This window comes from Loxodonta africana, chromosome 19, assembly GCF_030014295.1.
Source record: "Loxodonta africana isolate mLoxAfr1 chromosome 19, mLoxAfr1.hap2, whole genome shotgun sequence".
Classification (NCBI taxonomy): Eukaryota; Metazoa; Chordata; class Mammalia; order Proboscidea; family Elephantidae; genus Loxodonta; species Loxodonta africana.
In genome coordinates this window covers 28,777,549-28,848,830 of record NC_087360.1, presented here as the reverse complement: position 1 = coordinate 28,848,830, position 71,282 = coordinate 28,777,549, and the positions used below count along the sequence as shown (strand labels likewise).

The 71,282-nt window shown below is 51.0% G+C and overlaps 1 protein-coding gene across 1 annotated transcript; it reads right to left on the bottom strand.

Moving 5' to 3' along the window:
* Positions 1-21,053: 21,053 nt before the first annotated feature.
* Positions 21,054-70,324, bottom strand: MN1 (MN1 proto-oncogene, transcriptional regulator). The gene is made up of 2 exons (XM_003419091.4): positions 66,601-70,324; positions 21,054-21,358 (listed from the first exon to the last, which is right to left on the bottom strand). Exons 1-2 carry the CDS (start codon positions 70,322-70,324, stop codon positions 21,177-21,179), a joined length of 3,906 nt encoding a protein of 1,301 aa, XP_003419139.2. The 3' UTR covers positions 21,054-21,176.
* Between the last annotated feature and the right edge of the window lie 958 nt (positions 70,325-71,282).

The window sequence follows — 71,282 nt, the reverse complement described above, 5'->3', positions numbered from 1 at the left end:
AAAAGCCCACGTTTTTCATCAAGCTTGAAAAGCAAAACCAAGAAAAACTATGAATGCTCACTTTGCTTTTACTCAACCAACACTGAGAGTTCAGTCACAGAATCTCTGGTAGTCTAAAACAAATGGCCCATTAAGAGTCATTATCGGAGACTCCCTCATAGAATGAGGATCTCGTGGAGGACGCTGCTCTGGGCCCATCCAGGGAGGAATCCGTGCTTTTGCAGAAACCTTAGTCATCCTCCACTTATGCTTCTGGAAGCTGGCATGGGTGACCCCCATCCTGGTGAGTTAATCTCAAGATCCCTGGACCTGGAGCTAGAGCTACAACTCCTATCCATAGCAAGAGCCAACACTAACGAAGAAAATCTTCTTGAGTTCTCCCTGGGAAGTAAGTACTGTTTTTGTTCCCACTTTCTTGATGATGAAACCGAAGCTGAGAAAGGAAAAGTGGCAGCTAGCAATGAAGTGGGAGCCAGGTTGCAAGCCCAGGAAGTCCAATGCCAAAGCTTTTGCTGCTGTGCCCCAATGTCTTGAGAAGTCAAGCCCAAGCTGGCCGTTTTAGGCATCCAGCCCAGTCCACCAGAGCCCCTGAACCTATAGAGAAGCCCACTTGCAAGGGCCCTGTATCCACAGACTAAGCCCAACAGGTCTGCTTCACTGTTCAATGTTCACCTTGCAAAGTTGCACATCACCAGAGCAGACTCACACCGTCTCTATATCTGCCTTTTCCTAGAGCTTATGGCTGAATACACAGATATGTATTATTCAGCTTTTCAACTCAAGCCCCTGCCCTTTCTATCTCCCCCTTGGTTGAACTCACTTTCTAAAATCTTTTGAAGACAACCCCAATTTGACCCATCCCCAAGAACTCTCTGTATGTAGTAGATGTTGCTGTGTAACAAACTACCCTAAACTTTCTGGCTTTAAACAAAAATGTATTTACCTCACAATTCTGTTGATCTGCATTTTGGGGCTGGGCTCAGCAGGGCAGTTCCTCTGGCAAGGGCTGGGCTCACTCATATCTGCGGTCAGCTGCCAAGTTGGTTGAGACTGGCCTCAACTAGGACAGCTTTTATCTCATCCTCCAGAAGACTAGCCCAGGCTTGTTCTCGTGGCAGGTGGACAAGGCTCCAAGAGAGAGTGGAAACTATAAAGCCCATTAAAGTCCATCTTGGAGCCACCGCACTATCACTTCTGCCACATTCTACTGGCGAATACAAGTCACGTGGCCAAGCCCAGATTCAAGGGATGGAAAATAGGCACCACTTCTCTGTGGGAGAAGCTGCAAAGCCACATTTTGGCATGGATAGGAGAAGGGGAGGGGGGAGCAACTGGAACTCTTTTCAATTAATCTACCACCTCCAGCCCCACAGTATAGACTTTATGTGCGCCAGCTTTGGAATAACACAGACATTGTGTCTCTGCCAATCTCTAGCCACGTGGCATTTAAGGTTGTCCAACCTCTCTGATCCTATATTTTCTCATCGGAAAATGGGGATAAAAATGGGACCTACCTTATGGGGCCATCATGACCACCAAAAAAGACAATGTATTTTAAGTCATTGCCACATAGTAGGCGCTCAATAAATTCTTGCTGACTCTGAAAATCCAACACCACTCTCATAGGGCAGTACGTGGGGTTAAAAACTTGACCTGAGCTTGAAAATCTGGCTCTTCCATTTACCAGTTTTGTGGCCTGGAGTGAGTTCCTTGACCCCTCTGCAATAATTCCTACAAAATGTTTAGCTTAGTGGCTGACACAGCATGAGTTCTCAGGAAATGGGGGTGATTATGATTATTAATATCTGTAAATAGGAGTATTAATACCCATCTTAGAGAGCAGCTCTGAGGAACAATGAGGATAATGAACCATGGAGGTTCCTTGGAAGCCAAGAAGGGCTTGCATTTATCAGCATGGTTTCAGTCACATGAGACAGAAACACAAGTCCAATTAGCTTAAGCAAAACAAGGAGATATTCTTGGCTCTTGTCACCAAAAATTATGTGAAGAGGACAGGAACGAAGTCGTCCTCGAGAATGCCAACCTCATCCAGATATTCCCTCTGTCTCCATCTGCTTCTCTCCTTACTGGTCACCTTTCTCTCAGACCAGACTCCCCACAGAGCAGGAGACACTGTTGTAGACAGCTCAGAGCTCACCTCCATGAAGGAAAAGGGGCTGCCTTCACCCAGCCTGTGATGGTTAAGGTTATGTGTCAACTTGGCTGAGGCATGATTCTCTGTAGTTTAGCAGTTAGGTAATGATGTAGTTTGGCAGTTACATGAGGATGTAATTTGGCATTATGTAATGATATAGTCATCCTCCATGATGTGATTTGATGTGATCAGCCAGTGACCTGGTGGCAGGTTGATTATATTGGACCACTTCCATCATGGAAAGGGCAATGTTTCATTCTTACTGGAATAGATACTTACTCTGAATATGGATTTGTCTTCCCTGCATGCAATGCTTCTGCCAATACTACTATCCATGGACTCACAGAATGCCTTATCCACCATTATGGTATCCCACACAGCATTGTTTCTGATCAAGGGACTCACTTCACAGCAAATGAAGTGTGGCAATGGGCCCATGCTCATGGAATTCACTGATCTTACTATGTTCCCCATCGTTCTGAAGCAGCTGGCTTGATAGAATAATGGAATGACCTCCTAAAGACACAATCACAGAGCCAGCTAGGTGGCAAACTTTGCAGGGTTGGGGCAATGTTCTCCAGAAGGCTGTATATGCTCTAAACAAGCATTCAATATATGGTGCTGTTTCTCCCATACCAGGATCCACAGTTCCAGGAATCAAGGGGTGAAAATGAGAGTAGCACCACTCATTATTACCCCTAGTGACCCACTCACAAGATTTTTGCTTCCTGTCCCTGTGACCCTATGCTGTCAGGTCTGTAAGTCTTAGTTCCAAAGGAAGGAATGCTCCCAACTGGAGATACAACACAGATTCCATTGAAATGGAAGTTAATAATGCCACCCAGACACTTTAAGGTCTTCATGCCTCTGGATCAACAGACAAAGAAGGGAGTCACCATATTGGCCAGTGTTACTGATCCTGACTACCAAGGGGCATCGAATTAATGTTGCGTAATAGAGGTAAAGAAGAGTATGTCTGAAATACAGGAGATTCCTTAGGGCGTCTGTTAGTGCTACCATGCCTTATGATTAAAGTCAATGGAAAACTACAACAACCCAATTCTGATTTGACTACTAATGGCCCAGACCCTTCAGGAATGAAGGTTTAGGTCACCCCACCAGGCAAAGAACCACAATCAGCTGTGGTACTTGCTGAGAGTAAAGGGAATATGAAATGGGTGATGGAAGAAGATATTTCTAAATACCAGTTACGACCATGTGACCAGTTGCAGAAACAAGGACCGTAATTGTTATGAATATGTCTTCCTTCTACGTGTGCATCAAATGGTTTTGTTTTCTTAACTTATAAAACATAAGATGTGAACAGGGCTGGTGTGTTTCCCGTTGTACACATGTTAGTTGTATATGTTAGGCACAAGTATGACTTTGTAATTGTCTTTATTTTGAGAATGTGTATGGTTTAAGAAGATGTGTACAGGCGCCAATCTGACAAGGGGTGGATTGTGATGGTGAAGGTTGTGTGTCAACTTGTTGTGTGTCAATATATATATGTAGACATCCTGGTAAAGCTGGCTTGTTTGCTCTGGATCCTGCATCTGGCTTATCATCATCTGACATCCACTTCTTGGGACTTGAGCCAGTGGCCTGCCGTATTGCCTGCCAACCTTGGGATTCCTCAGTCCCTGCAGCCTGTGAGACAGCAGCCTACAGCCTTACCTGCTGGACTTGGATTCATCAGCCTCCACAGCCTGTGAACCAGCAGCCTGCCATCTGACCAGCCAATCTTGGGTTCATCAGCCCCTGCAGCTACGTGAGTCAGGAGAAGCTTCCAGCCTGATGCCTGACCTATGGACTTGGGACTTACCAGCCTCTACAACCGTGTAAGCCATTTCCTTGAGATAAATAAATAAATAAATATACATACATATATATATATTTGTGTGTGTGTGTGTGTAGACACACATCACTGGTTTTGCTCCTCCAAAGAACCCAGCCTAAAACACAGTCCAAGATCAAAATTCACAAGGAAGGGCTCTGATTGGCCAAGCACGGGTCACGTGCCCATATTTAGACCAGTCACTGAAGCCAGGGCATGGGATATTATGATTGGCAGCCCTCATCAGAAACACATGTTGAGAAGAGAAGGAACAGACACCCGGAAACAAAGAGAATTTGAGGGATACATACTAGGCAGATAGAAACCAAAAGTCCTACACTACCTCTGCTCGATATGCTCCAGTTCTGCTTGTCCCATTTGACGGATGTTGACTCTTGAGGCTCAGTAAGATCAAGAGACTTGCTCAGGTCACACAACAGGAAAATAATAAACCAGACTTTTAAGTCCCATCCCAGACACTACGTGATGTCTCTCGTGTCAGGCAGCTGTGCTCAGCACCTCACCCAGCCTGGCCCAATTCCCCTGCAGCTTGGTCCCTGTCCATGTGTCCCTGGCATGCTCATGAGATGAGCTGTGGCATTTAGTTGCTCATTCCTGGACCTGTTGCCACAGCTCAGAGCTGCTGGCCTATTCAGCTGAGTCTTGGAGTCGTCAAATGTCTCGGAAGCAGTCGCCCACATATTTTAAATTCAGCCAAGGCAGCCTGCCTGTGTCCAGCACTGTTTTCTGTATATTCCAAGAGAAATTGGATCCATATGAACCAAATTCCTCCACACTCATCTCACCCTGGCCAGGGTTTGGCACAAAGGGGATGAGGGCTTCGAAAGTCTTCCCTCTTTCCTCTTGGGACCCGAGCACAGCTGCCAAAGCCTTTGGGATGACAAGCCCCAGCCAAAAGTATGACCAGTGTCTTCAAAGGCTATACCCAAAGGGTCAGAGCAGGACGAAAGCCGAAAAAGAAAGAAACCTGCCGTCTCAGTGCCCTGCACACTGGGGAAGGCTCAGGCATAGCCTCTCCAGCTGCTGCCGGAAGTGGGAGAGCACTGGGTCCAGAGCTCAGTGGTCAGGAGTCAAGCAAGCCTCGAGCCCCATCTCTCTCTGCCATTGGCTAGACGGGTACCCATGGGTAAGCTATTTAGCTTCTCTAGGCCTCAGTTTCCTCATCTGATAAATGGGGATAAAAAGGGGCTAAATAATAATAATGAGATGCGGAATATAAAAGTGTATGTTAGTTGATACTATTATTTATGCTGTTACCGCTGCCATCACCATCATTGCCATCATCATCATCATTGCCATCATCATCATCATTGCCATCATCACCACTGTCATCAGCATTACCTTCACCATCATCACCACCATCACCTTCAACATCACTATCACCAGTAGGCAAAGCCTGGTTATTAGGCCAGCATGGATAGCTTCATCCCAAAGCCACCATCCTCCTCCAGGCCAACATCCTCATCTTTAGCCCAGAGCACTGGAAGAATCTTAACTTCCTCCCTGCCTTTTGCCTCACTCCCTTCAACACCTCTGCTCCTGCTCTAAGCCCTTTGGTGAGGCTCCCATCACTCACAGACTACATCACAAACCCTTTCATGTGGCACTGGTATCCTTCCCCCTCGGGCCCCTCCGTTCCCACTTTATCCCCCACACCCCACAGTACCAGTCATACCAAATGGTTCCCCCTTCTCCCAAATATATCATACTTTTCGGACTTTGCACCAGCTACTCCCTCTTTTTTTTTACTCCCTCCACTCAGAATGCCCTTCCTCGTTGCCTGTTAGGCTCTCACTGACCCTTCTGGGCTTGGATCAAATGGCTCCTTCCTGGAAAAACCACGACTAAATCCTAGCTGGACACCATTGCCTGCAGAAGGCTTCAGAGCCCCTTGGTTGTAAAGAAGGGTTAGCAAGAGCTGGAGGGAGGTGTTAAAGACACATTAGCACTAACAGGAGTCTTTCCTGGTTGCAGTAGAAGAATTAGAAGGAAAAACCTGTCCCACTGGTTTATTCAAAATCATTCCTCTCCCACCCCACTGACAGGAACGGCACTCCACCCTCAGAACATGCTGGCAACTATAATTACCAGACAAGGTGCTTCCCCACCATCCTCTCCAAGCAAAATCAGCCCCTCACTTTGAGGGGGCTTGCCTTCTTTATGGCTGAAGTTACATCATTTATCCTTCTCTGAAGCAGACATCCTAGTTCAAATCCCAACCCCACCCCCTCCTAGCTGTTTGCAGAACTTAGTTTCCTCAAAAGGAGCTCTGGTGACACAATGGTTAAGCGCTCAGCTGCTAACTTAAAGGTCAGCCGTTTAAACCCACCTGGTGGCTCCACAGGAGAAAGACCTGGCAATCAGCTCCTGAGAAGACTCCAGCCTAGAAAACCGTATGGGGCGGTTCCACTCTGTCACGTGGGGTCGCTGTGAGTCGGAATGGACTGGATGGCACCTAACAACAGTTTCCTTGACTAACACAACAGGTCGGTTGTATTAAAGGGCCTTTTTGAACTTTTCCGGCCCTTAGCAAGGAGACAACAGCTTGTGAATCTGACAATCCTGGTTCAGCCTGAAAGGTGAGGCCTTGGCCATCCTTCCTCCCTCTAAACCCCATAATATGGAAACAGGAGCTACCCTGCAAGTTTACTGGGAGCCCCCAAAGCTCTGCTAGCTGTGAGCATGCTCTGCACCTCAGTATCCCTGGATGGCACAAACAGTTAAGCACTCGACTACTAGCCAAAAGGTTGGCAGTTCAAACTCACCCAGAGGCATTTCAGAAGACAGACCTGGATATCTACTTCCAAAAGGTCACACACAGCCTTGAAAATCCTATGGAGCAGTCCTACCCTGCACTTACGGAGTTGACATGAGCCAGAATTGACTGGACAGCAACTAACAACAACAACATCGCTACTAGGGTGGATAATCCCCTCCCCCTTGCACAGGACTCCTGTGGAGACAGCATGGTGCTTTCTGGACACAGGGTCTGGCACAGGAGGCACTCCACAAACATGAGCTGGGCATGAGTCATGCCTCTTATCCGTTCCCTTCCAGGAACCCAGCCCTGGGTTGTTGTGGGAAGGGACAGGGGGTGGCAAGGGAGCCCAAGAGGCCAGAAGCTTGGAGAGGCTGCACCCAGTGCCCACCCTCTCCTGGGACGCTCCTTTCAAGCTGCAGCCTGCGTGACAGCACATTTGGCTGGAATCTTTAAAAAAATTATTTCACAAAAAATGCAAATGACATGAGAAAACAAGCTGCAGATGGTGCCTGGCTTCCAAAAGAGTGCCGCCTGGCCCCCTCCCGGGTCCTGCCCCAGTGCCCCTCACATCTCCTCCCACCCAGCTGACCCACCTTGCCCCTAGGAAGGATGCCCCAGAGGAGCCACTAAGTGGGGAGGGCCCAGCCTCCTTTCCCAGTAGGAAAAAGGAGGGAGAGCAGAGCTCCCCTGAGCTTCATATGTCCTGGGTTCTGGGCCTGGCCCCAGGGACCATTTGATCTGATCTGTATGCCACAGGAGGAAGGCAGAGACCCAAAAACCCCAGTGGCTTAGGGCAGTCTTTTTTTTATATATATATAATTTTTATTGTGCTTTAAGTGAAAGTTTACACATCAAGCCAGTCTCTCACACAAAAACCCATATACACCTTGCTACACACTCCCAGTTACTCTCCGCCTAATGAGACAGCCCGCTCTCTCCCTCCACTCTCTCTTTTCGTGTCCATTTCACCAGCTTCTAACCTCCTCCACCCTCTCATCTCCCCACCAGGCAGGAGATGGCAACATAGTCTCAAGTGTCCACCTGATCCAAGAAGCTCACTCCTCACCAGCATCCCCCTCCAACCCATTGTCCAGTCCAATCTATGTCTGAAGAGTTGGCTTTGGGAATGGTTCCTGTTCCGGGCCAACAGAAGGTCTGGGGGCCATGGCCACCAGGGTCCTTCTAGTCTCAGTCAGACCATTAAGTCTGGTCTTTTTATGAGATTTTGGGGTCTGCATCCACTGCCCTCCTGCTCCCTCAGGGGTTCTCTGTTGTGTTCCTTGTCAGGGCAGTCATTGGTTGTAGCCGGGCACCATCTAGTTCTTCTGGTCTCAGGATGATGGAGTCGCTGGTTCATGTGGGCCTTTCTGTCTCGGGCTCGTAATCACCTTGTGTCCTTGGTGTTCTTCATTCTCCTTTGATCCAGGTGGGTTGAGACCAATTGATGCATCTTAGATGGCTGCTTGCTAGCATTTAAGACCCCAGAAGCCACTCTTCAAAGTGGGATGCAGAACGTTTTCTTAATAGATTTTATTATGCCAATTAACTTAGATGTCCCCTGAAACCATGGTCCCTATACCCCTGCCCCTGCTACACGGGCCTTCGAAGCATTCAGTTTATTCAGGAAACTTCTTTGCTTTTGGTTTAGTCCAGTTATGCTGATCTCCCATGAATTGTGTGCTGTCTTTCCCTTCACCTAAAGGAGTTCCTATCTGCTATGTAATTAGTGAGTGCCCTTCTCCCACCCTCCCTCCGTCCCCCCTCTCGTAACCACGAAAGAATGTTTTCTTCTCAGTTTAAACTATTTCTCAAGTTCTTATAATAGTGGTCTTATACAATATTTGTCCTTTGCAACTGACTAATTTCACTCAGCATAATGCCTTCCGGGTTTCTCCATGTTATGAAATGTTTCACAGATTTCTCACTGTTCTTTATCGATGCATAGTATTCCATTGTGTGAATATACCATAATTTATTTATCCATTCATCGGTTGATGGGCACCTTGCTTGCTTCCATCTTTTTGCTATTGTAAACAGTGCTGCAGTAAACATGGGTGTGCATATATCTGTTCATGTAAAGGCTCTTATTTCTCTAGGATATATTCCAAGGAGTGGGGTTGCTGGATCGTATGGTAGTTCTATTTCTAGCTTTTTAAGGAAGAGCCAAATCGATTTCCAAAGTGGTTGTACCATTTGACATTCCCACCAGCAGTGTAGAAGTGCTCCAATCTCTCCACAGCCTCTCCAACATTTATTCTTTTGTGTTTTTTGGATTAATGCCAGCCTTACAAAAAAAAAAAAAATTTTTTTTTTTTGTTGGAGTGAGATGAAATCTCATTGTAGTTTTGATCTGCATTTCTCTAATGGCTAATGATTGTGAACATTTCCTTCTATATCTGTTAGCTACCTGAATGTCTTCTTTAGTGAAGTGTCTATTCATATCTTTTGCCCATTTTTCAATTGGGTTATTTGTCTTTTTGCTGTTGATTTTTTGCAGTATCATGTAGATTTTAGAGGTCAGGCACTGAATCGAAATGTCATAGCTAAAAACTTTTTCCCAGTCTGTAGGTAGTCTTTTTACTCTTCTGGTGAAATATTTGGATGAGCATAGGTGCTTGATTTTTAGGAGCTCCCACTTATCTAGTTTTTCTTCTACATTCTTTATAATGTTTTGTATACTGTTTATGTTAGGGCGGTCTTTTGAGGGAGGCTACTCACCTCACCGGCTCATCTCCTACCACCCTTTCTCATTCCCTCTGCTCCAGCCACCCTGGCCTCCTTGCTGTTCTTCACACACATCAAGTGCTCCCAGCCTCAGGGCCTTTGCACTTGCCAGTTCCTCTGCCTGGAAGGTCCTTCCAAATGTCATCTCTTCAAAAGACCTTCTCTGATCACCCAGCACATAGCATCACCCACCCCTTATTCTTTTTTAAAGCACCCAATTCAAGTCTTTCATAAGTGCTTTCACAATTAATAACCATGTATCAGTTTATGTTTACTTGTTCATTGGCAGGACCAAGTTAGTTTATTCATCAGTGTTTCCCTGGGACTGAGCGCCATGCCTGGAACATGGAGGTGCTCAAATATATATTTGTAGAAGGAAGGAATAGAATGGTCCTTGTTTGAGGGCTTAAAGAAGCCCAGACAGGGACATCTCTGGAGGGTTTTGAGGATGAGTAGGAGTTCACCAGGTCCACAGTGGGAAGGGAGGAGGTAATGGAGGCAGGACGAGCAGGGAGATATGAGCATGCAGGCTATGCACTGTGGCCTGATAGTTCAAGGCCTATTTGGTGAGCTTCAAACAACCTGAGCTTAAAGCCAGCTCCTCTGTTCCAAATGACCTTGGGCAGCTTATATCAGCTCTCTAAGCTCTCTGTAAACCAATAGGTTTTAGGTGAGGATTTGGTTAAAGATGCACAGGTTTGGCACAGTGCTGGACACACAGCCAGATGGATAAAGAAAACAGCTGACATTTTCATGCAGGGATTCGGCTAAAGGACTTCCCAGGCTCCAGGTGTCAGGGAGAGAACAACTTTTCTCATTTTCCTCCACCCTCAGAGAAAGAAAGAAAGGAGGGAATAAGAAAGGAGAGATGATGGAGGGAGGAGGGAGAGGGGAGGGAGAGAAAAAAGGAGGGAAGGAAGGAAGAGAGAGAGAGAGAGAAAAAAAGAGAAGAGAGGAAGACTGACATATCTAGGCCATGAGCAGGGCCATCAGGAAGTCTCCAGCTCCTCGCCAAGAGCCAAGTTCTAAGGAGAAATCTTGGCTGGGGTCCTGGCCCAGAAAACTGATGGGGGTAGGGGGTGAGAGTTGGAGTCACAGGACTCCTGAGCATCTCCTTTGTGGGCTCTGGATCAAACCCCCACCTTTGCATTCTCAAGGTTCTAGGCTTTGACAGTGTTTCCCCAAAACCCTTTCTGACTCCTAAGCCTCTGCCCAGGCTGCACCTTTTTCCTGGAATTTCCTTTCTCTAACTGTTGAAACTCAACTAACTCACAGTCCATCTCCAATCACACCTCAGTCTATGCTGTCGTTAATGACCCACCCTCTGGCCACTAAGGCAGGGTCAATCAGAGTCATGGCCTCTGGTCTCAGGCTCTGGAAGTTTCTGGAAAGTGTGTTCAGGCTTGAAATGGAGGGCCCTGCCCACCAGACCAGGAGTCCTTGGGTGGTGCAAATGGTTAGCAGGCTCAGCTGATAACCGAAAGGTTAGAGGTTCAAGTCCACCCAGAGATGCCTTGGAAGAAAGACCTGGTGATCTACTTCCAAAAACTCAGCCATTGAAAACCCTATGGAGCACAGTTCTACTCTGACACATGTGGGGTCACCATGAGATGGAATTGACTCAAAAGTACTTGTTTACTGGCCCACCAGGCTGAATGTTCTTCAAGGACAAGGGCTCGGTCTTGCCCAGTACATAGTAGGTCCTCAACTAGCATTTGTTGAATGAATAAATAAGCAATGTTTGAACAGCAGGAGGCAGGAGAATGATCAGCCTCTGAAAATTCAATTCCACTTCTGTTCCTTCCCAGCATCACATCCCTGGGAGCCAAATCTTATCTTGAATCTAACCATCGGGAAACTGAGGTCCCGGGAGGTCCTGGTTTGGCCATCTGTGACCTTGTCTTAGTGCTGCCTCATTCTGTGACTCAGTTTCCCCATCAATAAGGAAAACAGTGCTCTTCAAACGGTGCTGGCTTCATAAACGTGCCACACATGCCTTCCCCAGGGCCCCAGGCTCACAAGGACCCTGTGGCTGGTTTAATGCTTTGCTGTCAATGTCTTGAAATTCTTAATCATTTGCTTTACTTTTGAAGACACTTTTGTAGGTGAAGTTCAATAGGACAGTGGAGCATGCGCTTAAGCAGAGAAGATACGGGCAATAGGCGTGTCTGCTGCTGGTCCTTGCTATCTCCTTCCCATATAGCTTCCGTGATGCCCTGTAAGCACAGAATCCTGGTGGTCCCAAGCAGGTTACATCTAAGAATAAGTAAGCGGGGGAGGGGGGCATTGAAAGCTCCAAGGGGCTCCACTTTTGGCCAAACTTACTTTTAATGCAGAAAGAAGGAAATGGCATTCTAAGAAACACCAACAACCTATCATGTCCTCTCTTATTCGTGTCTACTTACGCTGAAAACGATGACAGAGAAAGAAAGGGAGAGATAGGGCAGCCCAGGGTTCCTTTTCCTCTCTGTCTTTCCTCACGCATCAGTAAGTGGAAGGTAGAGAGAGCGTTGGTAGACTGTGCCTGCACCAAGAAGTAAAATAAACAACAGTTGAGTTCATACTGAGCAGCGTTTCCACCGCTCCAGTAAAACCGAAATATACATGCATGTGCTAACTACAAATACAGATCCTGTGATTTCAGTGAGCCCCATGTGAGCTCAATGTGCTTACCTTTGCACTTCAAACTGGCAATGCACAATAGAAAGATGAGCAGTAAAATTCGTGTTCATAATGCAAAGTCTTAATTTTTCTTTGTTTAGAACGATGAATTAGCATATGACAAGATAAAGATCATGGAAGAAAGGAAAGGGTTTTCTCTTCTAGTACCTTTTACCCGCTTTTTGAACTAGGGGCCCCACATTTTCGTTTTGCCCTGGGGCACCGTAAATTCTGTGGGCAGCCTGCCCTGGAATGGCAAGAAGCCCTTGGGCCTCCACCACAACCCAAAGGCGGGCTGGCCGCCCATCCTTCTCTCCCACTGCAAAGGGTTGGAAGTCACCAGGACAGGGCAGCTGGTGGTTGGAAGGGCCTCTTGATTCAGATTGCCCCAGAAGTCAGAATTCCAGACCCTACTTCTGGAGGTCAAGTTGTTTTTATTGTTGTAGGCCAGAGAGTCAGTTCCAAGTCATAGCAACACTATAGGACACAGTAGAGCTTCCCCATGGGGTTTCCAAGGTTGTGATCTTTCTGGAAGCAGACTGCCACATCTTTTTCGCTCAGAGTGGCTGGTGAGTTCAAACTGCTGACCTTTCTGTTAGCAGTTGAGTCCTTAACCACTGCTCCACCAGGGCCCAAGGTCTGGAGGTCCCGTCAAGGGTCTGAACTGTAGTCTTTCATCTGCGTCCCTCCCCAAGTAGTACAGCTTCTTGGAAGGAGGAAAAGCCCTGCTCCAAGCCCCAGAAAGAAAAGTCACTGGTTTCGGGGGGTTGGGCAGCTACAGGTGCCATCCATAGCCATCAGTTCAGAGATTTAGTCCTTCCAGAAGCCTCCTGGGGGGCTCATTGAGTGTGTTTACAGTTGAGGAAACTGAGGTCTGAGGGGCAACTTGCCTTGCCTAAAGTCACAGGTTGAGCTGGAGGTTTGGCAGGATTTGAACCCAGGCCTATCAGACACCTCCAATATCCCACACAACACTCCTCCAGCCTCAGGCTCTGGGGACCACAGGAGACCCAGTTCTTGCTTCACCCACCTGCGGGCACCAGTGCTGTCTGCCCATCTGCAAGCCAGCCACAACCGTGGCGTCCAGTCTCAGAGGCTGATCACCCCCACCTTTAACACAATAAACCAGTTGCCGTTGAGTCAACCCCGACCCATGGCAACCCCATGTGTGGGCAGAGTAGAGCTGTGCTCCACAGGGTTTTCAATGGCTGGTTTTTCAGAAGTAGATCACCAAGCCTTTCTTTCGAGGTGCCTCTGGGTAGACGCAAATCTCCAATCTGGAGTGTGTTAAGGAGTATACTAACCGTTCACACTTCCTTAACACAAAAGAGGAGGAGATTCCCAAAAAAGTATGGGCATTAAGGGCAGATTTAAAAAAAAAAAAACTAAAACCATTGTCATTGAGTCATTTTCAACTCATAGCTATCCTATAAGGACAGAGTAGAACTGTCCCATCTTTACGGAAGCAGACTGCCACATCTTCTTCCCACACACGAGCTGGTGGGTTCAAAACGCCCACCTTTCGACTCAAATCCTGGCTGCACCAATCCTTAGCTTCTGACCATGGGCAGACCCTTCCCCTCCAGACGTCCCCTCCTCGTCTGTAAATGAGGTGTGATAACTCCACAAACCCCCAGTACATGTAGATGCGGGTGTAGACGTCACCCCAGTCCCCAGCGTAAGCTCCACTGGCAGGGACTTTGCTCTGCTCCCCACTGAGTCCAGCAGATCTGAAGCCAATTCTGGCATGTAGTGAATGCTCAATAAATATCGGCTGCCTGAATGAATGACTGAAGGAATGATAACAGTAAAGGATCACACTCTCTTATCTGCAATCCTGCAATCCAAAACAGCTCTAAAATCTGGAAAGGTCTTCCCCAACTAATTGGGCAGCAAAGCCTATCTGAAGAGTCTTTCTTTATCCCACCTAATATGAGTATTCCGAGGGTTTCCTGTATTTGACAGTGAAAAAAAAATTTTTTTTTCTCACCCTGGGGAGGGGAGGGGAGGGGTTACCCAGCACATGGTATAGATCCTACCTGGCCCGCCTTTCTATGTTCTCCCAAATTCTGGATTTGGAGACACAGCTGGCCCCAGGGGATTGGGTACAAGATAGTGGCCTCTGTATCTACAGCAACAATATTTAGCCTGGACTTTATAAATATAACAGTTGTGGGTCATAAGCAGCCACCTGGGACTGAGCACTGAGTACCCCCATCTGACAGATGGGTTAATCAAGGCTTCCAGAGACACCAAGGTTGTGCAGAACTTGGGTGGCAGAAGAAGGTTTCAGACCTGGTCCCCAGGGGCTCCAGCCTTGTCAACTCTTCAGTCGCTCTACCCTTCCCCCTCCCCCTACAGCCTAGCTTTGGCGCCTCAATGAGCCCTTTGTCCTCTGAGGGGCTCAGAGTTCCTGAGGGTCCATCCTTGGTTGGCTGGGACAAAGGCACAGAGGGGTAGGGGCTGCTTGGGGTGGCCAGCAGGGGCTCCGGAGGCACTGGCCAGGAAGAATGTGCTTCTGTGGGTGGGATTCCTGCGCAGTCAGGCTCCCCCAGCCCATTGGGAGGGGCCGTAATCGTGGGGACAAAGGTGGTGACCACACCATGGGCTCACGCTGATCCAGGCAGGCCCCAGGATCCAGCCCCCATCCCACCAATCTGACCGTGGGGCACCGAGTTCTTACCTCCCCAGGAGAGGGGAGGCTGCCAGGAGCTCCATTCTGGGCTCAGGCCCTCAGCCCCCTCTCAGGGATGCACACACAGCAGGAGCCTCCTTCTCCCGAGTCTGTCCTCCTTGCCTCCTTAGCTCACAGCAGCCAGAGGACCAGAGAGGAGTTGGCAGTAGCTGGTCCCGGGAGGGGAACTGCGCATTTATCTAGCGCTAGCTGCATGCTAGCACAGACCAGGGCAGGGAGAGCAAAAGTAACCAGATCTCTCAGACCCTGAAAGTCCTAAGATGAGCCATGCTCTGCTACTGGCCTGCTGTGTGGCCTCAGGCAAGCAGCTTCACCTCTCTGAGCCTCATTTGTAACATCCAGTGAGGGCTGGCTGTGATTCAGTTGAACCCTCACAGCCCTGGGAGGGGAAGCTGCCACCAATGCCCCAGTGACCTCTGTCAAGCAGCCTCACCTTTCTGTGCCTCAGCTTCCTCCTCTGTGAAATAGGACTGATGATAAAGTCTGCCTCCTATGACTGTTATGCGACTCATCAGGGTTTGTAAAATGCTTGGATCAGGCCTTGGCACCAACACACAAGTGTTTCTTATTATTATTAATTACTAGAAACTTCGTTTGGCAAAGGGGGAAACTGAGGCACAGCCTCAGAGTCTGAGTCATCAGCTTGTATCCCCAGACTCAAATCCCATGTCTCCACTCACTAACCTCAACAGTGCCCAAAGGTGGGGAGGGTAAAGAGCATTGAGCAAGAAAGGGGGAACGACCAACGGTCCCTCTCATTCAGCCCATGTCTAGTGAGGACCTACTGTGTGCCAGGCCCTCTTCCAGCTGCTAGGGTTACTGACGTGAAAAAAAAAAAAAAAAAGATTTCCACCTGTGTGGAACTACCCTGCTCCCCAGTCACCTTGGAGCTGAATCTGAGACAAGGGACAGTTAGTAGAAGGGAGAGGCAGGGTATTTGACTCTAGCCCCTGCTTTGTTGCTGACCTGCTGTGTGACCTTGAACAAGACACTCGATTCTCTGAGTTTCAGTTTCCTCACATGGAAAGTGGAGAGATTGAGCAGTATTTCTCAGAACTCTAGGGCAGGCTGGCACACAAGTGTACAAATGGGGCCTTAAGCAATTCCCAACCTCCTGGCAATTTAAGCCGCTCCTTTTTCAACTCTTTGCAAGCCTTTCTATTACTACAAGGAGAAAGTCTCAGTTCGGTGGTGCTAGGTCTTTAACACCTCTCTCAAACCTGTGAATCTCATTTTCCAACTGAGAGCAGGCATCAGACTGGGGCAATAATGACATTGACATGTTTTCCAGGTGTTCATTTGAGGATTGTTGTTGCTAATTGCCACCAAATTGGCTCTAACTCATAGCAATCCCATGTATAACAGAAGGAAACATTGCCTGGTCCTGTGCCATCTTCGTGATTGTTGGTATGCTCAAGTCCATTACTATGGCCATTGTGTCAATCCATTTCATTGGTGGTTTCATGTCCTTCTCCAGCAATCGGTCCCTCCAGATGATATGTCCCAAAGTAACCAAGTCAAAGTCTCAGACAATGTTTTGTTGTGATGTATAGGGTTGTCACTGGCTAATTTTTGGAAGGAGGTCATCGGGCCTTTCTTCCTAGTCTGAGTTGGGAAGCCCTGCTGAAACCTGTCCACCATGGGTGACCCTGTTGGTATTTGAAATACCCGTGATATAGTTTCTAGCATCATAGCAACATTCAAGCCACCACAGTATGACAAACAGGCAGACGTGGTAGTGGTTTTTCGGACTGTCTTCAAAATCGAGTATGCATTTCATACTGACATGACATCTAAACTTGGACCAACAATTCAAATGCTCAAGAGCTGCAAGTAGCTAGTGGCGAGCGTATTGGACAGTTCCGGTCTAGATATTTAGTGGGCATTTACTGTATGCCTGCATCACCCCCTCTATATTCTCAGTGTCCAGCACACAGTAGGTGGTCACAGGAATTCGTGATGGCTGCTGTTACAAATGGCAGGTAGTCACTGAGTACCTACTGTGAGTGAGGCATTGTGCAAAACCCTCCACACGGTGACCTCAGTTGAGCCTCACAATATCCCTATGAAGGGGTTGTTACTGTGACCAATCTCCCCACTCAACAGATGAGAAAACTGAGGTGCAAAGAGGTGAGGGAAGCTTCAGGCTCCAGACCCTGTGCTATGGCCCATGCACTACCCATCCACCTCAGGAATCTGAGGCCCACCCTAGCTGGAGCCCACCAAGGGTCCTCGAACACATCCTGGTGATTCTCAACCAGAGTGACCTTAACAAACTTGCATTGAAGGCTCTGCTGGACCCCAAGACGAGAAGCCACCTTTACTTCCCCACCCCCTTGCTTCTCTTTCTCTCCTAAGCAAAGGTTCTGATTCAGTAGTCCAGAGCGAGGCCAGAAATCTACAGTTGACAGGCGCCTTGTAGGCATTTCTGCTGCTGGGGTTCTGTGGAACACACTTTGAGAAACACTGAGAGGTGAAGGGTTAAAGAGAAGGGGCAGGGGAAGGTTCTGCAAAGACCTCGAGCCTCAGGCTGTAGGTGTGTTTACAGGGGCCGAAGAAGGGTAGTGCTCACAGTAGCCCTTCAAGCTAGATGATTTGTTTCATTTTAGAGACAAGAAAATAGAGGCTCTAGGGCTAAACCACTTACCCTAGGCCCACAGCTGTTAGGCAGGGGAGACAGATCCATGCCAGCCAGCCTGACTCCAGAACACTGCCAGCTGCACCACACTCCTATGATGGTGACAATATTAGCAGCTTGCCTATAAGGAGCCCTCCACGTACACTGCCTCCTGTAACAACCCCACGAGGAAGACCCATTTCACAGATGAGGAAAGGGAGGAGCTGAGAAGCTACGTGACTCGCAGGAGGTTACAAAACTCAGTTAGTGGTAAAGCTGGGATCTGAAATTGAATGTTGGTAAGCCAAAAGAATAACCGCCATATGACACGGTCACCTGGCAGCCTTCCCTTACCACCTCCCTCCACTAATCAGATACCAGGGGTTCTCAGAACAGGGTGATCTTGCCCCAGGGGACACTGGGCAATATCTGGAGATTTTTTTTATTATCACGACTAGTGGGGGAGAGGAGGTTCTGCTGGCATCTAGTGGGTAGAGGCAAAGGATGCTGCTAAACATCTTACATGCACAGGACAGCCCCACGACAGAGAATTATCCAGCCCAAGATGTCAATAGTGTCAAAGTTGAGAAACCCAGAGATAACCCCACTTAAAACAACACGGACACATGCATGAGCACACACACACACACACAGAGTATCCAGACCTATACCTTTCTCCCCCATGGGAGCCATGGTGGCACAACGATTAATTGCTCTGCTGCTCACCAAAAAGGTTGGCAGTTCAAACGCACCCAGCTATCTGCTTCTGTAAAGACAACAGCCAAGAAAACCCTATGGGGCAATTTTTCTCTGTCACATGACACTGTGAGTCAGAATCAACTCGATGGCACCCAATGATAACCATGGAAAAGGGAAAAGTGGAGGAAAAAAATAATAAAGCCAGCCCCACCCACAAAAGTACCGCAGTCACCATTAACGTCATATTTATTGTTATTTAGCTGCTCAGGAAAACATATACAGGTATATACAATATGCATGAATACAGAAGACTGCACTTTACATATTTTTTTTTAAAAAAGAAAGAAAAAAAATAACACTCAATTTCATGAGCTATTGTCACAGTCTTCCAACCAAGCATTTCAGAAATGAAATTTTTTTTTTTTGAGTCAAAAAAGGTTACAGGATTGCTTAACACACAGCAGAGTTAAGTTTTCATATTTTACATGTGCAATAAAGGTTTTCTTTTCCTTTCCAGAAGACTTTGCTATGCAGTACCGATTACCAGTGTTTGGATTCTCGTGTGGTGGGTGTGTTTTTAATTTGCTTTGATTCTTTCCATTAAACCAAATTTAATGAAATAACATCCTTTTGCTTAAGGCTATTTTTAAAGCTGTTCCATCCTGGGGTCGTGGGGAGCGAGAACGTTGAAAACATCAGGGGTTTCCGAGGTTGCTAGGACCATGAGCTGATGGCCAAATGGTGATAGGCTCAAACGCTGGGCAAGTCAAAGACAGAAGTCGGGACACTGTGCTCCCCAGCCTTAAGCAGTTAAGGAGAAATCATTCCTGTTTCCAAAATAAAATGGTGAAGCTCTCAAACAGTTGTACATTGGGGAATCAGAAGGGGCGTTAAATTTCGCCTAGAATATGGCCGATTCCCCCATAGTCAATGGCGGGGGATTTTTCTCCTTTATTCTTTCATTAGGTAGCAGAATGCCAGGAACCACATCAGTATACACCTTTGCGCTGAGAAATTCATGCCACCTGCAGGCTGAGGTCTGCCCCTGGTCAGACTGTCCCCGGTAAGGACCACAGGCTGTCCAAACTCAGACCCAAGCCCAAAGGTCCAGCCAACGGAAAGAAGAGGCCGAAGAAGGGGAAAGAGCAAGGTTTCCCTGGAAGCTCCTCTCCCTCAGCTGAAAAGTTCTTTGAAATCAACAAGGGGGCACTGTGGGAGAAGCCCAAAGCCCTCAGGTCACTTGCTAAAAGATCTACGAACTTTGGGGCCTGGACAGAAAGGCGGGCTCGGAATGGACCATTCAGTAAGACATGCTCGTTAACAAAGATCAAAATAAAATCTCAGCGTTGTCGATTTGGTTGAAATGAGATCAGTCACTTCTTGTCTGACCCACCCTGAAACCTTCATGTCCCCCACTGCCCCCATGAGCCATCAAAGCCCTCTGCAGGCATCTAAAGCACCCAAAGGCGCCTGTCCCTGCCACCACTGGGAACAGGCCTTGACTGGGCCGCTGAGCCCCCCCACCGCAGCCCTGCTTGCCCAGCCACCCCCTCATCTCTGCTCCAAGCGGGAAGTTATTCCTTTTGTGAGACGCTGAGACGCGTGGGACGCAGCCTCTGGGTTTGCAAAAGGTGCGATTAAATCAAAGAGAGGTTGGGTAGGGAGGGGGGGAATTCCAGGTTTAAAAAATAAAAGGCCCAGGAAACCAAGTTATCACTTCTATTCCCTTTTTCCTTTCTCTGTCCCTCAGGAGTCTGCAAACCTCTACAAAAGAAACAGACCCAGGTTCCGAGGTAGGGAGCTTTGCAGGCTGAGCCCGGGGAACCCTGCCCCCAGTGAGCCCCTCGAAGAGACGGGTGCCTCTGCAGATTGCCCAGCTTGGGGTGGAATGGGAGGGGTGGAGGAGATACGCCCAGACCCTCCTTCTTCCCCAGCACTGCCTGGCCTGTAACAGCTGTCAGGAGAGGTCAAGGGCCAAGAATTCATCCTCCCCCCAACTTCAGGGCTCGAGATGGGAGCTGGGAGCCCCCAGAGACTCCCCAAGCTGGACAAACACCATGCCCCGTGCAGACCAAGGCTGCTCAGTGTAGCCTGAAAATTCAGAGCCCAGGCCTTTGCAAGGAGGCTCAGAAAAGGGACAAAAACACCACTGTCGAACATTCCGGCTCCTTCCCACAGAGCCAAAGGGCCTTGTCGTCACCTCCACTCCAGAGAGCAGCCGTCTCTAGCAGGAAAAGCGAGAATGGAACCGAAGGCTGTGCGTGTGTTCAGAGGAACGAAAATATATCTATTTTCTTAGGGAACAGACAAAACAAAGTCCCAGGCGGAATACCTAAGGGGGGCATTCATTGTTTGGCTCCTGCCTAACTGATGACAGTTGGGTGTCAATATATAATATTGTGATGACAATTTTACTTTCACCCGGCAATATTCCAGAACTACTATTCTCCAGGATTTCCATTTTAATAAGCAGTGAACAAAGAAAAAAAAAAAAAGCACAGCGGGTAGGGGCTGGGGGTGGGGGGAGAAAAAGCTGAAGAATCAAAGAGAATAAAAAAGGAACGCAAGTCTTGTCTTCTTCTGAAATAACAATACTTGGACATACAGCAGCATGAAAATAAAACAAGAAGAGAGGTCATCTAAAAAAAAAATATATGCCCAGATACAGAAAAATGGGGAATTATCTGGCAGGAAAAAAAGCTTAAGCAAAAGTTTGCTAACTGCAGAAGGGTTAACACTGGTAACATACTGTGGCAGACAAGTTCCTTTTTTAAAAAAATTTTTTGAGGGTTTTTTTTTTTTTCTTTCCCCTTTAAATTAACCCTTTCCGGTCCATATGCCACTAAGCAGGTACCAACCTAGGGAAAAAAAAATCATCCACTCAGCAATAGTGGCCCTTTCAAATGAACGAGGGAGTGGGGGGTCAGGCTGGGATGGGGAGGGGAGGGGAGGGGAGGAGGGGAGAGAAGGGGAGGATTTGGTGGGGGATGGGTATTTCTTGTTGATTCAAGTCAGGGCAGCCACGAATGTCCCGAATCTGTTGGAGATGTCGGAGTGCAGGGACCGCCACGTGGGCACGGAGGTGCGGGCCTTAGCATCGCCTACGTCGTCTGTGCAGTGGACAGACAGACACTGCAAGTGGCTGCCGGGCTGGGTCGCCGAGGCCTTGTTCGCGGGGAGGTCGTGGGCTGCCGAGAGAGAAGGAAGAGAGGGCGTTAGTGGCAGGCTCAGCGCTAAGGGAGGCAACCATGGGGGTGAGAGGGGTGTGGAGTGGCAGAGGCAGGAGGAGAGAGGAAGTGTCCAGGCTTGCTTTTCATGGCTAGGGATGGTCTGAGGGATATAGAGATGCTTGGTTCAAATTCCCCTGCTGTTGCCTCTGACTTGGCTGAGAGGCCTCCACATCCCCCCTGGGTGATACGACAATTGGGCAGGATAAACTCAGGATCTGCCTACCTCTGATGGATCAGGGTTCTGGGAGACATTTCAAGCGCAGAGAGGGAGAGATGAACCAGATCTGAAGTAGGTCAGGGAAGACTTCCTGGAGGAGGGGCATCTAAGGTGGGTGTTGAAGGATGTGTAGGAGTTTGCCAGATGCAGCGAAATGAAAGAGGGCAGGCTTGTTCAGAGTGTTCTCTTTCAACCTCCTGCCAGGCATTTGCTGAGGGCCTGCTATGTGCTGAGAACATGCTCAGAGAGTGCCAAACCGCACACCAAACCCAGGAGGAAGGGATGGTCATCTTGACCTTAAGAAAACCTAGACCAAAGAGGTAAAATGTCTTGTCCCGGGTCACACAGGAAAAAGTTTGCAGTACCCTCCTCAGGGAACAGTGAGGGTGGAGAAGGAGCCTGTGGATACCCAGCTGAGCACAGTTGGAGGGTGGCAGGGGGCCACAGTTCCCCAATCCCTGGCTGAGAGTGCTTTCCCAACACTCCCCTTTTGGCCCCTACCTGGCCCCAATGGTCTCTGCCTCTCCTTGGTGGACAGAGGCTGAGACTCAATCAGGGCAGCTTCGAGGGCAGGGGGAGCAGGAAGGTTGTGTGCCCTGGAGTACCTGCTTCAGTCTTTCACTCCCTCCCACCCTCTGAGCCCGGACTTCTAGTCCTTGATTTTATAGATGAGTAGCCCAAGGCCCAGAGAAGCACTAAAACTTTCCTAGGGTCACACAGCTCCAAACTGAGGGCCAAGAAAATTGAGTTCTAGCCTCACAAAGGGACCCAAAGGTCCACCAGTCCCATAGATTTCCTCATGAGGGTCAGTCAATGAGGCCATTAATGTGTATGAGGGTGTTTGTGTAAACTGTAAAGTGCTGTCCACATGAGGACAAAGGATGAAGTGCTCAGGGCAGAAAACACTAAGAGTCTAGACTCCCCAACCAGACCAATGCCCTTCGTTCACCCCCAGCTGTTGTGTGAAGGGACTTTGGGTGTTGGGTAGGAGGGAGTCAATTTTCTTCTCACTCAGTCACACAGTACCAGGAACACCTCAGGTCACAGTGATGTATGCATTGGACACCCTTGAGGGATGGGACTCTGACAACCATTCACACTTTAGTAAAATTAGACCAGAGGAGTGGCTGGCAAAGGGAAGGACTTCACTCCTCACGTCTGCAGGTAGCCAGAACTGGGAGTTTTGAGACATGGAAGAAATGGAACCATCATTTTGAAGGGCTTCAAATTTACTGCTGCGAAGGATACACTGGTTCCCTTCTCAGACCGACTATGTATTCTCTATTCTCATTATTCCTCTTTGTTGAGGCCAGATTCTCACAGAGAAGAGGTGACCTTCCCAAGGTCACACAGCCAGAAAGGGGTAGAGCAGTGTTTGAAGATGGACTGACAGTGAATTTCTGAATTGAAGGTAGGGGGCCCAGCTCCAGCCGAGGGAGACACCCAGATACTGAACTCCATGACCGGCCCACCCTTCTTAGCATACCTTGTGCAGGCCCAGCCAGGGCCCTGAGCCAGGCAGGAGCCACCCACCCACTCCACCCACTGGGATTAAGTGGGAGGCCTCCCCTGGGGAGCTGAGCCACGGCCTGCAGAGAAAATCCTCCCAAAGGGATGGGCCCAGGCAGCCACTAACTGGGTTTGGGGCTCCCACCCTGGAGCCAGAGACACCCAACTTTGGAACCTGCATGCTAGGAGGAACGAGGCTGAGGAAGAAGTTTGTCTCCTTCACACCTTCTCTCATTCATTCACTTAATAAGCCTTTATTGAGGCCTTACCATGTGCCTGACTACTAGCCGAAAAGTTGGCAGTTCAAACATACCCAGAGGCACCTTGGAAGAGAGGCCTGGCAATCTGCTTCCGAAAGATCACAGCCTTGAAAAACCGATGAAGCAGTTCTGCTCTGCACACATGGGGCCCCATGAGTTGGAATCTACTCAACAGCTACTAAGAACAATAACCATGTGCCGCGCGGCGCTGGCCCTGTGGACTCGGCAGGAAACAAGACAGGTGTGGTTCCGCCCTCTGTGGAGCTGACGGTGAGGGCTGGAGACAGTGTCAGAGCACTGTTCCTTGGGAGTCACACACTGGGGCTTGAATCCCAGCCCCAGCACTGTGTGACCAAGGGTCTACCACTTTCTCTCTCTGAGCCTCAGTTTACTCACTGGTAAAACTGGGATGATGCCATCACCCGTGGGACCTCGTCATGGTCTGGCAAACAGAGGGAGCCCCAGGCAGGGCTTCCGAGACTGTCATTAGTATCTGAGGGCCTGGGGGTAATTAGGAGTAATTGCAGGAGGCCCCCAGGCCATCGTAAAGCAGCCCCCTCCCAGGGACTGATCAGGTGGGCATGCTTCTACCCATGAAATTTGAGACTTTACCCCACTTCATGGAAGGGGAAACTGAGGGTTCAAAGTGGGGTTACAAGTGGTAGAGCTGGGATTCTATACCAAGTCTCTCTAGCAACGCTGCATCCAGGGCTTCCTGGGGTGAAAGTACCCCTAGGAAGCCCAAGTATCAGGTTCAGGGTCCCCAAGCAAACAGCAGGCCTCGGATTCTAGCAAAACTGACCTGTTGTTCTTGAGCCCAAGCTTGCCTCACTCCCAGCGACATCCCATTGCTTAATCTCCCCCAAAGGAATTTTATTCCAAACACTGCAAGATTGGCATGGGAGGGCTTTAGCACTGGCCAGAGAGAGAAATTCGGAAAAGGGGTTTCTTACTTTGTTTTACAAGAATTATCTCAAGGAATGGACACTGCGATACTTGTGCCCATTTTACAGATGAGAAAATGGAGGCTCAGGGGTATGAGATCCCTCGCCAAAGGTCACACAACTAAAGAGACAAGACTCAGACCCAGGAGGGTCTGACCCAAAGCCTGAGCTCCTGACGGCTGGTTCCTTGCACTGTTGCTGCAAACAGCAGGAAGGTGAGTGACATTGCTGGGTCAGGTGTCCCTGGATGGTGCAAATGACTAAACGCGCCGCTGCTAACTGGAAGTTTGGAGGTTCCAGTCCACCCAAAGGTGCCTTGGAAGAAAGGCCTGATGATCTACTGCTGAAAACTCAGCCACTGAAAACCTATGGAGCACAGTTCTACCCTGACACACAGGGTTGCCATAAGTTGAAACTTACTCCATGGCAACTGGAATGCTGGGACAGAGGCTGAGGGGTTTGCCTGGGAGCTGGGTTTGTTATGTGATCGTTACAGACAGGTCCAAGTAGCTAAATTCCCTAAAGATGCTTTTATTCACAAATTACAGACAACTGATAAACTCTTCTTATTTGGGGTGGATTTTATGAAGGCATGCCAGGCACACAGCTGAACGTTTCCATGTATTATCTGATTTCACCACCACCCCCCACAAATCCCAGCATCTGGGTGACCCTCTCTCCACTTTTGAGGGGGAACTGGGGGCTCAGAGAGGGTGAGGGGCTGGCCCCCCATCGCAGACCACAAAGGCAGGGCTCCCCAGCCTCTGCCTCTGACAAGCAGGAGAGCCAGACTGGCTGGTATCCACGGAGATTTTCAGAGAGAATATTATTCTCTGGTTCTTGACAACCCGAGCATGACCAAACTTATCCTCCCGCCGGATTCATTCCAGCTGGGGGGACCCAACACGCCCTGGGACTGTGGTTCCCTCAGGCTGCCGAGTCGCTGCCGATAAATCAGTCCCACGGAAGCTGGCCTCAAGTCAGGGCCTGCCCAGCTCGGGGGAGAGGCCCGCGGTCCCCCACATTAGGACCTAGTGATAAACACCCCCCTCCCCGAGCTCGTGGGGTGAGTGAGGGGGCCCTGGAGTGATTCAGCGCCCGGCACTGGCAGACACCACAGAACCCGGGCAGTGCTGTCTTTTTTTCCGCTTGTGAGGTGTCTGTCTCCCCCATCAGACTGTGGCTGCTGCGTGGGGGCGGGGTGGGTCTGCTCAGTGCTGCCTCTGCACACAGCAGGCACTCAGGCAGGGTGTGGGGCCTGTGCATTGCTGTGAGTGACCCTCATGCCTATTTGACAGACAGGAAAACTGAGGCCCCAAGGAATAGGGAGCTGCCCAGGTCACCGGCTCTGGGCCTATTCCTCTTCTTTCAGCACAGGACTTCAAGCTGGTCAGCTGGAAGTCAGGTCCCAGTTTCCCCATATGGGGGCATCTCACCCATCACAGCCCCCCCACCCTAGTCTACTGGACCTCCATTTCTTCATGGGCAGGTTTCAGCAGAGCTTCCAGACTAAGGCAGACTAGCAAGAAAGGCCTGGTGATCTACTTCGGAAAATTAGCCAAGGAAAATCTTATGGCTCACAATGACATTATGTGACTCACTTGCTTCAGACACATCATCAGGAGGGATCAATCGCTAGAGGAGGACAACACATTTGAAGAAGCAGAGGGCCAATGAGAGCGAGGGAGACCCTTGGTGAGATGGATTGGCACAGGAGCCACAACGATGGTCTTGAACATGCCAGTGATTGTGAGGATGACACAGGACTGGGCGATGTTTTGTTCTATTGTACATAAGGCTGTCATGAGTTGGAGTAAAGTTGACAGCGTCTCTCTCTCTCTCTCATCTATCAGTCTAACCTGGGAGTGGTGATTGCTGGCTGGTGGGCCCAGCTCAGAGCAGCTTGGGGGAGTCCTCAGGAGGGAAAGGGCTGCTGCTGCTGCTGCCATGAATGTGGGGGTCAGTCCCAGAGACTGCCACATCATCATCCCCAAAGGGACCCCGTCCGTGTGTGCCTCGCCCCATTCAGACACAGGAGGGGCCAAGGTGAGGGGTCTGTGGGTCACAGGATGGGATGGGCGTACCTCCTAGCGAGGAAGCACCACACAGCAGCTTTGAAGGACAACCTCTATTGGCCAGGACAGAGCAGCTCACTCCCACTGGGGCCGCCCTGCTGTCCCTTCTCCCAAAGGCCCTTCCCGCTTTTTCTTCTCATGCACAAATCCTCACTGATCCTTCAAGCCCCTTCCCGGTACCCTGCACCACCCCCCTCTTTGAATGAGCACTCTATTCTGTCATCTTTTTGCACCCAACTTAGTATCATGCTACCAAGATACGTGCTTACCCCACTGGGAACATGAGACCCGCAGCAGATTTTGTCTTTGTGCTTCTCAATCCACAACAAGAATGATACATTCCATTTATGGAAGGAGAGAACCACAAGCGGATGCCCAAAAAGCGATGGTGTGAATAACGGATGTCACCTCACTTCTCTTACAGGGTTCAACGTGATTGTTAGAAGCCACTGAGTTGACCCCTGACTCACGGTGACTCCACAAAGCATGGAATGAAACGCTGTCCTGTGCCATCCCCATGATCGGTTGTAGATCAGATCGTTGTGACCCGTAGGGTTTTCACTAGCTGATTTCCAGAAGCAGATTGCCAGCTCTTTTTTTCTAGCCAGTCTTAGTCTGGAAGCTCCACGGAAACCTGTTCACCATCGTGGCAACACGCAGGACTCCGTGGACAGATGGATGGTGGCTGTAGATAAGGTACGTTGGCCAGGAACTAAACCCAGGTCTCCTACACGGCAGGTGAGAATTCTACCACTGAATCACTACTGCCTCCCTCCAGCTGCCCCTCCAACAATGATAGCAGCTGCCCCCTCAACAACGTAGCTACCATGTATGAAGCATGAGACTTCAGTTCATATCACTGCAGCTCTCAGAAACTCAGTTCTAGAAAACGGAAAGAGTAATAGGACTGGCCCACATGGAGGCAGTTAGGAGGACTGAATGAAATGATCTGTGTAAAGCGCTTAGCATGAAGCCTCCCACGTGGGAGGTTCCCGGCAATGCTGGCTATGATTACTGCCCTGTGTCGGCGATGTTGTTGACCAGCCTGCACAAGCAAATGAGAAGGAATTTCAGCCGGGACCCCTAGTGACCCTTTTGTGCCCCACGACTGGGGTGAAAGGCAAAGGGAAAAGATACGTGCGTTTGTTTACCTGGGGAAATTTTCCTTTTAATTTCACTTCCGCAGACGCTGCCCATGAAAGAGATCAAGTTTTCTGGATTTGTTGTTGCTGTTTGTTTGTTTTTTGTAACTCAGCAAACAGGCCTCATCACCACCCTGCTCTATACTGAAAACCTCCAAAACTGGGTTCCAGTTTCTCCAGAACTGAGATCTGATGTCATGGGCTTGGTAGGGGCGGCTGCTACCTGCTTCGGCAGCCAAAGTGCGGCCTTAGTGGTTTCTACCAGCCACCATTCTGCCTCAAGCCTTCGAGCAGGGGGCTTCTGGTCTGGCCACCTCATAGTCCCGCTGCCTACCAGGGGGAAGGCCAAGGACATGGGGGATAGAGGAGAGCTCCCTGGGGGTCCAGGTGGGCTCCGGCTGGTGCCCAGATCAAAGGCTTCCTGGGTGCTAGATCCCTCCCTCGCTTCAGAGCTGTGCTTCTTTAAGCAGGTTGCTTACCTCGACTCTAAAACGGGGACAAGAAGAAAGCCTACCTCACAGGCTGCCATGAGTGTTATATGAATAGAGGCTTTAGCACATGGCAAGCCCTCAAAAGATTAGCTGCTCTTAAGATTATTTACGGGGGCAGTGGTGGTTCAGTGGTGGAATTCTCCCCTTCCGTGCAGGAGACCCAGGTTCAATCCCCGGCCAACACACCTCATGCACAGTCACCACCCATCTGTTAGCGAAGGCTTCTGTGTTTCTATGATGCTGAACAGACTAAGACAGACTAGGAAGAAAGGCCTGGCAATCTACTCCTGGAATCAGCCAATAAAAACCCTATGGATCACACAAAGGTCCAGTCCACAACGGATCATGGGATGGCACAGGACCGGGCAGCATTTGTTCTATTGTGCATGGAGTTGCCATGAGTTGGGGGCCGACTCAGTGGCTGCTAACAGGATTATTACTATTATTTAACATCCCAGGGATCCGGAAGTGGCCAGAGCTGATATACGTAGGGGCAGTTTCCGGTATCCGTGGAGGATGAGTGGGGGTGCTCCAGGGCTGCCGAAAGGCCTCCCCTGTTCCATGCCCACCAAGGCTGTGGGGCCGGGGTGTGATCCCCAGCAAAGCAGGCAAATTAGAATTCCGTGCATATTTTTAACTCGGAGCTTATATAAGGAACAGTGTGGGCCCCAGAACACAATAGCGAATGACTCTCGCCCGACTCACCCTCACGGGTTTCCGACAAAGGAAATGTATTTTGGTTTTTCCTTTATTTGGACCCGGTGCGGGGAGATGCTGGTTCTGTGACAGCTGCCGCTCAGCTGCTGAGCTGGGCCTGGGAGGCTTGGCCACCCTCCTCCTCTCAGTGTCCTTGTTCTGCAGCCCAGAGTCCTTTACATCCCCCCACCCAGATGCATCTGTGTCCCCCAGATCCTCAAGGCTCCTGTTCCCCAAAAGGCCTGGCCATCGTACCCAAGCTAGCATCCCAAACGAGGGAAGAGGCTGCCTCCAAAATCCACTCGCTTCTCTCCTATCCCCATGCCTAGCCCAATCCAGGCCACCACTGTCCCCTACCTGCAGAAGCCACTTCACTGCTCTCTCTACTTCCACACTAGCCCCTAAAGGCCATTTTCCCTATAAGCTGGGTGAGCTTACTGCAGCACCAACCAGAGCAGGCCCCTTCCGGTTTAAACTTTCCATGGCTCCCCAGTGCCCCCAGGATAAAGTCTTTGGTCTCGCATGACTTGGCCTGTTTTCACCTCAGGCCCGTGACCTGTCTCAGCACCCTCTCCTGTGTTGCGTGTGAGCCCCAGCTAGAGTCCCCCAGTGCGGCCAGGATCCTCCTTCCCCGCTGCTTCACACCTTTGCTGCTGCTGCTGCTTCGGCCTAGAACACCATCTATTCCTCACCCCTGCTGACTCCTACCATCCTACTTGGCTGTGAAGTTTCTGCAGGGCTCCTACTCTGCGTTCTCCTGTCAGGTGGGTGAGCTTACCACAGCATCAGCCAGAGCAGGCTCCTCTCCTGCTTAAACCTTCCATGGCTCCGCAGCACCCCCAGGATAAAGTCCTTGGCCTAGAATGACCTGGCCCGCTTCCCTCTCCTGTGCTGTGAACCGCTCCTCCCTGCTTACAGATGGCGTCCCTGACCCCAGCCACCATCCTGACAATGATGCCACTAGTTACCACTGGCTGGCTGCAGGGAAGAGCTGACACTAGCTGGGAAGGGGAGTCCTGAGTTCAGGGCCCCTTGCAAACAGGCTGCCAAGGATGGAAAACACCATGGAGAGACTCTAGAGTCAGGTGAACCAAGGTCTGACTCTCAGCCCCTGATATTCTTCCCAGCTGGGTGACCTTGGGCAAGTTGCTTTCCCTCTCTGTGCCTCAGCTTCCATCTCCGTGAAAGGAGACAAGAAGAGCATCCAGCTCCTCACCAAGTTATCATGGGTTATATGGTGCCTGGTAGGCAGGAGGTGCTTAGGAGATGCTGTCAGCTCTCAGAGCAGACGGAAGTCGCAGGAGTAGAGTCTCATAAGCAAAGTCACAAGGCTTTTGCCCACATGGGATCGGGGTGGGCATGGGGGGCTGCTTTTGAAAGGAGCACTAAGGCCTGTCTCCAAGAACTCACCACTAGGGATTTGGGGGCCTGACCCCAGTAGAGTTGGCCCTCCAAGAGGCCCCAGAATCCAACAAGAGTCCTCCTGCAGGGCTGCAGGGCCCCAAAGAGGACCCCACCTTGGCTCCCTGTCCATATTCAGCCCCTCAGCTGTGTCCGCTCCAACAGGGAGGTGGGCAGGCCTGGAGACTCACTAATTCTGGGCTCAAGGGTGGGGAACAGCAAATCTAAGACAGATACCAGGCGCCAGAGAAGGTCTCCACCACTGCCAAATGAGCAGGAAAACAGCAAACCCAAACCCTACGGCAGGCTCCCACCCCACCCACCCTCACCCTGGCAGCTTGGGGGAGCCCTGACTCTGAGCTCAGAGGCATGAATTCAAATCCCAACTCAGTTTCTCAACTCTGCCTCTCCTCAGCCCTATGATCTTGGGCAGGTCAACCTGCCAAGCCTCAGTTTCTCCAACTGTAGAAGAGGGTAACAATCCCTCCAGTGAAGGTCAGAGGGGCCCAGCCTGGAGGCCCTGAGGGCAGCCTTGCCTGTGCCAATCTTGGAGGCCTTGCCATACCCCTGGGATACCATAGATGCCTGATAAGTGTTTGTTCAGTGTTTTAAGGAATAACTCACATTCTCATCCCAGCTTTCCTTGCTTTGTGGCCTTAGGCAAGTCACTTGCCCTCTCTGGGCCTATTTGCTTCTCTCTAAAATGACAGTGGTGGGTGGATGTACAATCTCACCACCCCCGGATCCCCTCCATCCATTTGGGGCAATCAAATTTTACATTGCATGTAGGCTGGGGCAGGAGACACTCCAGCTAAGCAAGGAGCCCAAGGAACCACCTCCACACCCCCTACTAATCAGGGACTGGGGACACTGGTGGGCAGCCTTAGTGACACTGCACCTAGCATCTTAGAAGTGCCAGGCAGAGGCTGAGGCAGCCCAGGGGAGTGGCTACTCTTCAGCCAGCTCTCTGCCCGAGACCCCTGACCCTTCTTTGCCATCTCATCACCTCCTGCCTTGAGGACATGGTGTCATCACAACAACTGAGAAAAGGAAAAGATGACTGTACACGTCTAAGCCCATCAAGTCCAAGGATACAAAAGCAGACATTGACCACAGGCTCCCCATGGGCCAGGCTTCAGCTGAGCTCATCAGAGAGGGAGAGAGGGAGGGCCCGACTCTTCAGCCCATTTTACAGGACAGGAAACTGAGGCTCAGGGAGGGAGCAGCACACAGCTGCCCAGCGGCACGGCCAGAGTCACTTCCAGGTCTGGCTGATGCCAAAGTGGTTTTATCAGAATCACACAGCAAACTCAAAGGCACCACTTCTCCCTCACTCTCTGTCTCTGTTGGAGCTCAACATGCTCACTGTTAAGAAAAGGACCCTGAGGCTCAGAGTAGGGACACAGCAGCTGAGACAACCCCCATGCCCCGTTCAATGCTTTCTCCACTGACTGTCAGAGAGTCCCAGGCGCACCAGCAGCCCATCAGAGGCATAGACAGGGCTCCTGGCTGGAAGGAGGACCAGCAGTCCCTTTAGCCTTCAACACTAATGATCTGGGGACGGGCCCCAAGGGCTGAGCCAGAGGGTGAAGAGGGGCTGGCCCCAGTCACTGCAGTGGCTCAGGCTGGTGAGAGGCTCGGCCGCCCACAGAAGCCTTTGGAAATTAATGTGAGCTGACTTGGCTGAGGAAGGCTGTCATTTAGATTGAGACCTGGCTGAGGGCTCCACTGAGGAGACGCAGCAAGGGCTTCGTTGGCACGCGACTGTGGAAGGAGCCGGGGTGGGACCAGGCGATGAGGGCTAGCTACATTATGGGGACTTTCCAGCCCCAAAGGACCCATCTGCCCCCAAGGACGAGGAGGGCTCTGTGCCCCCCAGCCTAAGCAGCTCTGATTGGTTCCTTGTCTTGGCACCTCTAGCCATGCAGCCAGTGACCTACGACAGACGCAGCCCTGTATGCCTCCTGGGCCACTCCTGGCCTGGGTGCTGCTGAGACATGACAGGTCACAGAGGCTGGGGGTCGGCCCCTCAGCCTGTACCTCCTTCTGGCAGTATCCACAGTAGGGGCAGCAAGAGGGCTGTGGTCACAGCAGGAAGAGCTCTGGAATGCCAGTATCAGCCTCAGCTCTGGGGAAGTCACTGCACTCCTGGGCCTCAGTGTACTCAACTCTGAAATGGGGATGGGAATGGCACCATTCTCATGCGGCTGCTAGGAGCACCCACGTGATAATACATGCAGAACACTTAGCATGGTGCTGGCCACAAAGACGCACCCAATAAACAGTAGCTTCTATGAGTATTATTGAAGGAACCCTGGTAGCACAATGGTTAAGCACTCGGCTGCTAACCAAAAGATTGGCATTTGAATCCACCCAGCCGCTCCACGGGAAAAAGAGCTGGTGATCTGCTTCCATAAAGATGGTAGCCAAGAAAACCCTAGAGGCAGTTCTACTCTGTCACATGGGGTCACTATGGGTCGAAAATCAACTCAACCGCACCCAAGAACAACATTAGTGTTATCAAGAGTCCCTGGGAGCAGCAAATGGTTAATGTGCTCAGCTGCTAACTGAAAGGTTGAGGCTCGAGTCCCCCCAAGGATGCCTTGCAAGAAAGCCTTGGCAATCTACTTCTAAAAGATCAGCTATTGACAATCCTATGGAGCACAGTTCTACTCTGACACACACGGGGTCTCCAAGAGTCAGAACTGACCCACCAGCAACTGATTTATTAGTCTTATTATATTATCATTATATTTGAGATTCTCTCCAGCTCTGTCTCAGATACAGCCCTTCCCACTCTCAGTTTTCTCACGTTCTCGCCCATAATTCATCACCATGGTGTTAGACCCAATGCTGGGTGGCCCTGAGCAAGACGCTACACCTCTCTGCCCCAGCATTCTCACTTGTACACTAGGTTGCTAGCTGCCATCAGGTCAATTCCGACTCATGGCAACCCCATGTAACAGATTAGAACTGCCCCATAGGGTTTCCTAGGCTGTAATTTTTATGGGAACAGATTGTCAGGTCTTTCTCCCATGGAGCAGCTGGTGGGTTCGAACCACCAACCTTTGGGTTAGCAGCCGAGCGCTTAACCACTGCACCACCAGGGCTCCTTGTAAAGGAGGTACAACCTAACAATGAGACCCACACCTTCCTGAGCGCCCAGCATTCTGCCTGTGGTACAGTAAGCTGTTGAACTAATAATTATTTTTATAAAATAACACATATATGCACATACATTTATGTAGGACGAGAAACTCATTGCTTTCAGCTTAATTAGAGGAAGGACTAGATTCAAGGATGCTATCAGCTGAATCCTAAAAAGGTGTACTGAAATCCTAACCCCCCCAAACTGCGAGAGTGATCCTGTTTGGAAACAGGGTCTTTGAAGATGTTATCAGCTAACCTGAGGTTATACCAGCAAAAGATGGGTCCTAATCCAATCTGAGTGGTGCCCTATAAAAGAGGAGAAGAGACACAGACTCAGAGGGGAGACCGCCATGTGATGCAGTTGCTGCAAGCCAAGAATGTCTGGGAGTACCAGAAGCTAGGACGGACAAGAAAGGATCTCCCCCTAGAATCTTCAGAGAGGGGATAGCCCTGCCAGCACCCTGAATTTGGACTCCTAGCCTCCAGAACTGTGAGACAAGAAGTTTCTGTTCTTAAAAGCTTGTGGTACTTTGTCACAGGAGCCCTAAGAAGCTAATGCAAGTGATAAACCTAAATTAAAAAAAAAAATTTCAAAACCTGACCATTTGGGTGGAGGTATCGGGGGTGTTTGCCAGGAGCTTTGTGATATTTCTGGGCTGGAGGGGGCTGGGGCTGTGGGAATGGCAAGCAGCCTGCTTGATCACACAAGGTCTCCATAGTGCTGATCCGTCCCCAAAGAAAGGGTCTGTGTGAGGATCAGTTGTGGGGCAGTTGTGCATGTTGGAGACAGAGGCCTGGGTTGAAATCCCGTGTGACCCTGGATCAGGTCTGACCAAGCCTCCATCTCTTCATCTGTAAAATGGGTTCAGTTCTTCCAGCCTTGCTGAGAGGGAAATGAAATGCCTGGTACCTAGCTGGTCTTTAATATCTTGTTACTATAGTCACTTCCTCAGACCCTGGGCCTGTTGCAGCCTAGAGGTGGGGGATCCTTGTGACGGCAGTAACAGCAGGGCCACGGGCTAACACATCACAACCAAACGTGTGCCCCCTGCCAGGTGCTGGGCTCACAGATCCCAACACAGGCCTGGGGAAGAGATGGTCTGGTGAACAGGTAACTATAAACACAGCTCATCCCTGCCAGAGTTCAAGGCTGCCCTGTGCCATGGGAGCCTGGGGGAGAGGGTTCTGGAAAGACTTCACAGAGAGGGGGTGCTCAAGGGGACTAAGGATGAGTACACAGCTTTGTAAGGTCCCTGGGTGGTGCAAATGGCTAAGTACTCAACTCCTAACTGAAAGGTTGGGAGTTTAAGCTCACCCAGAGGTGCCTCAGAAGAAAAGCCAGGCAATCTGCTTCTAAAAGGTCACAGTCTTGAAAACTCTATGGAGCAGTTCTATTCTGCACACATGGGGTCGCCATGTGTCGGAATCAACTTGAGGGCAGTGGGCTTGGTTATTGGTTTAAAGCTTTGCAGGGAGAGAAAGCGAGAGGGACACTCCAAGCCCTGATGTGACTGTTTCGGAAGAACGATAAGAGGCCCAGTCCATGAGGCCCTGCTCTGGGGCCTGATAGGGGAGGGGGGTGAAGAGAGGGAGAGGAAGCTGCAAAGTTTGCATGTGGTCAGTCATGGGGGGACGCTGGAGGCCCCAGGAAGGAGTTTGGTCTTGTTACTGAAAGCAATGGGGAGCCAAGGAAGGCTTTTCAGCAAGGGAGGGGCACAGACATGGCATCACCAATCTGTCAACACTAACAAGAACCCAAATTCTCATAAAAAGATCAGACTTAACGGTCTGACTGAGACTAGAAGGACCCTGGTGGTCATGGCCCCCAGACCTTCTGTTGCCCCAGGACAGGAGCCATTCCCGAAGCTAACTCTTCAGACAATGGATTGGACTGGACAATGGGTTGGAGAGGGATGCTGGCGAGGAGGGAGCTTCTTGGATCCGGTGGACACTTGAGACTATGTTGGCCTCTCCTGCCTGGAGGGGAGATGAGAGGGTAGAGGGGGTTAGAAGCTGGCGAAATGGACACGAAAAGAGAGTGGAGGGAGGGAGCGGGCTGTCTCATTGGGAGTATGTGGCAAGGTGTATATAAGTTTTTGTGTGAGAGACTGACTTGATTTGTAAACTTTCACTTAAAGCACAATAAAAATTATAAAAAAAAAAAAAACTAACAAGAAGCTTGCACACCATCTATTAGCATAGGACAGCTGACTTAGAAACACTCCCTTATTCAGGACAAGGTCCCCATATTCCCCAGCTCCAAGCACGTGGGGGTGGGACGGGGTCAGTCAAAGTCCCACCTCCAAGGGAACAGCAGTCTGAGAGCTCTAGTCTAACAGACCCGGTCATTCATCCTGGACACACAGCTCCAGTGGGCAGCTGTGGGCCGGCCAGGTACCGCAGGCGGCTTCTGAGTCTGATGCCTGTAACTCGAGTCTGCAAAAGACCTGCGCTCAGGACTGTGGGAGCACAGGCTCGGGTCCTAATTGCAGCCCTGCCCATCCCAGCCGGCAACCCCTGCAAAGCTCTCTGAGCCACCACCTCAAACCCTGCCCAATGGACACGGTCATGGCGCCCTGTGTATTTACATCAAGTCTTCTGTGAGGTTACAGGTGGGAAAACTGAGGACTGAAAGGGGCAGTGACACATCTTAGGCCATCCAACAGTGAGCAGAGAGGGTGAGGGCAAGTCACTTAACCTCTCTGCACCTCAGGTTGCCATCTGTGAAATGGGACCATATACCTTCTGGGCTGGGCTGCTGGGAGAATGAAATATGACAATATTAACATTAATAATAAAACAGTTGCCATCAAGTCAGTTCTAATTCATGGCAACCCCATGTGTATCAGAGTAGAACTGTGCTCCATAGGGTTTTCAATGGCTGATTTTTGGGAAGTAGATCACCAAGTTTTTCTTCCAAGGCGCCTCTGGGTAGACTAGAACCATCAACCTCCCAGCTAGCAGCTGAGCACGGTAATTGTTTGCACTACCTAGGGACTCCAATATTAATAAGAACAAATAATAATAATAGTTAACACCTATCACATGTTCATTCTTTTGAACTCATTAATTCCTTACCGTAACCCTGGAGGGCAGCCCCATTTCACGGACGAAGAACCTGCCACCGGTGTCAGTTGATTCCAACTCACAGAGACCCCACATTTTGCTCCATAGAGCTTTCAGTGGCTGAATTTTTGGAGGTAGATCACCAGGCCTCTTCCAAGGTGCCTCTAGGTAGACTCGAACCTCCAACCTCTTGGTTAGGAACCAAATGTGTCAACCATTTGTGCCACCCAGGGACTCTGAAGAACTTGCCAGGGCTAACCAAATCCAGCCTACCTCCTGTTTTTGTAAATAAAGTTTTATTGAAACATAGCCACACTCATTTGTTTACATTTTGCCTATGGCTGTTTTCATGCTACAATGGCAGAGTTGAGTTGTTGTAACCAGGACCACAAAATCCACAAAGCCTTAAATGCACTATTGACCCCTTACAGGAAAAGTTTGCTGTGAGGTGCTATAAAACTCTCCAAGTCCACACGAGCAGAAAATGGTGAATGTTCCACCAGGTATGCAGTTGGTGCTCAACATATGCTCCTAGCAATGTGTTTCTAAGTGTAAACAAACACCACCAATCTGCGAAGACTTGCACGGTGACCCTTAAGGAACCAGAAATGTCCTCTTTATTCACAGCGGGCTAGTCTTCCATCTTAGGCTACTGTGGAAACTTTCCTGTCTTCTTACTAAAAATCAACAAAACATTAAAACATTGGGAGAGGGGTTGTTGTAAAAATATACATATATATTCCAGAAAGTGTCCACAAATGCAACGAAAGAGGAGAAAAATGGGTTCTCCAAGGCAGAGGTGAGGAGCTAGGTGGCAGAGCCTGGAGATCTCCCAGTGGTCACTCCTTTATGGCCTGAACAGGCTAACAGCAGCTTGGCCTCAACCCGTGGAAGGACAAGGTGATGGACAAAGTGCATAGTAAAGGCTGAGAGAACGGAGACCGAGCAGACAATGGAGGACAGAGCATCAACCCGACACCTGACCCAGGATTCTCTCGTGGGTTAACCTCCTTTATCCTCTTGACAGCTCTGAGGCCCAGGGGCACATAGCCAGAAAGTGGCAGAGCTGGGATTTGAACCCAGGTCTGTGTGAGTCCTGGGCCTGTATCTTCTGAACCACCCCACGGAATCTGCCAGGCCTGGGGGAGAGAGTCGGGCGCAGCAGAAGAAGCTAGTCTGAGCTTGGAAGGAGCTGGTTGGTCACTCCCATTGAAACAAAGCTCCCAGCATGCCCTGAGCCTGGCACGCCCCATGCTCAGCTCCCACATCCTCAGGGTTCTGATAGGCCCCACCTGTGACCTTCTAGCAAAGGGTGCCCAGAGCTTCTGGAACAAATAACCTCCGACGTGCTTTCACTCCAGGTTGGGATCTTGTCTCCCACCCCAGGAAACTGGGAGCTGGCTGTGTGACCTCAGGTACGTCACTTGCCCTCTACTTTGTAAAGGCATGAGTCCCAGCTGCCAGGACTGGAACCCCACGACCTGAAGAGGCCACCAAACAGGTGCTCCCTACCCCAGGCTATCCCGTGGACTGATGGGAACTACTCCTCATCTTTACTTTGGGGGTGGAACTGAGCAACGCAGTTTGCTTCAGCTCTGGGTGCTCTTGCTGGGCCTACAAGGCCCACGGTGCGTCTCCAGCATTGACCTGGGGAAGGTGGGGTATGGGCACAGTCAGGCATGGGCATGGGGGGGTAAGTGACTAAGTTGACCCCGTCCTCACCTTCCACCAAATTTTCCTCAGACACAACACATTTTTTGCAACACTAACACCCCACCTCTCAGAAGGATTTTCTGGATTTGACCTGCGTCTCTGGTATGGAGGAGTGGGATTAAGACCCAGTACCTCTCCTCCTGGGGCAGAGGTCACAGTGCCTTGTCCCTGTGGGTTTCTGAGGAAGGCAGAAGTGGACCCTGGGAAGACTGGACTGGTGGGTGCTGGACACTGGGGAAACTGAGATCAAAGAGAGGCAAGTCAGGGGCAGAACTGTGACCAGATGCAAGGATTCTGGCCTGCCTACCCAAGACAGCACTTGATCCCTCCTTATTCAGAAGGCTTGCCCATGGAGTTTTCAGCATGCTGTCACCAAGGGGTGATGACTCCATTCCTGCAAGCTGTCCCTCTTCCTGGACACTATGTCCCTTCTCCTTTTACCTGGCTAACTCTTACAATCCCCCTTCCTCAGGGAGGTCTCTCCAAGCCCCTCTGTGGGCTCCAGTATCCCCCATGCCCCTGTAACACCCACTGCTAACCCTGACTTCTTATAATTGCCCTGCTCTCTGCTATGGCCTCCAGAATGTGAGTTCCATAAAGTCGGGGGCCTAGTCCCTCCCATTCACTACTGTGGCCCTGGTACCTGGCACATAGTAGATGCTCAACCACTATGTGCTCGCTACATGAATTCCTAAAGGCAGGAACAAACTCCAAAGAATTTTAGCTAAAATGAGAAAGACTCAAACCCCATCACCTGGGCCTCCAGAGAGACCTGAGTTGTAACTTTGCAAGGCTTCCTGGTGCCACTGATACAATCTCTTCATGGGGGGGCTGCCCACTGCCTCATCCCAAAATTTACTGAGAAAGGCCACACCCCCCCCACAGTGAATTCTATCCACTCACCCCCCCAGGACCCAAAACCAGGCAGCAGACACCCTTCAAAGTGTGGGGGTAGAATTTTCACTGTTTATTTTAGCCCCTACCAATGCATGAACCCCCAAATGCAGGTGACTTTAATATAAGCCAACTCAGGGGGAAAAAAAGATACTTGTGGGGGAAGACCTTGAACTGTCTCAGCCGCCAATCCCTTACTGGTGACAAATGTCTGCAATTTCTTCCTGTCCAGGGATGATGACCCAGGAGGGCCCTTCTCCCATCTGACACCCCCATCCAGCCCACCTCTCCTCCCAACTGACCCCAGAGCCTGGGTCCACTAGAGTAACCACCAGGTAAGTTTTAAGTCAACACCAGGCACAGAAACGGGTTGAATTACCCTCCGACAGTCCAACACCATCTCTGTTTTTTTTTTCCTTCCAAAGAAGAGAACCATACTTTGGATGCCATGCTAAATGCTTCATGTATATATTGCCATATCAAGTCATCATGATAAACTTCAGAGGGAGGTGCGGCAACTGGCTTTCAAAGAGCAAAGGGAGAAGGGACAATAATGGTCCAAGAAGAGGGACAGCTGGCTGGAGTGGTATGGCCACCCCTTGGTGACAGCATACTGCAAACTCTATGGCCAATCCTACTGAATGAGGAGGGCACCAAGTACTGTGTGGGCAGGGCAGAATACTTATATCTGGTCACAGTTGGCCCCTGACTTGCCTCTCTTTGACCCTGGTTCAGAGCCATAAGGTGACCTGCCTGACACCACAGTTAGACAGCGGTGAAGGCAGGATGAAGCCAAAGCAGCTTCCAAAGGTCCCTCGGCTTTTCCCCGACACCAGGAAGAGAAGGAGGGAGAGCATGGGGGAGGAAGGGAGAGAGGAGAAGGGAAGGAAAGAACAAATGATTCCCACTCTCCCAAACACCCGTCACCCTGCTTTCCCTCTTGGCCGCCCACTTAGCGTCTGCAAACACCTGCCCGTTTTCCAGGGTACTGCAGGGTGACGGGGGCCCAGAACACACGCCATCTGATGGGGTGGGGATCTGATGCAGGCCAGGCCTCGGCCACTCGCAGGGTCTGAGCCCTGGGTAAGCAAGCCCCTGGGGAGGTGTGCAATGCAGAAAGGAACAGTGTTCACCCCCCTGTGCAGAGCTCACCCACCTGAGCAAACTCCCGCAGAGGTGGTTTCCAACTGCCTGGGAGCAGAGCCACAGAGAACACAGCCTCCAGCCTGTCACCAAGCAACATGCTTTCACCCAATGGCCCCAGCCAGAGTTCATGGCTTGGGGTTCAATAAGTCGATGATCTTGGGGCCTCACCAAGCTCAGGAGCTCTGAGTCTAAAATTGTACTGTCTACTACAGTAGCCACTAGCTACATGTGGCTTCTTAAATTTAAATGAATTAAAATGCAGTACAATTCAAAAATCAGTGTTCAACAGCCGCATGTGGCTAGTGGATACCGTACTGGATAACACAGGTACAGCATATTTCCAACGTCACAGAAAGTTCTATTAGACAGTGTTGGTCTAGTTTTAGGAGCCCTGGTGGCTCAGTGGTTACAGCTCTCGGCTGCTAACCAAAAGGTTGGCAGTTCAAACCCACCAGCCACTCCACAAGAGAAAGATGTGGCAGTCTGCTTCCATAAAAACTTACAGCCTTAGAAACCACATGGGGCCATTCTACTGTGTCTTATAAGGTCAATATGAGTCAGAATCGACTCCACGACAATGAGTTACAGGTCTCAATTTATGATCTACAAAGTCCCTCTCAATCCTTGTCAGCAGCCACCACAACTAGTTTTTTTAAAAAGGCCAGCCCCAACATTTTCACACAGAAAGTTCCTATAGACTGAGGTAGAATTTCGGCTGGAAGAAGCTGCAGGGTCATCTTTTCCAGATTTATCAACCACCCAGGACTTCCACCAAAATGTCTTTCCTTTTGAACCCATGGCAGACATTGCTAATCAACCACAGTACTCTCTTCCCCCAGACCCAGAGAGAGCCTCAGAGTCTTTCTCAACACAATGCTCCAGGCAGCCAGCACTAATCAAACCAGATTAGCACTTGATATTGACCCTGCCAAGTCTGACCTACTCCAAGCACAGAGAGGAAGGAACTGGGACCCAGTCAAGTAAAGTGACTTGCCCGAGGCTGCCCAGTGGGTCAAGCCAAGGCCAGGACTAAACTCAGGTCTCCTGCCTCCTGTTCTCCTCCTCATGCCTTCCCCATTAAAGCTCTGGGTGGTGGAAGTTCAGAATCCTCAGAAAAGAGCCCTAGAAACACAGTGACTGAGAACTCAGAAGAGAGAGGAAAATAACAATAACAATAACAACTATGACAATTCATTGATCACTTGCTATGTGCTCAGCCCCAAGCCTCGGTTTTCACCAGTACATTCCTTTATTCTCATGACAATATAAAATGTATGCATTTAGTAATCTCATTTTCTAGAGAATGAGTTAAGGGGGATTCATAGAGCCGGGGGTCTGGCCCATGGTCTCACAGTCGCTAACTGGTGATCCAAATCAGATGTCAACAAGCATCAGGATCATTCAACATGAACCACACAAGATTTCATGTAGTCGTCACTCACCAGGACCCAGGGAACAGTAATCCTAGCCTCACCCTACGAGAGCTACAGAGACTCTGGTAGACAGACGGGGGTTTGGAGGATGACTATCTCCAGATGGAGAAACTGAGGCTTGGGGAAGGAAGGACTCCAGCTCCCAGGCCAGTGTGCTTTCCAACACATAAGTTGCCAGAGGAGACCCTGTGACCCTCCCAGGCAGAGACCTACATGGGCCCAGGTCCCACCTCAGCTGTTTCTCAGCTGTGTGACCTTGGACAAGGCACTTTCCCTCAGTGGGTCTTGATCTCACTGCAGTGAGAATAGCTCCTGCCTTGGTCAAAGAACACAACAAAGTAAGGTGCTGTGTAAACAATAAAAAAGATGGCTATCACCATCATTCAACCTTCACGATGCAAACCTGTTTCTACCTCAGGCTTAAGTGTACCCCAAAATGGTCCAGGAGTTTGAGTGCAACAGTTGTTAGCATGTATTGAGCCATTTTCCTGCCTGGCACTGTGCTAAGCACTTTCTATGCATTAACTCAGGGGTCGACAAACTATGTCCCACCAGCCAAATCTAGCCCACTGCCTGTATATTTTTGACACCCATGAGCTAAGAATTTTTTATATTTTGAAATGATTTAAAAAATCAGAAGAATGGACTTGATTTGCCAACTTGCACTTAAAGCACAATAAAAATTTTTTAAAAATTAAAAGAAGAATATTTCATGTCAAATGAGAATTATGCGAAATCCAAATTTCAGCGTCCACAAATAAAGTTTTATTGGAACAGAGCTACATCCATTTGTTTGTATGTTATCTGTAGCCACTCTTGCCCTACAAGGGCAGAGTTGGGTCAGTGTGACAAAGAACTTATGGCCCACCGAGTCCAAAATATTTACCATCTGATCCTTTACAGGGCAAGTTTGCTGATCCCTACAATAGCTCACTGAACTGTCAAAATTACACCCATTTTACAGATGAGGAAAACTGAGGCTCAGAAAGGGGAGATGACTTGCCTAAAGTTCCACAGCTGGGAAGGACAGTTGTTGGGATTTGAACTCCGGGGAGAAAAAAATTAAACCCTGGATTCCATCCCTGGAGGTCGACTGTTGGATCTACTGAAGAGGTTAGATACGCAGATCTAACAAAAGGCAAGATAAGGATCAGGTCACCTGCTGGAAAAACCGGGCCCAGTCCTGTTTGCTGAGGTTCCTCGAATATACAATGAGAGGAAAGGGGCTGTGGGTGTCCTTCTGCCCAAGCACTCTGTCTCGGGACGAATCGCTATGGCAGCTTTAAGTCCTGATGACAGGACATTCACAGACAGTGCACCCCCAGCAGCCAACACACCCAGGACCCAGCTCAGCGGGTGCCAACTCCACCCATTCTCACCCCACTGCCTCTCCGCCTCTTGGTAGAGAAATTGCCCGAGACTAATTGCAAGTGATAGTTAATTTTATCAAGGATAATTACATGAAATTAATTCGGCTTCTACCCGGAAGCACTTTGTTACCATTTGCCTTTGAAACTTGAGGCACGAAGGTGCCACTTGGGTGGGGGCAACAAGGGAGAGGGCCACCAGCCTTGAACTGAACAGGCAACAGGCGTTACAACGTAATCAAGTAAAGATAGTGGCTCACACTTAAATGAGCGGTCCGCTATATGCCTGTGCTGAAGGCATGATGTCACTGAGCCGTGGGACAACCGTGAAGTGGGCATGTAAGCCTCCTCTCCCCATTTCAGAAAAGGTCACCGACCCTCAGTGGATCAAGGGCAGATGGCTGTAGCCTCAAGGAACACGCTGTGGTAGTGAGAGCCGAGCTGTGGGTTAAAACCCTGCTTGGCCACTTCCTAGCTTCATGATCTTCAACAAGCCAGCTCATCTCTCAGGGCCTCAGTTTCCTCACCTGTCAAATGGGAATAATGGTAGGAAATGGCCCCAGTGGTTTCAAGGAGTCAATAAGATAATGCAGAAAAATCCTTAGCACTGTGTCTTACAAATGCTCAGTGCTGCTAACATTATTGTTATTAGGGTTATTATTTTGAAACCTGGAGTCTCCTGCCTCTCCCCAGCCCAGGTGGAGGCTGGGTGTGGGGGAGGATCTGGAGAAGAATTTGGGGAAGGCCTAGCTTGCCCCAGGCCCTTCTCAGCTTTCCCATGGAGACCCCACACACAGAACCTCTGAGCCAAGACGCACAAACTAGACCCCGAACAGGCCAGAAAGCCCAGGCTGCCCCTCCCCAGGCCCTCCAAGGGCCCCATTTGGGGGCACAGGCGCCCCCAGGGAACCAAGAAGAAAAGGGGGCCCCTCTCCCGCAGCTGCTGCTGTTGCCAGCCTCCCCGGGCCCGAGGGGGGTCCAAGGCGCTCTGAAAGGCCTCCAGGCGCTGGGGGTCCATTCAGCTGTTTTCGGGTGGCTCCAATGAGTTCATTTTACCACGGCAGAATATTAAACAGCTCCTGGGGAAACACGCTGGGCTTTGGTTTCAGCATGAGGGAGAAAGGAAAGCCTTGGGCCAAGCCTTGGGCCGGTGGGACAGATAAGAATTCAAGTTCGGTTTCAGGCAGCTCAGAAGCCCATTCTGCGGCCTGAGTCATCGCCATAGTGACAAGTGGCTTTGATTCAAGCAGTTCTCACAGCTCCCCCCCTCCCCAGGAGGTAGGCGCTCTGCTACACCCATTCTATAGACGAGAAAACTGAGGCAGAGTGGTGACGTGACTAGCTCGGGGCGACACAAAGAGGGAGTTAGGATTTAAACCCAGGCCCCAAAACATCATCTTGTCCCTCTTATCTACTTGCATGACTATCTCTCACTGTCCCCATGGTGTTTTCTCAGGGGCAGACACTGCACAAACAGACCCCTGACAGACCTGGAACTGCCGATGGCTGTGCCCTCCATGTTCTCAGATGTCCCTGGGCTCTGCCAAGAAACGATCTCATTTTCTATTATTCTGTTAATGATCCCTGTCATCTGAACGTCTTTCTTGGAGGCTACAAAACATGTCTGGCCATATCACTTTCTCAAAGCCTTACCACAGCTCTGTGGGACAGGCAGGGGCCCCATTCCACAGACGGGGAAACTGAGGCCAGGCAGGATGCAAACCCAAAGCCACCTTCCAGTTAAAAGCAGTGAAGGCCAGGACGAAATCCTCTGCCCCAGGCAGACTTGCAAGCCAGGCTCATCCCAAACCCTACTGAGGAAGCCCACCAGAGCACAGAAGTGAGGACACCTGCCCAGGGTCACAGAGCTTCGGGTTAGAGGCCACTCCTGGTGCTGTACTGGGGCAGAGCCTCTGTGCCCAGCTCTCACTGGGCACCCTCATGCTCTTGGCTATGCCTGGAGTTGCGGGTCATAAAAAGAAGCTTCTTCCCTTTGGGCCATGATCAGTGCCTACATTTTTTTCTCCATTAGAAATTGTTATTGTTGGGTGCTGTGGAGTCAATTCTGACTCATGGAGACACCATGTGAAAGAGAAGAACTGCCCCATATGGTTTCTTAGACTGTGATTGCCAGGTCTTTTCTCCCACTGAGCCGCCGGGGGGGATTTGAACCACCAGCTTCTTGGTTAGCAGTGCTTAACCATTGCACCACCAGGGCTCCTCTCAATAAGGAATAAATAATAACAAAAATGACAATGGCAACTGGCGGTGGTGGTGGTGGTGGAATGTGTCTTGAAGCTTACCAGGTGTGAATCACTGATCCTAAGGCTTGATGTATACGAACAGGTTTAACCCCCACAGAAGCCCGTGAGGGAGACACCACCACCATCCTCATTTGGCAGGTGAGAACATGGAGGCTTGGAGTTAATAAGATTCGTGATAGCTCTGCAGGCACAAGTTTCATGCTCTTTTTCGAAGACCTACTCCCAAGACCTGGCATCGCCCCCAAGCCGAGGGCCACCTGGCCCAGTGGGCAGGAAGAGTTGGGAGCAGATCTGGCTTTCCCCACTGCTGGCCGAGACTGCAGGCAGGTAGCTTCCTCCCTGCACCTCACTGTCCACATCTATAAAATAAGTCTATAGCAGTAGCTGCTTCACCAGGGTGTGAGAACGTGGTGGGCGAGGCTCACTCTCCACTCTCAAAATGGTCCTGGTGTTCTTTTAACGGCTTCCGAGTGGTCTGAGAGTCCAAACACCAGACGTGAGTCTGCACTCCTCCTCGTACTGGACTCTGCAAGGCTCTGGTACACAGAAATCTAGGATTCGGTACAGGGAGAGCTGGACCTCAATCCCACCCCTACCTGTTACCAGGTGGGAGATCTGAGAAAGTCGCCAGGACTCTCTGAGCCTCAGTTTCCCCATCTGTAAAGCGGGCTGTCTCCTGAGATGTTGACAGAGTTAAAGCCGGTAAATGTGGCCAGGCCTGTGCCTTCAAATGGGTGGCCTCTTGAGCCCAGAACTTAGCACACAGTAGGTGCTTAATATATGCTGCTGGGAAACAAAAGTCCAATGTGACACTCCTTCTAGTGACGCTATCACTTAGACTGCCCCCACCACCATCACTGCGGCAAACTGGTTTTTAGGCCTCCAACCCTAAAAATAGAGTCCCCCGGGGGGCCAGAGTCCTACTCTGGTGAGGAGGGCGGGAGGAGGCGCCCGCAGACAGGGGCTGGGCCCCAAAGGGTTAACCTCAGCTCTGCTTTCACCGAATGGCACCAACTGCACTAAGGCTGCCCCCTGCTCCCTGCTGCCTGTTGTCTGACCCCTGACATTTCCACTCCCAGCCTCACTTGCCTTGAAAAAGGGGAAGGAAAAAAAATGTAACCATCCACACAGCACAAACAGGTTGAGGAGGGGGGATGGGGGCAGGCAGTAAGGAAAGAGGGTTCTGGAGATTTCCTTTAGTGGAGCTCAGATCACCCAAAAAAATTAAAGATGGAAAAAAAACAAAAAGGACCTAGAATGTTTGGCAGACAGAGGGGAACAGGAGAATGAAAAGGTGACAGCGAAGTTCTCCGGAATCACGGGCACCACTAAATTTTCTAATTAACCCTGCAAGAGGCCTCTCTCCCAAGCCCTTGGATGGGGGGGCGGGTGTTCCGGCTGGAAGAGCCCCGTTTACAGAGCAGGGGGCTTCTCTGGGGGGATTCACTTAGAGGCCCCCAGGGGAGCTCAATCCCATCTCGAGGACTCGAGCAGTAGTTAAAGCTGAGGATGATAAGAAATTTATCAAATGAGATTTACACAGGGAAACCCTAATTAAGAGGTTAGTCTCCAGTTTAATTGCCTTCAAACCTAGGCAGGCAGACGCAGGCAGATGGATTTTCAGTCTGACCTCATTAAAAAATAATAATAACCAAATAGAATACAGAGGAAAATACAAAATCTACCATGGGGCTAACAGGGCAGTGGGAGGGGGGATACCACTAAGAAGGGCCAGGCCCTGGGCTGACCCAGGAATCCGCTGCCCCCGCCAAGGCTGGCCTTGAGCCCCTCCAGACTTGTAGTCCTTCCCTTACCCTCTCTCTCTCCTCTCTCGAATTTGGTGGATCTGGGCTCCCCTCTCCTCCAGGAGGCTTTCCCCCAGCCCTCGCTCCCCTTGAAGCTGGCATAAAAAAAAAAACGGAATATAAATTGGAAGCATGCGTGGCCCTCCCCGAGGCGGACGCCACATACCAGACAAAACGACTGCAGGCTTGGTCATCTGGGGTTAAGAATGGTTTTTGTTTTTTGGCAGGGTATGTGGAGAAGCCCAAAGGAACTCGGCTGGGACGATTGTTCCAGGAATGAAAGGGAGAGAAGGAAAAAGAGGAGGGGGAGACAGTGGGGAGGGAAGGGAGTCAAGCAAACACCTGGGGAACCACAGCTGGAGATATTTTTCTATCCCCCAGGGACTGGTGTGCTAAAAAGTTTTTTCAAAGGTCCTTAAACACACACACACACACACACACACACACACACACAGTTGCCGTTGGGTCAATTCTGATTCATAGGGACCCTACAGGACAGATTAGAACTGCCCCATAGGGTTTCCAGGGCCTTCAAATATAAGAGGGGCGCTATTTATATACACCAGTCCCTGCAATAGGATTTTGCCCCTTCCACACCTTCCTCAGGAACCCCACCTTTGTTTGATTAAAACCACAAATTAATGCTCGAGGCTGAGAATCCCAGGAGGTTTTTTTCAAAGGGAAAATCCTGAGGAAACCTCCAGCCAGAGGGACTTGCTCCACATTGCAGGGACTTGGGGAGAAACAGAAGCAAGAAGAAAAGTCCTGCAAGGGACATCTTTGTGTCCCAAGTCCATGACCCAGGCCAATGACAGAGAAGCAGGTGACAATTATTGGGGCTTCTTATGAGGCTGGCACTGTTGTTTTTTTTTTTTTAATTTTGTGGGTTTTTTTTTGTTTGTTTAATTGTGATACATATATATGTAACAAACCATTTGCTTTTTCAACATTGTTCACGTGTACATTGGTTTACACGAGACACTGGTTACATTTATCATGTTGTTCAACCATTGCCATGTCCTTTTCCAAATTTTCCCATGACTCCTAACGGAAGCTCAGTGACCGCCTAAGCATCGAGTACCCCTCTTCCCCTCCCTCCCACTGCTTCCAATAGCCACAAACAAACTTTGGTCTCTATACACTCCAGACACCGTGTTTAAGGGCTACACACAGCTTGTCTCATAACTGCCCAGCATGGACATGTCACCTTCTACATACACAGTAGAAGGTAGCTGGTGTGATTAATGTTTTTTTTTATAATATATCGGCATCACTGTCATTATTTTTTGAGAAGTTTCCTAACCTAGCAAGGGACTGACTTTCCAAAACTTACATAGAGTCTGAGAAGCTGTATACAGGGCCAGGGTATTTAAAGCGCTAAGGGGTTCTGGAAAATCCGCCACTTTCATCTCAGGTCCATGGTCTTTTAGACTTGCATTCTAAAAACTCTCACTGTCTGGGGAATTTCTGCCAGATGCACCAGCCACCATCTTGCCCTCCACGGCACCTAAGACCACCCTTCGAAACTGGGCCAGGCCTGCCCACTGGGGACTGGCGATCAGTGAGGGGCACCTGCTCCCCTACTTTCTGCAACTCATCACCTCTCCCCTTGGAGGTTCTTGATTCCTCCTGCCCAGAAGGTGGAAACTACCCATATTCAGGCCAGGGCTTAGTGGCATCTGTGATATAACCAAGGAGTCCTGGTGGCACAGTGGTTAAATGCTCAGCTGCTAATCAAAAGGTCAGCAGTTCAAACCCACCAGCTGCTCCACAGGAGAAAGACGTGGCAGTCTGCTTCCGTGAAGATCACAGCCCTGGAAACCCTACAGGGCAGTTCTACTCTGTACTATAGGGTTGCTTTGAGTTGGAATCGACTCGATGGCAATGGGTTTGAATTTTTGGTGATATAAGAGATGTGGGCTGAGTGCTTTTCCTTATCTCCCTTAATCCTCAAACCCCAAAAAAGCAGATGGGTAACTGAGGACCAGAGCAGTGAAAGGATCTGTCCAGAGCAGCTACCGCTGCGGCCCTGACTTCCTGCACCATCCTCCTTCCGGAGGCCTGGGATGCAAAAGCCAACCTCAATGGCTGGCAGTCGGGAAATGGATGGAGGAAGTCCAGGCATTCTCTCGTAGGCCACCATGGTCAGGTGATGCCCAAGGTCTGTAACAAGCCTCAGATGACCCAGTGGATGTGTCTCAGGCCACTATACTGACAGGAAGGGACCTGCAGAAGGGAGAGGCTGGCCGAGGACCAGTACTGGGAATGGAGAGAGGCGGCAGGTAGAACTGGGACAAGGAATTCCAATGTAGAGGCGGCCATCTGTGTGCAGGGCACTTGCCCCCCCAGCCCTAGGACCAGGATCAGGAAAGGGACTCACTTTGCAGCTGACAATGCTCCCTCCTACATCCCTCAGTTGTCACGCACCTACTGGCCACCAAGCCAGTGCCAGACTCTGGGTAGAGCTGTACCTTCTCCTCATTCTGGTCTCAACTCATAAAGTAGAGCCACCCACCCAGGCCCTCTCTTCCAACTCTGGCCAATTTCCCATGCAACATTAACGCAATTATCCTTTCCAGCTATATGTTTACTGGTTAATGACCTCCCACCACTAGCAAGGTGTCTGTATTATTTACAACTACAGTCCTGGTATGGCGCCAGACACACAGGAGGTGCTAGATACATGGACAGACGCCTCCCTGCTCACAGGGGCATCCTAGGAAGTACCTGAATCATCCCATTTAACAGACAAACAGACCAAGGCTCAGAGGTGGCACAGCCTTGTCTCAATCACACCACTGGGCCTGTCTGGGTTTGGAGCTCAGCCCACCTGCCACTCCCGCATGATTTCCCAGCCCCCCGGCCTGGGGCTCTGACCACTGTCCCTTCACCAGTGGACACTGAACAGTGAAATGCCAGGAGGGCAAGGCCGGGAGTCAGTCTTTACCCTGAGCATCTGTGGGTGGAAACTGCAGCTTCCTGTTTCAGGTTCCTCAGTAGCTCAGGACACAGACTCTCGAATCACACAGGCTGCCCCCTCCCAGCTGGGTGACCTTGGGCAGGTCACTTTGCCTCTCTGAGCCTCAGTTTCCTCATCTGTAAAATGGGGCCTAGCATGGTTGGCACTCAATAAATGTGACCTGTTATTCCTTTGCACCTCAGGGAGTTGGGGAGGAAAGCTTCTAGAAGGTGGACACCAGGCAGGGGTCACCCTGAGGCCCAGCCCTCCACACCTCCTCAGGCTGGCCCTGGCTGGGCTTGTGCCTTCCTGTCAGGGTGACCTCTGTCAGGGCTGGAGAACAATGCCTGGGAAAAGGAGGAAGCTGAGTCTCCTTGGGCTGGGACGTAAATCGTGACCTCTCCAGCTCAGGGAGAGGATGGACATCCCACCACACACGCCCCTACCTGTGGCAGGCTAAGCCCCTGCCATGGGGCCTGAGCACCCTGTCCTAGGGGAGGAGGACCAGAGTCTCTGGTCAGGTGCTGACAAACTATCGGGAGAGAGTTTCTGCCTCCTTGGAAGGGGCCAGAACCCGGAGGGACGGGAAGGGAAACACATTCTCTCACAAACTTTCGGTTCAGATTCAACTACCATTAATTGTTCATCTACTATGTGCCATCCAATCCCATTCCTCTGATGCTTGACACCCTCCCCTGGCTTCCTGCTATACTTAGAATAAAACCCAAACTCCTGACAAGCCCCACACAGCTGGGGTCCTGCCTGCCTTGGCAATGTGACCTACCACACTAGCCCCTCCCTGTTCCTGGAATGTGCCAGCTCACGGTACCTGCCTTAGAGCCCTTGTACCTTCTGTTCCCTCCACAGGGAACAGCCTTCCTGAAGATCTTGACATAGCTGCCTCCAGGGGTATACTGGAGCTGACTCATACCTCCTGGGAGCCCACTGTTAAACATTCAAGAATTTTGCATGTTTGCTGATGGCTGACATCAGGTTGGTAGCTTGAAATTGGCTGCAGTGGGAGTATTTACACCATGGAAATGAGCAAACACTACAAATCAGAGCTGTCCTTCTCAGGAGTTGGTTGTTCATCAGTTACCAGCACAGCACTGGCTGGCTCCTTCTCGTCATCCATCTCTCACCTTAACCAGCACCACCTAGCCTAGAAACCCTCACACACATCTGCTCCTTCTAATTCTCTGCCCAGCCCTGCTCACTTGTGACATTCTTGTTTGTTGTTTATCTCTTGGTCTGTCTCTTCTCCCCTAGAATGAGAACTTCATGAGGGCAAGGGGTTTTGTCTGTATGGTTTCCCACAGGATCGCAGAACCTAAAACAGTGCTGCCACATGGCAAGTGCCTGATACATGTTTGTTGAATGAACAGGTATTGAGGTGCTTTTAATTTAAATTTGGCTACAACTTTTTGATGATTATTTTGAACCTAACCTCAATCCTTTCCCGTATTTCAGGATTTTTTAATGCTGGTACTATTGACACTTAGGGCCAGTGAGTTCTTTGTGGTGGGGCACCATCCTGTGCATTGTAGGATCCTTTGCGGTGAGGGGCCGTCCTGCGCATTGTAGGATCCTTTGTAGTGGGGGGCCGTCCTGCACATTGTAGGATCCTTTGCGGTGAGGGGCCGTCCTGTGCATTGTAGGATTTTGCCGTGGGGGCCATCCTGTTCATTGTAGGATGTTGAGCAGCATCCCTGGTCTTTACCCACTAGTTGCCACTAGCACCCCCTCCCCAAGTCATGATAACCAAAAATGTCTCCAGACATAGTCAAATGTCTCTTGGGGGGGCAACATCAGCCCCACAATGGGCCCTGTTGGAGGTGTTTTACTCTCCCCATTTTGCAGCCAAGGACACTGAGGCTCAGAGCGGTGCCATGACTTGGTTGAGGTCCCACATGGGCACAGAGAATGGACTCCCCTGGTGGCTAACTCCAAAGCCAATGCTCCCTGCTGCACCCGGGGCACGGGGCAGGCTGGCCCTCACAGCAACCCTCTAAGATGAGCACAGTGATTATACAGGTATATATGGGAGTTACAGGTGAGGACACCAAGGCTCAGAGAGGCGAGCCACCTGCCCAAGGTCACACACAGCATGCAAATGGCAGAGCCGGAATTCGAACCCAGGCCTGCCCAACTCCTGAACCCTCCCTCTCTCACCTGGGGCCAGGGTGCTCATCTGTTCTCAAGCTCACTCACTCTCACACTCTCTTCTCTGCTCAACCCAAATCTGCCAGGTTCCCAAGGCGCCAGACACAGGGGTTTAATTTTTCTATTGCCAGCTCCCAGATTGTTTATGGCTGGCACAGGCTCCTGGCAAAGTGCTCAGAGGTCGAAGACCAGCTCATCTCATGAATTCCTTCAACGAGAAGGCTGACCATTACTCACGCATATCAGGGAACTGTTCCTTTGGAACGCAGGGAGAGCTGTCAGGCAGAAGAAAAATACCTCAGTGCTGCTGTCCTGCCACCAGTGACCTGTGCCTGACTACGCCTGACTGCACCTGGCCACACCAGGTGGACGGGCCCATCTAGGTCTGTGCAGGGCCTGAATGCCCCAAACAAGGAGAGGGTATGCACACGACCCTCAACCCCAGGCCCATCCGTAAGACTTAGGGGGGCCTGCTCTATGACACTGAAATATTTATGAGCAAGTCCTCAGTGCCAGACCCCATGCTAAAAGCCCAGCACATAGCCTGGCACAGTTCCACTGTAGCCTACAGTACTGCCTCACTGAGGACACGTTACATAGCCTCTGTGCGCCTCAGTTTCCCCATTCCTAAAGTGGGGCAAATAATAGCAGCAACACTATCATGCCTTCAAAGGTTCGTCAACACACCACATAGGAAATGTTTGGCATACAGTAGGCAGTCGATAAAAGCTGATACTGGCATAACGTTTCTTCTGTGTCAGGCAGTCTTCTGAGTATTAACTCCTTTATGTATTAACTCTCTGGATCCTCCCAGTCCCATGTTGTAGAAACAATTATTATCCTCTTCCATGGGTGAGAAAATGGAGGCACAGAAAGGTTAAGTAACATGGCCAAAGTCGCACAGCAAAGAAATGGAGTTGCTGGTGTTTTAGCCCAGGTAGTCTGACTACAGAGCCTGTGCTCTTAACCACATCATTATAATGCTAGCTAGTATCCTACTTAGTCCTCACAATGCTTCTATGGAAAAAAAAAAAAAAACCCTTTGCCCACAAGTCAATTCTGACTCATAGCCACCCTATAAGGACAGGGTAGAGCTGCCCCCATAGGATTTACAAGTAGTGGCTGGTGGATTCGAACTGCCAACCTTTTGGTTAGCAACCAAGCTCTTAACCACTATGCCACCAGGGTTCCATATTTCTTTGAGGTAAGCATTATTCTTTTACCTTTTTACAGCTTTATGGATGAGGAAAGCAAGCTGTGGTAGCTTATCTTAAGGTCATACAGCTCCTCAGAAGCAAAGGGCCAGGCCTGAAACTCAGACCACCTGCCTGGTAGAATACGGTGCTGCCATGTCTTCCCCAAGGTCAAGCATTGTCTGTCTCCTGAACATGGCTCCACCCATCTCCATAAGAGGAAGGGCAACAACTGCTGCTTTCATCAGGGTTATCAGTATCATGGTGCTTTCCAAACGGTCTAGAAACTTCTGGTTTAAGGAAAACCCAACTCTGGGTCTGTGCAAGGCTTAGAGAGACAAAATCAGATCCTAGCTCTCAGGTGAGGGGCTCAAAGGGAAGGAACAGAAGACCAAGGTGAGGGTCCACTATAGTCCAATCCTTGCTCTGTGGCTGTGCTGTGTGACCTTGTCTGAGTTGCCTGCCCTCTCTGGGCCATAATTCCCTCAGCTGGAAAATGTTATGGGGAGGAGGCGCAAATAGGGAAGAAGGTCTTCCGCACTCTAAAATTTTACCTAAACTTTCACTTTGCTGCTACCTGGATGGTGAAAACTATAAGCACGTGTTTCTGAATGTTTCTGTGCTGCAACACTGCAGAATTAACCGCCCTCACGTCTGACACCTAAGTTGCCAGTGCAAGTCTCCCAAGTATCTCCACGTCCACATACCCAGGCAGGGAACACTAGGTCAGCAGACACTGGCCCACGGCAGCCAGCGCAGCAAGCTCCCAAAGTCTTTCCACAATATTCCTCCACTAGCTTCTGCTGGTATGCATGAAGTCAGCCTTCTAAGAAGTTTGGAATTTCTACTCCCCCCAAAATGACCACATATGTTCTGGCAGAGAGTCAGCCCCTGGAGCCGCCCCTCGATGGGTACTCAGGGGCTGAAAGAAACCCCTTCCCCAGCCATCGCGTAAAGGATAATGGGTACCTGGATTTCCCTGCAGCAGTGCAGGGGCCAGGGAGAGAGAGACACACCAAGAGGATTATGGGAAGTTCCCTGGGACAAGGGCAATGGGGTCCTCCCCAACCAGGCCCAACCAGGGCCACGCACATCTATTTGTTGAAACCACGGAACACCCCAAAACCACCCCAGAAAGAAGGAAGGAAAAACCGAAATGCGGGCAAACCCAGCCCCCTTCCCGATTTTAGGCCTTAACGTGGACAGTTCAGTAACAGAACCACCATTGACTATCCCCTGCGCAATCGAACTTCAAAAATCTTGGGCACAGAGCAGGACGGAGGGGTCCTCCTGCGGAAAACTGGGATACCAGCTTCTGCAGGCTTAAAAACAGATCAATTTTACCCTAAAGTTTAAAATGAAACATGCTTCTGTTTGGGAAAAGAATTTCATTAGGGGGAAAATATAATATAAAAATACCCATTTAGAAAGAATGTGCTATTAATTCTTAGCACTCTATGCAGAAAGGAAAATTGCATTTTTATCTAAATGGTTTTTCTGCTTAAGCCATTTACAATATTCTTTGCCTCTCTGTAATAGGCCCTGCTACCATTAGTACTGGGACAACCAGGCTGAGGGTTGAAATCGCCCTCAAACACATTTAATACATAACCCCTGAAAATCTATTCCAACCGGGACCTCAGCAAACAGGCCAGCATTCCTTTTTTTAAGGAAGAAATAAATATTGCTGAGGGAGGTGCGGGGTGGGGGCGGGGGGAGGTTGGAAGTGGTGTGCTGATCCGGGAGGAAGGGACAAGATGGTTTAAGTTAGAAGCAAATGCCCTGGGTCCCTTTAGCCAGCTGTAAAACTGCAACTGTTTTTGGGTTGCCGGGTTGCAACCATCTAACTGTATACATGTATAGAGATACACGTGATAGTATCCATCTCACTCATACACACACACACACACACACACACACACACACGGGTTTCCATCAAACAAGGAAAGAATAAAATTCGGGATATGAAAACAAACCATTTTTAAATGCTAAAGCAAACACGCCAAGCTAGTAATACCGCTATTTTCCCATTAAATCGAGTTTCTCTCCATTTGAAAAGCGAGAGTAATCTAAACAATAGTCCCTAACAAAACGGCATGGAGTTGGGGTGTTGTGGCCTCCACCGTCTGTAACAACGGAAAAAAACCCTCCATGGAGAAGCAAAAACACAGGCTGGAATGGGGCAGGCAGCTCAGCCACGGTCTGCCACGTCGCACCAAACTCGTCCTCCCCCACAACAACGCAAGCCTGGACGCTGAGGCGTCGCAAACTTCAAAACGCACTACTTCTTTCTTCTAAAAAGTTAAAATAAAAAAATAGAAAAGTCTTCCAGCTCTTTCTCTCTTACAGTCTCAAAATAACCACTTACTTAATACCAAATGTCGGGGAGCTGAATTAATTCATTAAAGAAATGTAGGGGCTGTGTTGTGCACCAAGCGTGGCGCTCCTGTGATTTCTCTGCCCAGAGCCAGAACGCCGCAGGCCGCTCACTTCCGGCGTGGCCAACCCATAAATTCTTCCTTTAAAACCAGAAGTCCAGAAATGTCATAATTATAGCTGATATAGGTAACAGGTGTGCCCCTTTCCATGTCCCCTCCGCCACGGTCCTCCTCTGTAAGATTTAGTGGCCTGGCCTGGGGTGTTGTAATCACCGGAAACGACCTCGGTTTTAAGGGTTAGATAAAGACCCTCTCCAAATTTAAGGCCAGACACCAATATCCATTAGACTTTAACAGGCCCACATAAAAAAAGAAATTGTATCCTCATCTCTCCAAAGGCCTGTTTCCTCAGTGCCTCAAGTTCGTTTCAGGCTGGCTCAGCGCCGAAAATACCCAGGCCCTTGCTAGTAGAAATGGGTGTGCAAAAGAAATTAAGCAAATGGGGGGAAGGGGGGTATCAAGGAAACCGTTGGCTCTAAAGCTGTTAGGGCCAAACCCTGGTTTCTAAAATAAATAAATAAAGGTGGAATTTTAACCCATCATCTGGAAATAGAGACAAGAAGACTGTGGGGAGCCCAGAGAGGAAGAGAGGGGCACTGGAGAAGGCAGGCTGAAGAGCCTGAGCCGTCAAAATGACGCGCGCTCCCCTTTTGAGACTCGGTACTAGGAAAGGCCAAGGCTGAGGGCTGCTTTGCTTTGTTGTTCCTTTTCCCTGCTTTCAAGGCTTACACATACTTTTTTCTTCCTTCTATGGAAGTCAAACCATGCGTTTCTCTAAAAGTTAGAACTCCTCCCGCCCCCCACCATCCCCACCACCGCCATTTGTCAAGACGGTGGAATGGAAGGTGCTCCAAAGAGGTTTAAGATTCCCAGTTCTCCACCCTCCACTGGTGTGACGAGACGCTTCCCCACGTCAGCACTCAGCTCCCAGGCAACTGAGAATTAACCCTCGGAAAGTTTCAGGGGTCCAAAAAGGCAGGCTTCAGAAGGAAGCCCATGTTCTCTGGCTGTTGCTGAGGCTCTGGGAGACTGGGTGTGCTAACCGAGTGGGCTTTTTCCTCTTCCTCCCTGACAAGTGATGACTGGAGGCGCCATGCAACATCTCTTTCTGTCCTGGGGAGGTGGTGGGAACCACGTCTGGGGCCTTCATTCAGTGCCAGTGAGCCAGCCGTGAATGCACACACTCACACGCGTGCACGCACACACGCACGATCCTAACCCAAGCAAAATGTTTCATACACACTGAGCACAAAATAAATGCTTATTCACTAAACTGACCCAAAATAGTGAAATGTACAAGTAAATTAATCCTGTCTCTCCCGAGGGTCTAACAGGATTACAAATTCGGTGAAAATGAGCCACACTGAGATCAATAAACCTCTACTTAAAACTGAAAGAGGCCCAAACTTTATACAAGCTTCTTCTTGGGGGTAAAAAATATATATATATTTTTCATTTCTTCTCAGGCCTGTGTGTGCATGCGTGTCTTGTGCACTCGAGAGCAGAAACCAGCAAAAGGCATCCAAAGCTTCATGCCCGGACAATTTAGAAATAGTCACGGTGTAAGGATCGTGAAATTGCTACTGTTTAAAAAAGCCAAATTTTGGTCCATAGCCTCCTTTCCCTCCAATACTAAACAATCACCAAAAGTTCCACTGCAGGAGATGAAAATGGTCCATTTGTTTTTAGCCAATTAAGCCTCGGTACAAAAGTATTAAGGGCTCCTGATGGGGAGGAAAGAAGAGACTAATTTCACCAGTTCCTTTCCGCACTTGGTTTCTCGTGAATCTGGGGAATCTTCCTTTTGCTAATTCATCATTTAACTTTAGTTCCCTTTTTTGCTTGCCATTCAGAAAAAGGAAAAAATCCTATAACTGTATGGGAGAGCACTTGGAGGCACACTGGCATTTCCAGGCAGAAGGGCCTGCCTGTAATGTCTATAAAAGCTGAGATTATCCCCCAAGGGGCTAGGGGCTGGGAGGGAGTCCTCAGGGGCCACCTTACAGGGTCACCAGGGGAATGGCCACTCCTTTTTCTCACCCCCTAGCATCCCTCTTGTATGGAAAGAGGTACATGGGGTCAGCGCCTCTGCAAAAGAAGTTGGCCACAGGCATGTTATTCAGCCTGGACCCATCCAGTTCCTGTCTGGGTCTTCATCCCCTGTGCTGGCCACTAACTAAACGGAAACAGCCCCTGACTGTGAACAGCCCTACGATACATTCATCCCGTCTCAGGCTGGGTCCTCCATGTATATTTCTTCCATACATCTGTGGTCATCTGGGAGGCCCAGGCCCAGCAGGAAAAGCACAGCCAAGAACTTTCTGTCCTTGATGATGGCCGACACCCGCCCCCAAGCAATTCACTCACCCCCCAGCCTTCTCCAGGAGGTGTTGTTATAAATGACTTCTACATTTATAAATTATTTTCCACTCCGTAACTCCAAGAGTCGGTAAATAACATTTCAACCCATGTGGACGTACCTCTCCCCGGCTCTCCATCCATCCCCTTACCACCCCTCCTCCAAGAAAATAAACCGCACCCCAATCTCCATCCAGTCATCCTCACTGGGGGTGTTTCTCTCTCTGCCTTCCACCTTGTAGAAAAGGAGGGCAGGGTGCTCGTATCAGGAGTCAAACTCTAGAATTTTCAAGGACTTTTTCAAACAGCCCACATGGATAGCGTAGAACACACTGACTTCTTTGCAAATCCTCAATCAACCCTTGCTTTCTGCAGAAGTCTGGGCTTCAGGGATTTCGAAACCTGGCTAGGTTTTCTGCTGACTGCACCCTACCCCTCTCTGATGGTAAGATGGTCCCTCAGAAGTATCTTATTCCCTGTGGTCCTTGCCAATCATCCGACAATGCTTGTGTTCCAAGATCCAAAGGCGTCTGAAAACACCGCTTCACAATAACTGAAAAGGGTCATATCTTTTTGACACCTCACCCTGCACCGGACGAGCAGCTAGCGGTGTGTGTGCATGTGTGTGTGTGTGTGTGGATGGGTTCACTTCATTTGCTGTCACCTCACACTCCCCAATCCCCCAAATACAACCAGCAGAACCAGACGAAGCACCCGATTACCCTCAACTTTGGGGCAGATGGATGTCCCCAGTGACACCACACAAAAGCCAACAGCATCAGAAAAACAGCCGAGACTAGGTTGTTAAGGTGAAATTCTTGTCCCCAGCTTTAAGGTCAAATGAAAAACCCTTATGCCCAAACACTCTTCAAAATTAGTACCAGCAACAAGAAGGAAAAATGGATTTTTAAATCATCAGGACTGAAGGCATCTGTAGGCCACCTAGTTCTCATAAGACAGGGTGCTGGGAGAAGGAGCAGAGGAGAAATCAGGCTGCAGACATGCCTTTGCACCAAAGTCAGTTCACGTTTCCTCCAAAGGCATGACAAAGGCAGTCTATTTCTGAGTAACTGTTGAGATCACTTTGAGAGAATCTACTTCCCTGCCGGGTGTCTTCAAAGCACCCAACTTCCCAAAGCCCTTCAACAGCAATGGAACCCAAATATGCCTTTACCAATGGGTCTTGCTGTTTCCCTAAACCACGTTCCAACACAGCTGCCTTCACCCAAACCATAGCCCACACAGATAAGTCAGACCACACCCATAAAGTCAGAAGCCACTGAAAGAACAGGAACCCCAAGGCCAAATGTTTTGTGAGGAGTCCAAGATTTTTCCACAGACATGTCAAGAACAGGCTGTAAGATGGAGATTTCAGGGAAGGGGGGCAACCTGAGCTGGCTGGATCTGTGAGCTTTAAAGATTGAAAAACCTGCTTCCTCTCCAATAATGTGAGTTTGTATTAGAGTGGTTATTGGGTTTTTCTCCAGTATTGAACAAGCCCCTTCCATGTAAGGTATTCCTTCTGGGACATTCAGAGAGAGCCAGATTGTTGGCATGGGTGTGCTAAGACCTCCGAATTGTTAAATTCAATTGCCTTGTGTTTAAAGGGCGTTTGGGTCCCTACGACGATGTATAAATCGTGAAAGGATACACACATGACCACTATAAAGTTTTCTCTCTGATCCAAGCTTCGCAAGCAAGCAGGGATTATGAAAATCTACCAGCTTTCTCAGCCAAGACAGAGCACGAGAATTGGGATGCTGTGGCTACCACAGACCCCCCACTCCACAGGTACCTGGGGGAGGGGGGGTAGTCCAATGTGGCTTTGTCAGGGCCAAAACTCACTGCTGTTGGTCACCTTCAAGAGCCGCCTTGGATTTTAAGAGGCAAAGAGGCCTGTGACAACTGTTTCTCCCCCGTGCCCTTTCTGGAAAAAACCACGTTGGGCACAGACTCCCTCACCTGCCACCCGAACCTCTGAGGCTGGCTGATTAAAATGCAGACCAGTAAACAAAGGGGGCCACCGCAGCGCCCTATAATCATTACACCCCAAGAGAATGATGTCTTTCAAATGTCCCTCCCCACTGAAGTAGACCGAACTTAACTCGGCTTTTCTATCCTGGTCACAAAATAAGTTCGAGGTTTTTTTTCCCTTCTGAAGCCACATCCACAAGGCAGGCATCTTCTCACTAACATCCTACAGAATAACTGATTCCAGTGTGAGGCCACCAGCATGGCTGCTATGGTGTGAGCTGGCGTGTTGGCCTGTTGGCAGAAGATGGCAGGGAACGATCCAGGCCGCCTCGGCACTGGGTGACCCATGGAGCGAAATGTGCCATGGTTCCAGGATCATCTCTTCCCCTCAGGTCCTGTTCCCAGCCCTTGGGGTGCCTGAGAGGCACTGATTTGGGGGCTGCCGGCTGAGCTCTTGTGCAACGGGACACAGAGGGTCCATGCAGCCTTGGCGGCCATGACTAATTTGAAAGCCCAGCGTTGTCTCCACATCGTTCGTACCAAAAGATTACAATAGAGGAGAGGGTTTTTCCATAAATGAGAAGCAGCGTCCGCTTCTCACAACTGGGGGGTGATGGGGGAAGACTCATTCAAAGATTCCACTCCTGGCTGGAAGGTGGTCTTAGCTGAACTCAGCCAGAGAGACACCTCCACACACCACACGCTCACACACAAAACCCAGCAAGGGGGAGACGCATGTCTGCTCCTTAAACACTCCCAATCAAAGTCACCCATGGCCTAGGAGGCCCGGGAGGCCAAGATTTTGTAATTAGGATCTTCAAAATCCTCCCTCTATTTTTAGGACTTGAGATCACTCAGCCCCTTACAAAACCAGAGCTTGTCAGCGAAGGCCACTGAGGAAGGTTTAGCAACTTCCCCACTCGCCTACAGAATGCAGATTGAAGGTAAACTACAGGAGTAATTTGATTATTTGGTGGAAATACTCGGGGCCATGCATATGTTTATGTGCATGTACTGGGGTGGGGAGAGGGGCTCCGTCACATGCTGAATTGCACAGGGCCCTGCTTTCCTCCACTGCCGGCAACACGCTGAGACCTCACACCCACCCCACCATCCTCTTGCAAGCCGACCCCCAGACCACTTCATTTTGCTGCAGTATATGTGAAAAGGCAAGGAAACTTCACGAATGTCCCCCAACTGGCTCTCTTCTCAATCACACACTCCTGTATATATCAACATCTCCGCCACAAGCAATCAAAGCCCACACTCAAATCTGTCCACCCAAGACGCACCTAAAAATAGACAGCGTCCTCAAACAAACACATCCACAGCAAGGCAAAACCCTGACTTGACTCAAGAGGATGAAGTTGGGCGATTCCAGCCCCTCTAGACTAAAGAACTGGGGGGAACAAGCAAGAGGGGCAGTGAGGGAAGGATGAAAGGTACACCGCACTGGTTATAGGGGCCCCAATAAACCCGGGTCCCCTCTGACCCAAGGGAGTTTGGTGTTTTTCTGTCGGGATGCACTTGGGCGGCCTGCCTGCCCTCACACACTCCCCTGACATTTGATCCTATTACATAAAGCTGTGCGGCCTTTTAATCTCTAAAATTAACCAAAGAGAAGTAAATACAGTACTCCTTGCTAGAAGCATGTATCTCCCTAAATGCTGTAGGCAAAGAAGATCACTCCCTGAGCAAAGAACACGATCCTGCGTTACTGTTACCGGAGTGGAGTGAAAAGAGTCACCAGCGATTTTTGCTACATTTCCCAGCATGGAGGGAGTTTCAGTGATCCTGTGAAAACCCAGCTATACATTCAAGTTAGCCCTTGAACAGTGGGGAGAATTCCCCTCCTCCAGTTTCACCAAGCCCTCTCGGGCTGTTTATTAAAGGTGTATATTTTATAACAGCAGAGGGTATCAAGTAACTTCTTGGCGAGGGCAAGCTGTATTTTCAGTACCTATTAAGATTCTTGGCGGAAATTTAACTACCTCTGTCAGGCAAACAAAGTCGTATCAAGAATCACAGAACTGAATTGCTAGAAAGAGAAATTAGATGAATCAACCCTCACTCCTTCCCTAGAAAACGCCATAAAACAGAAGTAGTTTCAACAGTCTCTTACTTTGGCTGAAGGGCCCTACCAGAAATCTAAATGAATTTACATTAAAGAAAGTTATCCTCAAGGAAAGCCCTTTCATCTTTAAAAAAAAAAAAAAAAGTATATATCTTAGATAGGAATACAGAACTATCTATTACACACGAGAAGGCAATGGGTATTTAAAATCAAAAAATCAAAACAGCTAGGAAAAATCCAGGGGCAGAAACCATTACAAGTTCAACACCACTAAGCTGCAGCCCCCTTAAAACATCTTTGTCCTTTATTAATATTTAGGAGAAACGTATTAATTGCAGACGTGGGCTAGGTTGGGGTTTTATGTGGGGAGGCGGGCAAAGAAGACAGGTTTATTACAGCCATGAAATATTAAACAAGCACCAAACAACAGTAGTTGTATGTCCTGGACTTGCCAGGGAGCAGGCAGCCCCGAATGTCAGCTGCACAAAGGGGCCCTATCTGTTTACATTACCCCTGATTAACACCTGTGAAGTTTTGGGTTACATCTTCCGGAGGCGCAAAAGTCACAAGGAGGCATGCATCCTGTGCTGGGCGATTTCTCCGGGAAACAGGACTGCAAGGATCCTTGCTTTCCCAAAACAAATGTAAGGGAGACTGGAAAATTCTCTTCACAGTGTGGGGAGAAGGGGAAAGCCAAGCCAGAAAATCAGTGCTTTGCTCTGAACCTAGGACCAGCCCACCACCCCCCGGCCAGCCCCATGTCTAAAGAAATGCCATGTTCAAGTCCTGCCTGCCTAGTATTTCTCAGCCCTGCTTACTGTGTTCCGACTGGAATACTGTGAGAAGCATGAAATTCCAAAAATTTCACCCACATCACTGTAAAAATATCATACTTCCAAAAAGGGTAGGCTTGCAGGCAGAGCGTGTACCGAGACCTAATCCCATGTCAGGGTGTGTGAAAAAGCATTTCTAGATTGCTCTGGATTTCAAGATTGAGAGCGACCCACAGGAAGTTGGGCAAGGATAAACTTATTACAGAATGAGGCTAATTCCAGTTTGGCAAACTGTAAGGGGCGGGAGGGGGGTAAAAACACTCTTTGGGACTTACTATCCATTATCTATAATTATCATTACTTCTTCTCTAGCTGTCTTGAAATTCCTTCATAGGCACACATCTATTACAAAGATAGGTGGCCAACTTTCCAAATTGTTTTTAAATTCATGTAATCCTTACTGATTTAATAGATAGCGGAATAGGCCTAAACTGAGGCTAGGTTTTTTTTGTTTTTTTTTTCCCTTTCCATACCTCACGCTTTCCCCACCCCAACTTTGTGCAGATAGAGCACCCTGATCAGATGTAGAGTTTCATTATATAAAAGTTGCTTGGTGGGGTAGATGAAGTCAGGAGACACGTAATTTGGAGAGGCTCCTTTCCTCGTCAAAAACTCAACACATGTGACTCTGGCCTAGACTTTGCTGGGATGCAACTTGCCAGGCGAGTTCCCTCCCCACCAAAGGACATCTGAAGCCCATAAGACAATCAGGCATGTCCCAGTGGCTACATGCCTCCTGTAGTTCTGAAGACTTATCCCTTTCCTCCAATCCCAACACGGATCATTTTGTTAAATACCGACTAGTATTTTGTCATCAGAGCGAAGAATTTCAGAAACAGTGTTAATATTTAATCACATTAGTACTGGCATGTTTTATGGCGTGACAAAATAAAATATCATTACCCCAACGGGCTGTGCCTGAAAGGGGGGAGGGAGGTTATGAAAAAAAGTGCTTGCTGGGACTGGAACCTGGAGAGAAGATAAATTTCAAGCCTCTGGACACCACGGGGGCCATAGCTAGTGGGACCCTGTGCGTTTGTTTACGGAAAAGCAGAACGTTTTACATTAAAAAAATCTTTCGACTCTGTTTCGAGGTGGTACACTTGACTCTGATTTTCAGCCAGGGGACTCGGGGGCTGGTAGAAGACTCTGTGTACCTATTTATACAACGTGTGCAGATGGAACCGCAGGGTGTTATCATAATGAAAAGTTTAATCATCCTTATTTACTACCAGTGAGGGAGCGGGCGTCAGATGCGGATACCTTATAAAGCCTTAACTAGCAGCCACGGGGCTGCAGCGTCTGCCAGTGACCTCAATTCGGGGCTTTATCTAGGAAACCGTTCTTCCCACATCACAGAACGGAAAACAAAGGAGGTCAAGTGAGTGTCCCTGCCTATGCTTATAAGGCGGCCAGCCCCTCCACCCTTCCCTGAAGGAAGTCCCAGGCCTCCCCTGTGCTTTTAGCTTGCAGGGGAAATCAACCCTGAAGTGGCTAGCATCTGCTCCCAAAATTATTTTCGATCATCTGACTGTGATAATGAAACAAACAAAACATTTCTTTAATGACATTTCTTCATTCACAGCCTGTGTCTTTCTTTTCATTTTTTCTTTTTTCCAGTAAAGGAAGATAAGCTGGACTGCTAAAGGGGTGGACAGACACGTTTAAAGAAATCCCATTAAACAAACACCACCCTGAATCTCTCCACCTAGTCTATGAAGGCCCTTGGAAAGAGTCAGCCTGCAAGCGCTACTGGCTTTTTTAAAAATTATTATTCATTTCCTGAATTGGGTCGGTTTGTTTGTTTTTAACTTTTCTCACTCCATTTAGGCCGATATATTCTTAATTATTTAGGGGAGGGAGGGTCAGGAAGAAGGAAGGTGGAGGGGTAGACAGGCCAAGCCAGGTAGAAGTGACAGGGGCTGAGATTTGTGCTAACCAGCTATCGATCGGGCAGGATCGAGATGTTGTGTACAAGAAAATAAAAGAGAAGGGGGGCCAGGCAAGTAGGATGCTGTGTCCAAGTCCATTTTAAAAAGGAGGGGGAAAAAAAGGAGAAGAAGCTGAGGGTCCCAAACTAACCAATTTATGGCCTTCCCTGGGAGAAGCTTGGAGAATGCTGATGCAGGCCTGGGTGTCTGCTGTGCATGCTAAACACCCAGCTTCAAATGAGAGAGAGCGTCCCAGGCTGGGCAGTAACCACGAACAAAGAGAAAAGCAGCGGGCCACATTCATGAATTAGAAAACCTAAGCGGGAAGGCTACGGGAGACTGGGAGCCTGAAAAAGCCCCTAGTTCTGAGCCACCCAACTCCTGCCCCATGCCTCCTTACCCTCCTCCTTCCTCCCCACCCCTACCCCACCCCCATGCCCAACACATTCTCCTAAAACCTACTCTCACCTTAAATCCAGGGTCAAGAGATGGTGGGACGTGGGGAGGGCTAGGAGAATCAAGGCAGAGGAGAGAAGTATCAGAGAGGACAAGAATCAGGGGACACATTTCTTAAAAGCCAGGGTTAAATTGCCAGCCAGAGGCTCCTAGTGAATTCTGCCTAGTGAAACGCAGGGAATTCAACTGTAGTTTATAAGAAAAAGGTAGGAAAAGGGGGAAATGTTACCTAATTTTAAAAAGACATGAACTGCTCAAAAAAAAAAAAGCCCTTGATATCTTTAGGTTAAAAAGAACTGTTATCACTTTAACTGGAATGGTGGTCCATTTACTAACTCGCCCACACCCCTCCCACCTGAAAGGCCTCCAGGGTGCTTAGAATGCAAACGAGGGCTGGGACTGGACATCTGTCACCAAAGCCAAGCGAAATATTGACAAACGCGGGTCCTTTGTGTCTTACGAATATGTATCCATATTCCTGTACACAAATGATGCATGGTCTGGACTTTGTTAAGCAGACCCCTCCCAGTCCCATGGCCCCATGGCTCCCCTCCCTCAATGATTTGGAGACTCACCAGGGGAAAAGGCTGGTTGCCTCCTACAACCCCGACAGGTCTCTAGTCTTTCAATGAAACTCTAATAGTTAAGAAGAGACAAAACCGCTATTCATTAGGAACAAATGTCAAATCAGGTGTCGCCTCTGAGTGATGCTGCTGACACTGAGCCCGTAACTTTTTTTTCTAAGGATGCTCAGCACCTAGGAGAACTCAAGCTGAGGGATGGCGAACTAGGAATGGGGGATGGGTAACACAACTTCCCAGGTGTCCCTGCCAGGAAGGGGAACACACAACTAAAAGGTGGCAGTGGGTTGAATGTTGGGGTGGGGGGGGGTTCTGAGTGTGAAATGCAAGAAGCCTAGTTTTCTGAGTGCTGCGCAGCGCCAGGAGACTCAGCTAAAACTCTGGGGAGGGGGGGAACACGGGTATAAAGCTCTACAATGACCACCCCCACCCCCACTCGGCTGTGCTACCATTTAAGTTCTTACTGTCCTGTAGAACTAGGATCTACCTGGCAGCACCTGCGGGGTGTGGGGAGGGGGCGTCCAAGTAGGGAATTAAGAGGGCCCCCAGGGCCCTCCTAACCCCAGGGGACCCACCCCTCTTGAGCCTTCAGTGCAGATGCTAAAGCCTGCCGTGGGGGAGGGGCGGGTCACGGGTGAGGTGAAAAGGAGGACGCGCGCGCATATACCTTCTTTGCTGTTGGGGTTCTGGGGTTTGGCCTTCTCCCAGGGCGCCAGAGTCTTGTCGTCGTCCGCGCCGTCCACCAGGGCCTTGTCAGCGGGCATGTACCAGGTGGCGCTGTGCTCCGCCATCAGCGAGTCCAGGTCGATGGTGCTCATGGCGCTCTTGACGGCCTCGGAACAGCAGCTGCCCAGCTCGCTGTCACCATTCTGAACGCCCGAGGCCCCGACGGCGCACTCGCCCTTCTTGCTGCCCTTGAGTCCCAGGGGCTGGTCCTCGGAGATGCTGAACTGCTGCCTTTGCAGCTGGATCTGCGCCTGGAGAATCTCCAGGGGGTGGATCTCATCGGGGGGCGGTGCGCCGCTGCTGCTGGTTGGGGTCCGGACCTGCTCCAGGCCCGGCGTGCCGGGGTGGCCCGTGCCCCCGCCGCCGCCGTAGCTGTCCGGGGTCGAGGTAGAGGTAGACATGATGCCCAGGCCGAGCGGGGGCGGGGGGGCCTTCGGTCCGTGTTCCCCTGCACCCACCCCACGGGGCGGGAGTTTGGGCGAGCCGGTCACCAGAGGACTCCGGCTCGCTTTAGCCAGGGCTGGGGGGTTGTCAGAGCTGGAGGACACCTCGTCCTCATTGGCGTAGCTTGTGCTCACCTCGTCCGAGGCGAACTCTCCCATGTGCGGGGAACTACCGTCCGACTTGGCCCCGCCGTCCAGGGACGCCATGAGGTCCGGTTGGTCCCCCAGGAGCAAGTCGGCCCCCTTCCCCCACGATGGCGATGTGAGTGCCTTCTCGTGGGGCGTTGGCGCCCCGCGCGCCTCGCTCGCAGAGCCTCCCCCGACGGCCGCGCCTGGTGCCTGCTGTTGCCCTGGGCTCACCCCTGGCGCGCCCCCGCTGTCTGGCGCAGTCGAATACTTGTCGAAGAAAGTCCCAGGGCTCACGTGACCACTGTCCCTTTTTCTGCGACCCCGTCCCCGGCCGCCGCCCCCGGGGACAGGCTTGCCATCGTTCCCCGACGTGGATTCCAGGGTGTAGTTGGGAGAGAGGCTGGTGCCGTCCCCTGAGGCGGGTGGGTTGGGCGGCCCCGAGGCTTTGGAGACGCTACTACTGGTCCCCGACGGGCCTCCGGGCCCCGGGACCCCAGGGGCAGTCCCTCCTGGGAAGTAATCCGAGCCCGGGTTGCCGGCCACGGCCGCGCCGTCGGTCTCGTTCTGGCTCAGTTTCCTCTTGCCCTCAGGCGGGTTCTTCTTGTTGAAGGTCACGTTGAGGTTTGGGGCCCCGAGGCTGGCGATCATGTTCTGGCAGGCGGTAGAGAGCGCAGCCAGGCAGCTCTGGCCGAACAGGTTGTCCTTGGAGCTGGGCTTGTTGAAGGAACCTAGCGAGAGCGCGCCCAGCTTGCTGGCGGAGGCGCGCTGGCTGGGCTGGAAATCCGGCTGCGGAGGGTATGCGCCCCCTCCGCTGCCGCCGCCCGCGCTGCCGCCGCCCCCGCCAGTGCTCGGGGGCGAGTTCACGCCCGGGCCGCTGTGCGGCGTGGCCTGCCGGCTAGTCGCGCCAAACGGAAAGCCCGGCTGGCCCCCGAGCGCGGGAGCCGCGAAGTCAGGCGGCGGAGGCCGGCGCTCCGAGGGCGCGCTGGGAAGCCCCACCCCGGCCCCGGGCGACTGCAGCTGGCCAAGGCTGGCCAGACTGCCCCCAAACTGCAAGCCCGGCGAGGGCAGCGCGGGCACGTGGCCCTCTCCGGGCATCCTCAGCGGCTCCTGCAGAGGGCCCCGGAACAGCACCCCCGAGCCGCCAGGCGGAGGGGGCGGCGCCAGGCCCGGGTCGTGCGGACCGCAGTCAGCCGGCAGGCCGGAGCCGCCCATCCTGCGGGGCAGCAGGTCTCCTGGCGGCGGGTGCGGGCCTGGGAACCACGCGCTCTCCTGCGCCAAGTGCGGCGCCGGCTGCTCGAAGGTGCCCAGACGCCCAGAGCCCGCGCCGCCGCCTTCGCGCTCAAAGTTCGGCTGGGCCAAGCCGCCCACGGGGCCGCCGTGCACCAGGCCGCCCTGGCCCACGTCCCCGGGGTGGCCTAGCTGAGCCAGGTTGGGCTGGCGCAGCCGCTGTTGCTGATTCCGCGACGCCATCTGCTTGATCATGAGGGCCGCGTTTTGGCGCTGCTGCTGCTGCTGTTGCTGCTGCTGCTGCTGCAGGGACTGGTGGTCCTGAGCCGGGTGCTGCAAGGGTGGCCCCGAGGGGAAGCTGTCGGGCACAGGCGGCGTGAACTCACCGGGCAGGCCCGGGTAGGCGGAGGGCGAGAGGTGGTTGTCCAGCGCTCCGTTGTGCATGCTGCCGTTCCACGAGGCGCAGCGGTCCACTCCCGCGCTGCCCGGGAAGTCGAAACGCGGCCTTTTGGCCACGTTCATGTAGGGGGGAGCGTCGAAATGCTGCAGCCGCTGGTTGGGCGCCTGCTGCGGAGGGGGGTGCTGCATATTGAACACAGGCTCGGAATATGGGTGCATGCTCCGGTTCTCCAACCGGTGGATGGGGTACTCGAACTGCGCGTGCTGGCTAGGCAGCATGGGACCCCCATCCTGCAGGCCGCCGCTGGGCGTGCCTGCCTCGCCCTGCTGGGGCCGCGGAAGTGCAGGCGGGCACGAATTTTGTCGTACCAGAAGCCCTGGCGGCGGCGGCGGCTGTGGCTGCTGCGGCTGCTGAGGCTGTGGCTGCTGCGGGGGCTGCTGCTGCGGTGGTGGCGGGGCCTGCTGGGGAGGCTGCATTAATGGGTGCCTGGAACCCACTCCAGGCTCTAGGCCCACAGGCATTTTGCGGGCCCCGCCGAACCTCTCAAAGAAAACGCTGTGTTGCTGCTGCTGCTGCGGTTGTTGCTGCGGTTGCTGGGCGTGCATTTTGGACAAGCCCACCATGCCCGCAGCTCTAGGCATGGCGGAGGCGCCCGGGAAAGCGCCCCCGGGAACCTGGCGGCCCGCCGCGTAATGAGGCAGCTGCCCCTCGGAGTCCGAGGGCGAAAACATGTCAAAATGTCCCGAAGGCGCCTCGCCCGGATAATTGTATTCCAGCGAGTCGACGGCTCCTTGGTTCGCCACCCTCCGAGGCTCCAGACTGTGAGAATCGGAGCCGCTGGAGGCAGGCAGGCCGTGGAAGGAGGCGGCCCGGTTGGGGCTCTGGTCCAGCGGCAGGCATGGGGCTGGCACCGCATGGCCCGAGGCGCCCGAGCTGTGAAAGTCCGGGAGGTTCCCCGGCCGCTGCGGGCCGAAGCTTTCGGGCCCCTGGCTCTCCGCCATGTGCTCGTAACCCTCGGCAAAGGGCGGCTGGCTGCCCAGGCCGCCAGCGGCGCCGCCGTAGCCTAGCAGGCGCCCCCCGTGCAGGCACGATGCCCCCGGGTCCGGGCCGCCAAAGTTGCCCCCAAAGTGGGGGTGATGCTGGTGTGCATGGTGGCTGCCGGGGTGGCCGTGGTGCGGCTGTTGGCCACCGAAGAAACCGTGCACCGGCTGCGCTTGCAGCCCCCCCGCGTGCAGCTCAGAGTGGCCGCGCGCGTGGAAGCCGTACGGCTCCATGTTCATGCCCAAGATCGGGGGCTCGCCCAGCGCGCTCATGGCAGGGTCCACCGGGCCAGAGGGCCCCCCCGCATGGAAAGCCGGGGCCTTAAAGTGGGCGTTCATGCTCAGTCCGGCCTCGTTAAAGTTCCTCTCGCCGTGGCCAGCGTTCCTGCTGTTGATCTGGGGCTCGAACTGGTCCAGCCCAAACATACTTGGCGGGGGGCGGGGGTGATCAATAGGGCATGACAGCCTGCTCTCCGCGGCGCGCCTCCGGCCAGCTACTCGTTCCGGCCCTGGGTTCCGCGCTCCCGGACGCTCAGCACCGCCGGGGCGCAGCGCGCACCGACACCTCTCCTGGCGTGGGGAGTCTGGGGGCTATCAGCACCTCTTCTGAAGCTCTGGCTCTGCCCAGCGCGAGCCGCTCTCACATCTTGCGGGGCCGCGGAACCTCCAGGAGCTGTACTGGGGGGCACATGCCTCCGGCAATTGACCCAGCTGAGGGTGGGTTTAAGGGGAGGGGACGAAGCCGCGGGTGAGTGGAGACAAAAAGTTAAGTAGCGGGAAGCGGACGGGAAGGGGAGAGGGAGAGCGGAGCGATCACCTTCTTAAGTCCGATCGGGTCGGGTGGGGAGCCCCAGGACGCCGCCCGCAGCCTCCCGGAGTCCGTGACGGAGCTGCGAAGGGGTCGGGGAGGGAGACCCTTCAAAGCCGCGGCTGGAGCCCGGGAACCGTCAGAGCGGTCCCTCCCCCCTCCCCCCGGAGTCCCCGCGCTCGGCAGCCCGAGCCTCCGCCGAGCACGATCCGCTCGCACAGTCTCCTGAGGCCCAAGGCGAGTGGCTGCTGAGGCTGCTTCTTCAGCGGGTCGGAGGACTGGAGGCTCCACTCGGCATCGCCCGCGCCGGCCTCTGAGGCAAGGGCGCAGCGGAGCTGGGTAGGCGGCGGGCGTCCGGGATTGAAGCGGAGGGTCCGGGGGAAGACGAGGCTCCCCCGCTCCCGGACGGGTGCGCTGCGCCCCCGGAGCGCTGCTTCGCGGCCACGTCCACCGGCTGCGTCTCCTGTCCTCCGCTGTTGGGTCTCTGAGTTAGCGGGAGACTCCGCGCCCTGTTCCAGGCGCCGCTGGGCAGCGAGACGAAGGGTTGGGTTGCTCCGAGGCTTCGGTTCCTTGCCT

Coding starts and splice junctions, on each gene's coding strand:
- MN1 (XM_003419091.4), bottom strand. CDS start 70,324: ATGTTTGGGCTGGACCAGTTCGAGCCCCAGATCAACAGCAGGAACGCT. Junction 21,359..66,600: donor GAACCCCAACAGCAAAGAAG/GTATATGCGCGC, acceptor CTCTCTCGGCAG/CCCACGACCTCCCCGCGAAC.